This window comes from Rissa tridactyla, chromosome 1 (genome assembly GCF_028500815.1).
Source record: "Rissa tridactyla isolate bRisTri1 chromosome 1, bRisTri1.patW.cur.20221130, whole genome shotgun sequence".
Taxonomy (NCBI): Eukaryota; Metazoa; Chordata; class Aves; order Charadriiformes; family Laridae; genus Rissa; species Rissa tridactyla.
In genome coordinates this window covers 211,245,717-211,317,805 of record NC_071466.1, presented here as the reverse complement: position 1 = coordinate 211,317,805, position 72,089 = coordinate 211,245,717, and positions in this window count along the sequence as shown.

Below are 72,089 nucleotides of genomic sequence, written 5' to 3'. Positions count from 1 at the left end.
GTTGCTGGCTCTGAGCACGCCACAAACACATTTAAAGACGAGAGCCCTGCCCACCAAAGCAGCAAGCACAAGAGTGGCATCACTTCAGATGTACAGCAGTTGCTTTTTTTCTTTATTTCCCCCATTGTTTTTTCAATTCATTTATAAGGCATCCACAGCCTTGGGGAACTAGGAACAATCACACCAAGAACAATACAGACATATTTCAATACTTTTCACCCGTTCCTCACTGACACTTACTTGCTCATTCCCCAAAATATTCTTCCACTTTCTTCTGGCTTTCTACATAAGGTATGGAATATAGTCATGTTGCGCTAGGTATTAATTAATCTCTCATAATCAGCTGTCCGTGGGACCATGCTATTACCATGGTTTCTTTTGCACTACAGTCAAGCCAGAGAATCCCTATGCCTTGTGCCTGAGGATTAATACCAAACCATGGCTGGCTTCCCTATGGAATTACCTCCTGTATTTGCGTTAATACCAGCGGAGGTCTTCCCGAGCAGCACTACCACTGCGCACACCAGCAATCGCAGCTAATTTGTACATATGCTTCCATTGGACAGCCGCCATGCAATTAAGAGGACACCCTCAAGGCATTAACATTTCTCGTCTCGCAGTAAAGAGCAGTGGGAGAAGGCAGCAGAAGTTTATAGGGTGTTATCCAAGGGAGTGTGTTATTTCTATGAATCTGCGAGGACGATTCAGAGCTGGGCAGGGAGCCAACACAAAGAGGTTTCTGAGGCCACAGTGGAAATCTCTTAAGTCCCTGTTTGCTGGAAGAAGGAGATGAGGCAGCATGGGGTGATGAAGCTGGAAGAAGAAGATGAGGCAGCATGAGGCAGACGGTGATGGACTGGAAAACCGGAAAACTATTTCCCTACTGGCCTGTTCCCTCTGGGACCTGGACACCAGGGCTTTACTTACACTTTTCAGGGTGTTTGTAACGCCTAGGCCCAGCAAAAGGCTCATCAGCTAGATCCCTGTGAAGCCCTGACCACAGAAAAGGTATCAAGGTTACTCCTCCTGGGGAGGAACTGAGACACTTAACAGCAAAGACTCTGATGTGCTTCATGCCCTCTGTACCAAACCAAAGGACATGCAAGCTCCAAAGGACAAGGGCCAAGACCTCACCAGGCTAGGTCTTTCCCACCAGAGAACTGCTGGGGTGCAGGAAGCCTGTGGGTGAATTTTCTCGGGCAATCGCAGACCCCCTGGCCCTGGGGATTCCACACCTGAGTGCTCTGGGATGCTGCTGATGTCGACTGGGAGAAAGTCTGAGGCTAACATGTTTTGACCAAGACATCTTGAAAGTAAGCAATCTGGAAAAGCTTTGACAGGAAAATTTTAAGCCAAATTTCCACCCTGTGTGGCTTTTGGAGGCTCAGTGAAACCCATTACTCTCTGGCAGAAGGATCTTGGCATCATGGTCCATCCCAAGCTGTGTCCAGACGGTCCATCTCTAAGACCACCTGGGAATGATAAAAGTCTTTGCCTTTCCAGGTCTGGCATCAGCAGGACTGTGTCTATCCTCTTTATCAACATATTATAGGGAGGAAAGCATTTGATCCTAATCCCTTCTCCCTGTCTCACTCCTACATTTAAAAAACAACAAAACATATGGAATAAATTCATTCAAAATACTGCACCTTCAGCTGCACTGATTTTGAGAGAGTAACACTCACCTCCACCCTCAGTACATTTGTCCCAGGTGCTAAAATGATGTATACTGAGGCTTCAGTTTTGCTGGCTAATTTAGGAGTGTTGTCACCATCATAAAAGGAAGAAAATCGATTCAAATCAAAAGCCCACAAACAAACTATGACCTTATTCAAATCAGAAAAAAAACCAATCGCAACCTCTGACAGCCCTGGTGGGATGTCAGAGAAGCCGAGAAGCCACGCAAGATGCACAGTATTGATTACTGTGTAATAATGATTTCCCTTCAGCCCACAGACCCCACCATATGCTTCATTCTGCATTCCAGAGCACGTCTCTGAGCATCGCTGGGGCTGGGAAGTAACACACACCAGACATCACTGGGGGTTGCAGGTTAAGTACTGCACTTAGGTTTTACGGAGCAGAAGAGTAGATAAATTCTGTCAAATGAATGTAAATGCTCAGCATTAATTTTTGCTTCTGGGAGTGTTTAACCATTTCCTTAGCTGTTTTGGAAATATTTCTAGGATTTCTCTTTTTCACCAATCACCATGAATCTCTTCTTGGTTCTGAGTTTCAGTTGGGTTTGATTTTACTTTTGTTTTGTTGATACCAATGCAAACATTCCTTATTCTTTGCTAAAAATTTCCACGGCTTTTCCACAGAGGCATTATCTCTGGTAAGAATTTACCAGTTAATCCCTAGAAGTGAAAGTTTTAAAGAATTCCTAGTTTTTGGTCCTTATTCTGCACTGGCTGGGGCATCACATAGACAAAGGCGTGGCCATGTTCCTGACGGAATATGAACCGGCACAGTTCCTGCAAGGATACGGGTAGAACACGAGTTTGCATTGCTGAGTCTCTGCCCCGCATTTCATTCCCGTTGGGTCTGGTCTTTTCTCCACTGACGCTAATTCTTTTGCAACATATGTAATAGGCAGCGTAGCTTTATTTCAGCTCCCTGTTTGTACTGTGGGTTATATCTCCTGGTAAAGATTAATGGCTAAAGATGATTTAATCGTGTAGACACTTTTCACAGGAAAAAAAAAAAAGAAAAAGCAAAAAACAAAGGAAGAAAAAAAGAAAAAAACCCACCCTTTCTCTTTTTATGTCCAGATTGAAAAATGTTATCTTTTTTCTTATTATTTTTTCTTTTGTATTTGTTGTTTTCCAGCTTTTGATGGCCTCCCAAACAGCTTTACCATCTTTCTGTGCATCTGTGATGTTCCCATATTAAAGTGACTCATTCTCACAAATAAGCCTGGGACCCAGCTGCACGTACAAGAAACTACAGTTTCTCCTTCCTGAGTTTCAGGAGTTTTGCCAGCAGAGACTCTGACCTTACGCGATGTTATCTCAGTCACTTGCTTCTTCTGCCGCCTTTCCCTTCCCTTTTGCTGTATCCAGGAGAAATGCCGGCTCACTTGGTGAAAGAGGTTTGTGATGTCTGTGGGAGAGGTTTGAAGCATTTGGTTGATGTTTCCCCTTGCACTGGCTGAAGCACCAGAACACTGTTATCGCCCATTTAAAAAGATCTTCCAAAAAACCTCAAACCTAGACATATGTGACAGAACTGTGGTCTAAGCAGAAAAAATGTATTTAGAACCTGAAAAGAGCTGGTTGGAGGCTAAAGAAATAAAAAAAAAAGGGGGGGGAGGGTTCTTAATGTTTTCTTCTTAATCTATCTGAAAATCTACCTTACAAATAATACTGTGTTTGCTAATTAGAAAATCTACACTCAACAAGAATGCAAATACCATCAGCAAATCTGCAGGAGTGATTTAAAATAGGGTAACTACCGGCATATGCAGACACATATTTCTAAAAATGAGTTGCACCACACTCTAAAAGTCACACCCATTTTATAGAGCTTTCTTTACTACCCTATCAAATGAGGGCAAACAACCCGGTGCAGCTTTTCATGTGGAATATGCAAAGACATTTATTCCAAGGAAAAATGGCATACAGAAGGATGCAAGTGGAAGGACACGAATTCACTCCCCACCCTCAGCATATGGTTTTGCCACAGTGCTGTATTTTTATTTATGCTTTCAAAAGCTGCCTGGCCTTTTCATGTAGTCAGTTCAGCTCTGCTCACATCTACTCCCACGAGTATCTGTTTTGTCAATCTGGGTTACTTGGAAAAGGTGCGAGGAGGAAAGATTAACTGCAGTCAATTTATCTTGAACTCTTAGAGGGAATTAATTAACACGAGGTTACGTAAAAAATAGCCATACGATGATAGTCATATGCACGTTGGTATTACCCACGTGGAAACTGCGTTGGGTGAACGTCAGAGTGAAAAGTTAGAAAATGCCAGGCGTAAGTGGATGTTTTATGGTGCAATTTTTAATTGCATGATCATATGTGCTCCCTTCACCCTAACCTCTGCCCCCATGATTTCCTTCTTCCGTGTGTAGGGTGGAGTTGTCTCAGGGATGAATCAGTGAAGGCTTCTGCTTTCTAAAGGTCTCTTTGGCATTTGTGGCAGGCGGAAGGTGCACGGGGAAGGAGGCTGAGGAGCACTGCCGAAGATGAAATAGTCTTTGGGTGAAGACAGTTGGTGATGGGTGATTCATATATCCCAAACTTTTACTAATGATCCCTGACATCTAAGCTTTATTTTTGGGTTTGTGAGTGACACCCCTGGGACATGACTTGGAGAAAGCCTGGGCTCTGCCAGAGGCAAATGGCGAGGGGCACAATGAACACAGAAAGAGCTGTATAATGTTAAGGACACAGAAAAGTCAGAAATGGCCCAAAACTGGAGGAGACCTTTAACAATTCCTTCGTGGCTCAGTTCTGCATCAATTAAATGGAGATAAACCCAGAGTCTGATTACAGGTTTTGATGAGCTTTGATACTGTCGCAATTAGTACTACAGAAAAAAAAAACACATGAGAAAATGAATAATTCTGTTTTCAGGGCAGTATCCAGTAAATAAGACCTAGGGTTATTCACTGAGAAATAAGGAGAATACAAAATAAGAAATAGCTGCTCATTATCTGACTATTGTCCATCTTATCCACAAGATGACAAGAAACATGTGAAAAAACAGTGTGGGACTGCATAATTAGATGGGACAGAGCTGCAGGGATGTTCTTCGCTCCGGTGTTTCCCAGATTTGCATCTCGATGGTGTTCCCTCTTTACAAAGCAGCTTTTTGCCACCTGCATCCAGTAGGACACAGGGTCTGGGCAGAAGGAGGTTTCCACGCCACGGTCAGAAGTCCTCTGCCACCTCCTTGCCCCTTCATCCCTCACTCATCCTCTCTGGATCTCATCTTTTTAGTCCTGGTTGCCATTTATCAAACTCCTTACTCTAGTCCTAACCCTCTATCCGCATCTTCTCCTGCCTCCTAGACTGTTTATTCCAGCTTGTGGATGCCACACAGTTTTTCTGCCCCAGATGTTGGGAGCCACTGGTCTAATAGAGACAGGGACAGATCCTGGCTTAAAGCTCAGATGAACTGTCTTCAGCCTGGATGTTTCTCAGGCATCCCCTACCCCGATCCCACCGGTACCCGTCCGTGTGCTACCCAACTACCAGTGAGGGTGTGAGGATGAACACTGAGACGCTGCGGCCATGGGGAGGTATCTGATGTTATGAAGACCCGTTTAATCTCTCATCTCACCTGATCTCTCCCTAAAGACCACATTACGTTAGGGGAGGGGTTGTGCCAGCCGTAACGAGGCTGAATATTGCCTTATTTTTACCATATATTTCTTGGGCCTGATCATGGAATATTTACTGAAAAGATTAGTCCTGTAAGTAATTAGTCTTGCTGGAAAAGAGTTTCAGTGGCACCAGATAATACTCTAATTCCCTCTATCCAAAATAATTTAATCTCTTCTAAATGAAATCCATTTTTCTAAAGAAAAACGACTTCCACGGTATTATTCCAAACCTGGCCGTGGAGAGATCCAGCTTTAGATGAAGCAGTAATGATTTCACCTAACTTTGTCTTTCAGCTCCTAAGCTACTAGAATTAATTGAGCGTGTAATTAAGGAAGAGTTTTCTTACCAATATGATCATGCCTATAATTAAAATCTCACACAGATGTGTATGTGGAAGAATAGGGCAGGGCAGAGCAGGGAAGAGACCAAAGTGTCTGACAGGTTTACATCAAAGGACCTGAGCTCCTGAAGCTCTAAGCCAGAGGGAGGGGAGGAAGGGAAGACGGGACCGGCTGATAACTGACTTGATATATTGTTTTTGACCTCCTGTCTTCAAAGCCCTGAGTGGTTTAAGTGCTGTCTACCCAGGAGATTGCTTCTACCTTTAATGTTACTTCAGCAGAGTCAAGCTTTGCGAGCGTTTGTGCTACCAAGCCCCGGATGAGCAGAGGAGCGATGGTATCTGCAGGTTTTCGGGGAGACTGGAATGGGTTTGGCTGCTGCTTTGGGCTGTGCCTCACCAGCGCTGTGGCCCAGGTGACATGCCACGAGAGCCACCGCTTTCCTATGGGTTCTGTTCCATAAGACACCCGTGAACAAGATTTTGTAAAAGGAGGAGTGGTGCATTTTTATTACTGTTTTTAAACTGCATTTACTATTAAATCGGTCTTTAATAGCAGTGCTCAGCCGGTGATACGTGACCTGAGTCAACGGCTCTGCCTGGGGACAGCTGGGCTTTGGGGAGGTTTTGCTGTTCTGAACGTGGGGAGAGGCTGGGTGCTGGCAGGCTGAAGCGCACCACCTCCGCAAAAGCTGAGCTCCTGCACAAAAGGGATGAGGACTTTCCCTAAAAAAAACCAAATGGGGACCTGGAGCTTGAAAAGAAGAAGGGATTGACTCCCTTGTCTGGTCTGCCATGTGTTGTGATACCCTGTGACTGTGTTAGGGAGGGGGAAAACACCCTTCCTTATAGTATAACCAAGCTAAGGTTATAGGCACCAAGGAAAAACGCAGGTGGAGATGGGCGTTGCATGAAAGAAGGCACCTCGAGCAGGAAAACTGCCCTCTCATTTCTTTGATACCTGCTGCGCTCAGGGAAACAGGACTTTGTATGTTTGTTGTACATTGTTATGTGTTTATAAATTACACCAAAATACACCTGTATCTGTCCTCAGGTCTCCTCTGAACTGGAACAACCTGCAGGGCCTGGGATTTTTGTCTTGCTGGTCGAATCCCAAACGGGGTCAGACTTTTGGTCCCGTAGATTTGGTGGGGTTTATATTGCAGTGCAGATAGAAGAGGAATGCAGGGAAAGTTAAAGTACATTAGGTGTGCATTCTCGGGAAGAAAGCCCGCATGCCAAGCTGTACGCATATTTTAACGTTCATCTAAAACCAGTAAAAAATTATAAGGAATAGCTGATCACTACTGAAGTGTGTGCTAAGGTGCTTAGAGCTATGCTGGTATGCACGGGTCGTGGATCAGATGTTTTGTACGTGAAATAGGAATTGTGCAAGTGCTTTACTGCATTCCATATAGTCCCAAACACTAAATGCGCACAGTCCCTGACAATAGCTGCCTTCAGAATGACCTAATATATCAGACAGCCGTGCAGGAGAGCTTTTTTTTTTCTCCATAGATAACTACTTTGCTGGCATTTTGGAAGAACCATCATTTTTGTTTCATAATCATTCTCGCAACTTTCCAATTTTTTCAGCTTTCCCATTTTTACAGCAGTTAAGACTTTATGAGCTTCCCCAGTGGATACAACCTGTGACTCACAGCTAACAGCGGGCGGCTCTGTCTGAGTTCTGCTTTTGAAAAGGATGGCCAATTGCCTCGCCAACAGCTGCCCATTAAGGAAACTGCTTAATGAAATGACTAGGAAGATGGGTGCACTTATTAAAAAAACCCTGAAGCCTGTAACCCACACACTGAGCTAGTGAGCTTTATGCTCTTAATGGTGTCATTGTCGCTTTTCTTTGATTCCTTCAATCCATGCCTTGTCCTATTGCATTTTAAAGCTTATTATTATTAATACTAATTATTATTGTGTTATTATTGCTATTGTTGCTATTATTAATTATCAATTTGGTATTATCATGGTCTTTATGTAGCCCCCCAGTGCCTGTGCTATTCTGTCATGTCCCATGGGAGCCAAGAGAAGGTCCTTGGGCACTTCCAGGCAACCTCAGCTGCAGGAAGGTTTTGGGAACCTGAGATGTTCCTGGACACCTCTGCTACAGCCTGGGATTTGCACAGGCTGAGCAAGACATGGAGAATTGAGGTCAGGGTGCATGCTGGCCTGAGCTGGGACATGGTTGGACTTGATGATCTTAAAGGTCTTTTCCAACCAAAACTACTCTATGATTCTATGGTGTCTGGACAGTGGAAGGTGAGTGGGGCACTTTGGAGCAGTTCCTATTTCCATCCCCTGAAAGGACCTAGTGGCATTTGATACACAATAAGAGAGCTTTGGTCATCAAGGCATGCTGTGATCATTCCAGGCTCCAAAATGCAAGTCTATTTGCATCTATGATCTCCCAGCGATGTGGTTTCTGATGCTCAGTTGGTGATGGCAGAGAGTGGACCCCAACCAGGTGACCATGCTGTCTGTGAAAGGCAAAGCAAACCTCACACTGTGGTCATCTTGGTCCACCTCAAGGGCTGTTTGATGGTCATCAGAGAAGAGCTCAACAAGAGCTGAACCAGCTCAACCTGGTGTGTACCCAAAGGTGCCCCATGCTAGGATGGTGTAGCCTCAACTCAGTTGTGCCACTGAAGGTGCTGAGAAAGGACAACATCAGCTGGCCATTGAATCACAGGTGAGATATCAGAGTCTGCACTGCAATCCTCCCTCCTTATAAAACAGAGGCAATATGTCACCATTTCCTCCAAAGCCTTCAATAGGGAGCGTCTGGGGACAAGAATTGTTCTTCTCATCATATGTTTGGCCAGCACTAAGCATATCATAGAATCATAGAATCATTTAGGTTGGAAAAGACCCTTGGGATCATCGAGTCCAACCATCATCTCCACTCTACAAAGTTCTCCCTTACACCGTATCCCTTAATACCACATCTAAACGAGTCTTAAACACATCCAGGGATGGTGACTCCACCACCTCCCTGGGCAGCCTATTCCAGTGTCTGACCACTCTTTCTGTGTATGAGTCCCTGTGCTGGACTTTGACCTCCTAGTGCTGCTGCAATGCAATTCTCATTGACGGCGCAGTGTCCGGCTCCTACCCAGGATACCCAAGGATGATTTTGCCCTGCATGGTAAATAACCCTCCCCTGCTGTGACTGTGTGCGAGGGCAGGGTCCAGTCAGGCATGGTGTCTCACTGCACTGATACAAAGCACAGCCGGGGAGGAAAAATAACCTTTCCGTTTTATGTTCAGTGATATATTGTTTTTAAATCTGGATGGGTTTAGGAAATGTTACAGAAGAACAGAAAGGGCTCTGCTTTTCCAGAGGCATAATGTTATGGTAGAGTTATTCTGAAGCCAAACTCTGCTCTGAGTTATGTCCCTACAACCTCTCTCCCAGGTATTTATAAAATTATGAATAACAGGAGCAGGCACCGGACTTCCTTATTTCTTGAATTGCCGTTCTCTTTAGCCATCTATAAGCTCAGAGAATTATGTATGGCCTCATTAACCTTTGAGTCAAACTGCTAACAATTAAGGGAGGGAAGGGGGTACCCCCTAAGCTGCTCGGCAGACTGTGTGAGCCCCCTGTGGAAGGGCTGCTGAGGAGGCACCAGTGCTTCCCAGTCCACCCTGCGGATTTCATGTGGCCGTGTCAGCTCGTGGATGATTGCCCAGGAACCTAAAACGTTTGGGTGCTCACTGTGCATGTGAAGGTACTCCAGGCAGGATGTCTGAATCTCCCAAATGGCTTTGGAAATCCCAGTCTCTGAGCATCATTAGCACCTGGATGTTTCTGTCTTCATGGGATATTCAAAATGGTAGTTAAATATGCAGTGAGATCAAAACAGGGATCTGAGACTCCAGAGTAGGAATGTGCGTGCTTCTGGGGAGACGGGTGCCCCCTTTTTTCCATTTGGTCTTTTTCCAGTGTTAAAAACACCAAGGATGGTTTCATGACATGTGCAAAGGACTCACTGTGCACCTTGGCTTGTTCAGGAGTGCCGTCAGGTGATTTTAAGATGCATAGCTCTCTATTCAGTGCAGGACGTGAACTTTAACTTGCACAGGACAGCTTGTGAGCTCAGAGTTAAGAACCTGCTCAGATGCTTTGCTGGATGCAGCCTCATACTATAATAAAAAAACCTGCTTATATAAACCTCTTTTCAGTTACCATCCAAGGGGGTTAAAGACTACAGCAAGCCGATCCGTAGGTGTAACTCAGACTCCAGACTTCCCTTCCTCTGGAGCAATTTTCCCTTCCAATTTCCTCTGTCAATCTCAAAGGCCAGTCATCGCAGCCCTCTGCTGTTTAAGACTCGCAGGGGATGTGGAGCCTCCCAAAGTTTCTCTGCTTCGAGCCTCTGTGAACTTCTCTAAATTTGGCACAAAGGACAACTTAACCATTCTTTTTGAGAGATCTAGCGGTCAAAAAGTAAATTGCTTTGGAAGTAGAGCCAACAGGGTTTAACGAGTAAACAGTAACACCACGGGAGTTTGCTAATCCCCAAAATCTATAATAAACAGATAAAGTTAATAAGATTCAATAAGAGAGAACAGCCCCATTAACGTTTTAAGAGCACTATCTAAACATTACACACATTATTTACTGAGTTCCCTAGCTGAATTCTCTGTACACAGGAACACTCAAAATTCATTATCATTGGACGCAAAGCTTAGTAAATTCAACGGTAATTAATCTCCATTTACCCTCCGCGTGTGTGTCTGAACAGACGCAAAGTTCATTGAAAAAGTTCTTTCAGCCGGTTGGAAAGAAAAGCAGCGCTTTGATAAACAAAAAAGCGCCAAACACAGGCTTCCCAAAGGAAAATAGAGCAGCTAGCCAGTTCTGCGTGGTTCAAGCCAGGTGCTCATTGCAAATTCAGTAGCATGCACTGGCAAGCGTCAACGGCAGAGAAACTGAAATTACTGAAATTCTTATGCCAGTGTAATTTGCTGAAGGCGATGCACTGAGGGTTAAGGCAAATTGTGCATGTGTTGAGGATTATAAACCAAATTAAAATGGAGGCTAACAAAAGGCGTGCAATATTTATGCATTTGTTCATTCTTTTCACTCCCTGGTACTCAATCAACTTCACAGTCTCTTAAGGTGGCATGGGGACATTGCTATTGTGTACATTCGTTGGCTCTTAAAAAAGGGCCTTAGACATACTAGGCTACAGAATTCAGCTGATTCTGGTAATATTTATCAGTATCATAATTAAACCACCAAATATTTACATCCCTCTATTACTTCTAGTCATGTGAAATTTAACCATCGACACCAAAAATGCAGTAAGTATTCTGTTCACTGCATTCCACTTATGCTTCAATTTTGATATACTGGCCCATTTTACCACACATTCCTCCTCTTTCCCTTAAATTCCTACATTTGTGCATCCTGGTTATGTAAAAGTAGAAACGTATTAATCACCCATGGCTTACTGCAGTGGAGTCCAATACATGGTGTAAGGCACTTAACGTTTGATATCCAATTTACCTCAACAAATATTTTAAAGAGTTTCTAAGTTACTAGGCACCCCAGCCTATGATCACCCAGCACGGCCCAGCAACCAAATGGGTTATTGCTTTGTGGAAAGGGAAATAAGTCACCTCTGAAATACACTCCTGGCTGTGTATTCCCAGCCCTCTGCTGGCAAGCCCTGCTGTGAAGGAGGATGGAGAGGTGAAGACATGTGCCCATGGCTCTGCCCTGAACGCTCTGCCAAGGGTCTCAGCTCCAGCCCTCCTGCACCGTGAACGGGACTTCTGAAGTCAAGAAGTGGCCACCTGTCCCTCTGCCAGCTCTGCTGTGGGGTGGGAACCTCCACGAGCAAAAGAGACCAAAGAGCTGACGGCAATCGTATTTTGGTCACCACCACGAGATTTTCCCAAGCCCACCTGCAGGGTTTGGACCTCATTTTAATTACAGAGACCTTTGCTTGTTTGGCTAGGAGAGGCAGATGCACGTTGTCCTCAGCCCTCGGTGACACCCTGCGAGAGGTGCCCACAAGAGTCAGCCCTTACTCCTACCTACCCGTGGAAACAAAGCAAACCGGGTGGGTTTTTTTAATTTTCTGTCTAGATTTGAGCAGATTGAATGTAGCTGCCTGGGACACTAAAGCTAAAACTGAGCCTTTATTTGCATTTTGCTGTAACATGGAGATATTTTCAGGCAGGTCAAAGTCTCAGAGCTCACAGACGCTTCAGGCAGCGCCGCTGGAGATGCCCAGGAGCCCACCATCCTTCATGTCACTGTACACACCAAAGGACAAAAAAACTTCCAACTAGCCTCCAACAGTTGCAGCCTAAGTGTAAAACAAGTGACAACAGATGGGATCAGACAGACGGGGAGCAGAGGGGAAAAAACGAGGCACTATTAGGGAGTGTGACAGGCACGGGTCTCAGCACAATGGCAGCCTGGCTGTTGTCAAGTTTTTTTTTTTTGTAGACATCACATATTAAGATTGTATTTGGAGAGTTATAGAATTTACACTCGATTTTCTGGCAAGTGAACAGGGAGCCACTGCCAGCTACGCGGCATCTTGGAAATGAGATTATTTTTCAAATCTATTCAAGTGATCTTCTTCTTGTTATTTCACTGAAAAGTGAAGATGTAAGGGGCAAATCCTGATCTTTGCTGTACAGAGTCTGTTTGAATATCACCATCAGCTGCCATGGAGCTACTCCAGATTAACAGCAACGTAACACCAACGTCAGGATCTGGATCTTCAAGAGAATCGCGTCAGTTTTGCATCATTGCAATCGGTGTTTTAAAATCACGTGGCTTTGGATTGAGAAGCTTTTCCCATATACAAAGGAGACCAGAATTTGTCCCTTTCTCTGATATTAGCGCAGATTGTGATCCAAAGGATCATATCTGTATTCCCAAGCAGATTCTTCTATAGGATCAATAAATAACCTGATAGTGGTAATTGAGATTACACTTTATGAATGGCGTTATTAGGATTTATGTTCCAGACACAGCTAGGAAGCAAGCCAGATGAACAGACATAATACCCAGTCCCGGTCCACTTCCCTTACTCTGTCATTTTTCCAGCTGCACGCATGCTGCAGGTGCCGATAGTACACACGCCTGGCCGTAATCCATGCGTTAACCTGATAGCGCACCAATTCTGGGAGAGACTGCCTCCAGCAATCGTTTCAAGCCTGGTTAAAGGAGCAGAATGGAAACATCAACTAAAACGTTGAAACTTATGTTTTCTAATACTGGAAACGAGATCTGTTGGGCAGGGGTTTTTTTTGTTTTCTATTCTCTGATTATTTTTTTTTTAAAAAAGTAGCACTGAGAAATGCCTTACAAAGACTATCACCAACGTATGTATTCCTCAGTAATGAGAGGTATGAATGGCTGGGTCTATAATCCCTTATAAATCTTTCATTCTGTAAACTGCCCGTTAGCATTATTCTTGGTAATGGAGAGCTATATGAAGTTGGTAGGTCCTTTTTTTAATCCGCAACTTACTGGGCAAGACAAAAAAGAACTGAATTAAAGTGGAAAAAAATTACTTCCCTGGAGAATTGCAGTACAGCCACTTGCTGGCAAATTGTTATTATTAAAATCACTTTTCTAGCTTTTAATATTGAAAATACTTTCAATCATTGAAGAGCCTTTAATTTAAGATAGTAGATGCAGGGATGTAATCGAGGAGACCAGACTAGCTGAACTGCCTCAGCACAGGGGCTGGACCAGATGATTTCTCAGAATTTTTTCTAGTCTGGCATATATATGAAACAACTCTGGTCTGACTACACCTTCAAAACTGCTTGCATTTAAGACATATGAAGATGCCCTGTTGCTAGCAAGAATCGTCATTAAATTCCAGTTCTCCCAGTCCTGAGATACAATACAACGGGGCTGGGTTGCATTTGGTGATGAACCGAAATTGGAAAGATTTACTCAAGGCAGTTACCACATGGGATGGAGGCAGCGCTTAAATAAAATACAACCACGGCTCAGTCTATCCCCCAGAACCGTGCAGAAATAGTAGCACAGAAGGAGATTTTACAAACTACACCGTCATTGTATTTGGCTCTGGCTTTTCCCCGCTGGGATTCAAGTTTCTTTAATAATAAGGATTAATGGCAAACCTTTAAAGAGAGTTGGGAGCGTGAGAAGGCAGCAGACAAGTGCAGCAATTCCCTCGGTCTGCACGCTCACTTTCTCTTTTACAGCTTTCTGGTCTGGGTCCACACCAAGGGGTCTCCCACCCTGGCAGTGCACAAAACCGCCCTCTTTGCTCGTCCGTGCATCCCTTGCTGCTGAAAATACCGTCCTGGAGTAGCCCACTGGCACCATCCATCCCTCCCCGCGCCACAGGTACGCATTCCCCGAGTGGCTCCCGGGGGAGCACGCACAGACACACAGACACAATGAGAGCCTCCGACTGGAAATTCAAACAAAAATATGGCTGTCTATTCCAAAAGGCAAACTCATTTACAAAGGTCATCTCTGTCGAGGAAGAGTGATGGGTTACTCCCCTCTTGGAAGCAACTGCTCTCGCTCCTTCACCGAGTTACATGCATGAGCGTAGTTTTGAAAAAGAAGAAAGAAAAAAAAAAAGAGAGAGAAAAGAAAAGAGACAAAAGCTCGGCAAGCTCCCTATTCACAAAGCTATCCCCGCACCTCCCCTTCCCCTCCTCGGGTAAAAGCAGCTTCAAAAGACATTAACATCTTCCCCTACCTTCGTTCTCATCGGAGACAGAAGCCCTTCCATTTTGGTCCAATCCTCATGCCAATCCTCGTCCCCCAACTTAGTCTCTCATGCCTGTCTCAAGCATCCCACACGAACAAGAGCATGTCAGGGACCGCCAGCGACACCCTCACGGCAGCTCGTCCAGCCGCCAACCTGCCGACGCGCAATCCTCAGTCGCGTGGAGCACCGTTCCTGGAGAGACCTTCCTCCCTCTCTCCCTCCTCTCTCTCTCTCTCTCCCTCTCTGCATAATCTGCCTGCAGCTATGTTTGTAACATCGCGGCTGACAAACGATCCCTGCCTTACGTAATGCATTCAAGCACAGGACAAGAGATCCCAGCCCAGCCGCGGGGACCCGGTCGGCGGCGGCGGTGGGAAGGTGTGGGACTTTGCCCTGCCTATTGTGCCACTTGGTTTAATCTGGTATCGTCCCCGCGCAAGGCTGGAGCTTGTCAGCTCCCTGTGCTGGCTAGGAAAGCACTGGGAAAACTTCGTCGCCGCGGAAAGACCTCAGATTCCCTGAGATAGACTTAAAGTGGTGTGATCCTCATCCCAAGCTTCAGCCCGAGCGGTTTTCCCCGCTTCGGAAACGCCGACAGTTGGAGCATTTTCTGCTGGGCACGTTTGCTGTGTGAGTGACCAAACCCACGCTGAAAGGGAGTTCCTGTCAGTTGTCAGACGGGAATAGAAAGAAAGAAAGGAAAGGAAGGAAGGAAGGAAGGAAGGAAGGAAGGAAGGAAGGAAGGAAGGAAGGAAGGAAGGAAGGAAGGAAGGAAGGGAGGGAGGGAGGGAGGGAGGGAGGGAGAGAGAGAGAAAGAAAGAAAGAAAGAAAGAAAGAAAGAAAGAAAAAGAAAGAAAGAAAGAAAGAAAGAAAGAAAGAAAGAAAGAAAGAAAGAAAGAAAGAAAGAAAGAAAGAAAGAAAGAAAGAAAGAAAGAAAGAAGGAAAGAAGGAAAGAAAGAAAGAAGGAAAGAAAGAAAGAAGGAAAGAAAGAAGGAAAGAAAGAAGGAAAGAAAGAAAGAAAGCAAGCGAAACAAAAGGAATATAGTCCTGCAAAGTTGGTCAGCAAAAGATACTCGCTGAATGCATTTCCATTAACATTTTAATTCAGATCAGAGCATGCCTTTGTGGAAAATTCCCTAATTGTCCCTGTTTCCCGCATCTTGGCTTCCTTCAGGGAGTGATGTTGGGACTGAATCTCCTTTGGAGAAAAACCTGACTGGAAAATGGCCTTCAGACCTGTAAACACAACAGTGTTCGGTCCATAGGGACAGACCAGTCCAAAGTAAAACCACTCTGAAATGCCGTCAAATGAGCATCAGCTGCCCATCTCTGCTCCAAAGGTTGGGTCCCCGGGGACCACCCCACTTCCTAATACAGACACAAACAAGGCTCCCCGTCCCCAACCCAGGGGATAACCTTCTACATACCAGTACCCAATTGCTGTCTGAAAATGAAATTAAAAACCGTGTTACACCACTAGAACCTGATTTTCAGTGTTAAAAAAAATCACTGTCAGGCTGGTTGGAGCTGGAAATTTCTAATGCCCTTGAACATCAGTTCTTCTTTGAGGCCCCAAAGCTACATGCTCAGGGAGAGTCACCGTCTGACCAAGACACTGAGCTGGGATTTGGCAGATCCTGTTAAACTCCTGATAATGTCACACGTTCCCTGGATGACCATGGGATGTCACCTCATTTAGCTTTTGCCATCTAAAACTGCCTCTGGTCCAAGCCAGCTGCCAAAGCTCCTGCGAGGCCAATGAGAGAGACTCCTTCCCAAAGTGATTCCCCTGAAATGTCCAAAGGCAAGGAGAATCCTGTCCTCCGGTCCTCTGTGGCTTCTCACCCCTCCATAAACTTCTCCTCTTGCCATGGTTTCATGCGTTGTCTGCTCGGGGCAGGGACCATCTCTGCCCACATCCATCCTTCATCCTCAGCACAGGGTCCTGGGGGTTACACCACCATGGAGAGGCTGCAAGGGAATATGCTTATGGTAGTGTAGGAGGATACAGGGTGCAAAGCCTGGGATGAACCCAGAGATAGATGTGTCCCCTGTCCTGGCAAGCCCCAGCAGAAGTGCACCCAGGCAGTGACAGAGGAGGGTGTTCGACCCCACACATCCCTTTTCCTCTCTATCTCTCCCTTCCGATCCTTTCGACTATGTAGATCTTGCAGTTTTAGGGCATTTTTCTTGTTATTCTTCGTGGGGTAAAAAAGTGAGAGGAGGTACCCCCTACAGTGATTAATATTAATTTCAAAGATAATTAACTGTTCTCAGCTAAACTCAGCTCCTTATTAAATGTGAACAAATCTGATCATATCATATTGAAGGCAGAGATAAGTTTTCTGGAGCCAAAGAGACATTGTACAATGCTGGCAGGCTCATCTATTTCTTCCTGGATGTATATAAATACATTTTGCTATTGGTATTTACAAGACTTTAACAAGTGGCTGGATAAATGGTAGCAGGTATTCCAGGCTCCTGTAAAACACAGCAACTGTCATTTTTCTGCTGTACAACGTCATGTCAGACTCTGACGTGAGGTTTACAAGTCTGCACATCTGTGAAACATCCTCTCCTCCAAATCATCGGGGGAATTGGGCCCTCCCAAAAGCCAAGAGGAACCTAAAGAGAGAGGAGTGTTTGGTAATTTTGGAGATCTCAGGCCACGTGGTCAAACTTTAATGCAATATGGTAATGTGGATAGTGCACCCATGGTAGCATACAAACGCCCAGTTCTCTTTTAAAGCTTGGTTCTACTTTGAACTAGGCTAAACCGCAGTGCCTCATGAGGTTTCCTGTGTTATCTCTGTTTACGAGAAAAAAAAAAAAAAGTTAGTTTTCCTAAAGGCCAAAAGAGTAATTCAGTCTGGGACCAGAAAAGCAAGCCGGGTCCTTTCTGGTTCAGCAGCACTCAAAGCCTCTCTGATCTGAACGGATTGGGGAATTGCGCTGATACTGCATGAGTCAGAGCAGAGCCCAGCTCAGCAGGACGAGCAGGAATGGGGGAAAGGACGGTGCTGGTGGCTGCCAGCCATCAGCTAGCCCGCCAGCCACAGGCTGCGACCCCCAGCTGCATCCCAGAGGATGCTCTGGGTCCCCGGGTGAGATATGAGCCCCGCAAGGAGTTACTGTGAGCCACAGCTGAAGTGGTGTGTGACAGCGAGGTCTGTCCACATCCACCTTCACCAGTGGGACCAGGAAACCCAACTGGTCTTGCCTGGGCAAATTTCAGCATGGGTCCCCCTGGAAAGTGTTCGGACTGGCAATTTCCAGCAAATGTAAGGGGATTGTGCATCACATTTCATCCTCCTCTCAATCTCCAGGCACCAGGTAGGACTTGAGCTCTTCTATTATCTGGGCAGACACTCTGCTTTAGCTTATGCAGCCACCAACCTGTCCTTCGGGTGCTACAGGAGCAGGACCACCACCCTCTGCATGCATCCAGCCTGTTTGTAAACCCCCTTCACATCCAGAGCAATAAATTTACAACTGTGGAAGCCAAGAAGTTTATCCTGACTTTAAAATTAAAGTTTTAGCTGCTGTAGCCAGGAGAGGTTCCGTGATAGTGTGTGCCATGGTCTGACACTTCGTTCCTCCCCTGGGCTGTGACTCATGGCAATGCTCAAATTACCACAGACTTGTTCGACAGCCTCCGCTCCCGCGATTTTCAGATCAAAGGCACAACATAGGCAAAAGGAGCATGTGAACACTTGCTTTCTCATCCTCTTTCTGGGGAGGGGAGCAGCGTTTGACTCACAGCCTGGTCAGCTACACCCAGCGTATCTCAGGTTCTCCATCTGCAGAAGAGGGGACCAACTTGTCTGGTTCACACAGATGTTGCAGAGGTTCATCCTGTCCTGGATTCAACCCACCTCATCCTAGCAGTGTTTAAGCTGGAAATATAATTACTCCTGGCTCCTTAACAAATCATGGGAGCGAGACAGATACCTTGAAACCCCCTTATATTGTCATAGTCTAAATGTCTGCTGGAATCTAGGCAGCAGACCAAGGTAGATGTCTACCTGGAGCCAGGTAGATCCTACCTGGATTCAGCCTTGGAGCTGAATATCTTTCTAGGCTCTGCTGACTGCATTGACAGGCCTCCATGGACCAGAATGAGAGCGATCTGCTGACATTTCGCGAAGTAGACGTAAATAACTGAATTTAGGTGTCTGACTCTCAAGCTGAATCTTGCCCCAGGTACCCAGTAGTGGGGAAAATGGCCCCAAAAAGCCTTAAATTCACTATTAGGCTATTGGCTGAGGGTTCTAGGAACAGCCAAACTCTATGATTGAACCATCAGCTTTCCTTTTGTCCACCCTTTGTGGGTGCGTCCAAGCCTGGATAAACCTTCTGTAAATTGAAACACTTCCTAACCTTCGGGGCGGGGATCCCAACACAGACCCCAGTGGCACTGCCTGCACCAGCCCCGAAAAGCAGAGGGGGTTTGGATATGGACCCAGTCTCTATCTCTGTCTGATGCAAAGAGCTGCCGTCACCTCCTGCCTGCCACCCCCCAGACCTGCCGGTGGCCAGGACAATAGACACTGCCACAGCCCAGACGTGTCTTGCGCGCACGCCGCTGGCCAACCTCGCAACTGGTCACTTCATCCGGCGAACAAAAGGTAGCATCACAGCGTTGCCATGGTGACATCCCACCATCCAAACGGCTATGGCATCATATAAGGGAGGGGGAAACATCCCAGTCACATACTGGCGCTGCGCTGAAACGTATCTTATATTTAGAACAGGAGGCGCGGGGAATACTAATGAATATTTAACACTTGGAGCGCCTTCCCTGATCGCTTTTTTTATTTTTGTTGCATATTTTCCATAAGCGCAACATTTGCCTCCAAATGGTATGAATATTATTGCTCGTGTGCTTCTCTCGTCACTGCTTTTGCAGATTTCCCCTGCTTTTTGTTTCTCTTCTGTGAATAAAAGTCGAAAACACCACACAGCCCTCTCAAAAGTAGCACTTGCAAATCAGGACCGGTGCCTGCAGCAGGTCGGCGGTTTGGGGAGGGAACTGGGGTGTTTGCATGATCCAGTTTCCCAGTCTGGCTCTGCTGTGTTTAGACTGTGACTTTCACTATAAGTCTACTACTAGATAACAAAGGCAAACTGTTCGGGGGTTACCTAAAAATGGGTGAGATTTGCTTATGTCCTACAAGAACCAGCCCCTTTTAGTTTTGTTTTTGTTTTTTTTTTTGTCTTTTTGTTTGGTTTGTTGGTTCGTTGGGTTTTTTATAAATTAAAAATAGTCACTTTCAGCAATTAATTCTCTGTTTTGTGGAAAAAAAATATCTAGCTTTATTGCATTCACCCAGGAAAAACAATGTCCCATAATTCCTTTCTTCTACTGTCTTTTTTCCCTGAAGGGTGAATGGTGAAAAAAAGTTGCCAAACCACCCGGAATCCTAAATTCTGAATATTTTTTCAGTGCTTTTTTAGATGATACACTTTAAAAAAAGGGCAAAGGTGCTGGGCACGGCGGTGAGTCCTACCTGCCCCTGCCAGGGCTGTGCAGGCAGATTGAGCACCTACTGGAGATGAGCGAGCTGATTTTTTTGGGCATGGCAAGGGGAAGCGAGACCCACGCTGGCTGGGGTGACATGGGACAGAGGTGCCCACCCATCTGGGTGCAGCCCGGGGACTCCTGTCTCCAAGAAGTGCCGGGAGGACATGGCACAACACAGCTTGCAGGTTGTGCTGATGGCTGGGAGCATCCTCTCTGGGATGGCACCACCTCTTCCGTCTCCTTTTCAGCTATAGATTATATTATAAACAGGGTTAAAAAGCATGATTATTTCAAATCTCGTTCTGAAGTCATCCCCTGGCATATGTAAAGCTTTGTTCTCAGAAAGGCCAGATTCTCAGCAACGATTTTTAGAGTGAAATGTGCTCTTTTTACTGGCCAGTGGCAAGGCATTGGGGTCTATTTTGAGCCTTGCAGTGCTGCAAAAGCTGCCAGGTTCCTGAAAGCTTATCTATGTGCTTCCTGCTTGGTACCGCTCCAAGGCACCAAGGATACAGGCGCAATTCAGCTGGCAGCTTTGTCGGTGATGCAAGGGGAGGAACTGTGCCTTACTGGGTGTGCTGCTTTGGCACCGCTGAGAAACTGGAGCTGTGTTTATTTGTTGCCAGTTATAGGGTGTATTTTCCAAACCGAGAACGGAGGTTTTTCCTCTCCGAGACTGCCAGTGCAGTCCTTTGAGATCTGCCCCGTGGCTTCAGAGGGAGAGGGACCCACCTCTGGGGAAGTAAACGAGGGGCAGACCCGTGCTCTTTGCAAGGTGTTCCACCGATGCAGCATTTGCATGAGTAAGTGTTGTCAAAATCATTTGCCAACTTACCCTTACATGGCACCAGTTCTAGTGAGGGCTGGGAACGCCAATTACTTTTCTGGAGTTCATCTTTAAGGCTCTAATGACCTGCTTTCTCCAGAACAGTTATGCTTTTTCCACGAAAGCAAAGCAATGTTAAAGCCTCAAGGTAATAATAAGATTGATTTAGCTGCCTTCCAGATTTGGAAAGCAGACATAAAAAAGTCATATTTGAAGATCGTAGATCTCTGTACAAGGCTGAGAGAGAGACTGACTTACAGCAAAGCCAGTTTAGCATCCTACCCTGCTTAGCACGGCCACCAGGGTCTGCCCATCCTCCTCCAACAGCTGGAAAGCATTTATCCCTACGACACATCAATGATCTCAACCATTATTATCATGATTCTTGTTAAGTCAATGTGGTAGTTTTGGAAGGAAATATGCCTCTCAAGCACATGAATAGACCACGCCTGCAGAAACGGGAACTGCCGTGTTTGAAGAAGAGGTCATCTTCTTCAGAAGCTGCAAGGTGCCCAGGACCAAGCTCTGGCTTGGTGACCTGGGCGAAGCTCTGACGAACTTGTTTCTCTTCACCTCCATCCCAGCTCAGCAGGAGGATCTATAAATGCTTTGAGGATCTAGACATGAAAAGTGGGAGATGTAGAGATGAGGCTACAGACTCAAAATAATAACTGCTACCCAGAGTCTCTGCCCCAGCAGAGAGCATGGTCTCTGGCTGTCCTGGCTCCCAGCGGGTGCAACCACAAGGCTGAGCACCGTGCTTAGTCTTCTCACAAAGCGTGTGCTGGAAAAATGATGGGGCTTCCTTCCCTAAACAGAAACTGGAGATGTATTTTACTTTTGCCGCGAGGTGTATTTGCTGTTCTGGATGTTAACAGTCAAAACACATACAAAGCCTTTTACTAGAGCATTAGGTCTATGTATGCATTTTCAACAGTCAGATAGATGATTTATTCATCCACTTCAGTAACCATTCAAACGGGGCACGATGTTCACTATAGTGTAGAAAGCAACAAACACTGAATGTATTTGGTTTGCAAGAACAAATCAACAGAACAGGATAACAGAAGCTGTTTTTCCAAACTAAAGGACTCCGCTGCCATTCCTGCTAATATCTCTGTCAAATTAAACACTCCTTCCCAAAGCTACAACTCCACTAAAGCACAGCTATTATGCTCTCGGTTAGAAACCTGATTATAGCTACTTCATGTCTGTGAAAACACAACCTCTGATGCAAGGTGACTCCCAAATACTCTGCAAATGCTCATAAACAGATTTGGTGCTCTATAGACACGTCTCTGTGTGCATTGGGAGAGGAGACCCAGCTTTCGCAGGGCAGACAAGGCATTAAGTGAGAAATAGTCATTTCTCTGAAGTGTAATGTCATTACAACTGTGCAAATCCTGGACTGTGGTCATTTTGGCCTGGGGAAGAGGAAAATGAATAGAAGTGCTTAGGATAAAGCAGAAACAGAAGACAGGGGCGGGGGGAAGAAAGGGGTTAACAAAGTACAAAAAGAGTAATAATAATCTGGGGTTGCCCAAAAGCAGTCCGGTAAAATACTATGTCATTCTAGATTCTTTAATCTTCTTTAAAGGTTGGGTTAGCTTTGAAGCAAATCAGAACCCCAAATGAAAAGAGCAACCAGAGACCATCTCTTCTCCAGAACCTCCGTGCAGTTTTCGCCCCTCTGAAGGTGCGGGCTGGGGGACAAGTTTTCAGCTGCCCAGCTCTCAGATGATACATCTGCATGAAAAAAACCCTGTAGGCAGGAGGATCACCCGAATGACAGAGTCCGAGGTAGATCCTGCACGGCCCTTATTTGATGGAGGCAGGCTGCCTTGCAGGACATGATCAGAAATCTGAAAACAGGACCCAGGAAAACCAGTGATACTTTTCTTTCCCCATGATGATCCTACGTTTTTTTCATTTTACTTATTTTTTTATCTTGGTTTGTTCAATTCCTAATAAATCCCACCCAACCCCTATGCCCATGAACTGTTGGTAAACTCAGAGTCATCACTGTCTCTGTCAGGTTTACCTTCTGGCATAGGTGACAGACACCCCTCCTCTTACAGCTCAATTGGGGCCCTCGTCACCCCCCAAATAAAATCTGTCTTTGGCTGATGCCAGTAGTGTGCTGCTGTAATGGATATTTCTAGCTGCACACGTGTGCCTGTTTCAGCAGCTGCCTGTGAGCCCCTCTTCAGGTTACTGTGCTCCATGAGCTTCAGGCCTCCCTGGGGATGCCCTTTGGCTGACCAGCTATCAGTTACTACATCTCCCAGCTGTGATGGTTTCTGAGCAAGGTTTCATTGGCATTGGAAAGACAACAGGGCTAAAGAGACTCAGAAGTCAGGGATCACTTTTTCCTTTGCCGAACATCTACTTTTCTGAGCCGGTTCAGCTCATTTAAACTCTTGGTCCTCTCAAACCCTTTCGCCCCCCTAGGTTCAGCTCTTGGAGGCAGGGGCTCTGAGCATCTGCAGAGGTGCCAGCACCTGGCAGGTACTCCTCTCACTGCACGAGCCACAGTCCTACAGATATTCTTCTAAGAATATTTCCAATCTTAAGTCTCCCTGCTGCCTCATTTCTCCATCTTTACTGGGCTAATGGGACATTTATCCATCTCCCAGAATGTCAATAAAGATGTAAAATAATGATGCCGGCACAGCATCTCCAGCAAGGCACAAGAGAGTTTCTACATATAATGAATACATATCATCAGCCTGTTTTCAGCCTAAGCAGCAATCCCCACTTACATCAAAGCCTCATCTGAATTAATATTTGATGCTGGAATTCATGGCACTATTAGACGCTGTTAAGATTCAGGGACCCCAATCTTTCTTCAGCTGGAAACAACAACAAAACTCACTGAGCCTGGTCAATCTTCAGAGGTGGGATCCGTTTCAGCTAACTTCAAATGTCTACGGTGTGGCTGGCTCCAGCCTAGCTGGTTCATTATCATTTCTTTATAGTAAGTGGAGTGAACTGGCACTTCCAAGGCTCAATTCCCTTGACCTCTGCTAGGATAAGCTCATGTGTGTCCTCGCTGTGGAACAGAAATATGCTTTTTGTGTTACCCATGCCACAGTCCTGGCAGAAGTAAGGATGAAAACATCTCATTAAGGTTTCTGCTCATTATCCTAACATGGTGATTGTCCGACTGAGTTATCTTGCATGCAATAAGAAGGGCAGTCACCATGTTGATGGAGCTGAAGTTTTAAAAATGGTAGATGATATACAATATGGGGCAAAATCTAAAAATTGTGGTTTAAGGACATGGGATCAAATGTACCAGTTGCCTGAAACCTGCCTGTTGTGCATGACACTTTCAAAGGTGATGGACAGCTGTTCAATAAGTTTATCAGCTAATTCACTTTACACTAGAGTCTCAGCATCACCTGGATGTAATGACTGCTGGAAACCAATTTTTTCTAGGTGTTTCCTCACTCACTTTTTACCTGCTACTACATTTGCGAGGTCATTGCCATTTCTTAATTATTCTTCCCTCTTTACCTTACTTTGCTTATTAAACACAATTTAAAAGGCAACATCGTTCTACAAACACACAAATGAAAGTCCAGGGAAGGATTCAATTTAGTCAAAGAAAGAAATCTGTTGGATGGGGAATTGCCTCCTATTGATTTGAAAGAGCCTGATGTTTGTCTTCTACCAGCTCTTACAGGAGTTACACAGACGTAACCCAAGGTATGTGTTATGTGTCTCCCTCTAACTCATAGCAGGTAAAAGTCTCCCACAGCTTCCAGGGGGATGAAGTTCAGCCTTGTGACTGAAGGACTGAGATTTGATCACCCCAAAGAGCTGAAGCCAGGACTGTTACAAACATTGATCTTCAAAGCATCAGCGGGATCAATACAGTCGGTGCCGTGGTGTAGGTATTGACGTGGGGGTGACTGAAAATAAAAGCCAATTGCGTGATGACGGCTATGGTGTTTCTCCACGAGCACTGGCCTGACTTGTGCCTCAGGGCTCACGTGTGGGACGAGAGCAGCTCCACGCTTTGTGCCCTGGCCAGGATCAGCAAATTTTTGCTGAACATATCAGACAACGCTGCAGTCCACTGGGTATAGCATGTGATTGCACTTACCCATGTGGAGCAAGATTTCCCGCACAAGGAGAGGGAGCTCACCTTGTGGGTGTGGAGCAGGGACCCAGGTCTACCCTGTCCCCTGCCTTGTAATCCCTTGAGGGTTTAGGGCAAGTTGCGTCGCAAACCCCTACGCACTCGGTTTTATCACTCTGAAAGTGGAGATAATCTATACCTCAGAGGAACATTGCATGGATAAGTCAATTAACCATGAAATCACAGATGGAGGGTGCAAAAGAAATGCAAAGGATTAGTTCTGCAGAGCAACCCCACCAGGCACAAGTACATTTTTAGATCCTTTCTTTTTTTTTTTTTGCCCCTGACTAAATCACTGGCAAGCTGCTCCTTATAGTCCTGCTTAACCTGTTAACAGGGCATCCGTACCAATACCAGCTACATCGATAGCTGACTATGGAAAGGTGTGAGCGAAACCACCTGGGCTCAGCACCCTTACCTGGGCAGCCCAGCCTGTCCTGCCACCAGGTCACCAGTGGGCTGTGGAACCCACCGTTCTGCTGCCTTTGCCTGGCAAATGCTGCATCTCCAAGAGAACAGCAACCTCTCTTTGTCTGCGTCACAGACGTGGACCTAAAACAGTCAGAAAGCCATATCAGGATGCAGAAAACTCACTGCTGGTTTACAAAGGTGGGATGAGCTGAAGGGGACCCCACATTTTGGACTTTGTGTGAGTCCCTAGATCTGTTGGGGCCCCAGGATAAGATCAAGTATGGGCAGGATCTTGCTAAGAAGATAGATGCTGCTCTTGGGTTAAGTCACCTGAGTAGGTAAATTATAGTAAATATTGTCAGCAATAAGTTCTTAATGGTATGAAATAGCAATAGCAACGTGTCAGACTTCAGGAGAAGCTTCTCAACCTCTTAAACACTTCTTGCCTGTAATCACCAAAAGCATTTTCTTCAGATGTTTGCTGACTCCGTTCTCTTTCAAGTGGCAGTGGTCTCCATCAAGGCCAGCACTGATACTGCAGCATTGTCTCCCGCCTGGTGCTGTGCCATTGCTGTTACTAAGCACCACTTTTAAGTTTATCTACCTTTGGAGAGCCAGAACATGGGGTATGTTCCAGCCTGGCTTCCCCTTGCCTACGATGAAGCTCTCTACTTCTTCCCTTGGAACTGCTCTTCTGCCAGCCACCCTCCTTTGAAGCAACCTTGCTGGTGTGTTCCTCAGTGGGTCTCCAGGACAGTGCTGTGGCTGGGCTCAGAGACATCCCCTCGAGGATATCTACCATGGCATTCACCCTCATCTTCAGGGTGTGTTTGCCTGCCAGAGCAGATCACTGATGAATTGCTAGTTTCTCCTCGAGGTGCCTTTTATTCTTGCAGGGCCTCACATAGGCAATCTGGAAATCTATTAAAGGATTTTTTGATTATTATTATTTTAATGCAGTTTAAGAACACCTTTAACATCTGGAATTTTGAAAAAAAACACTCTACAGACTATATAGATTTACTCTAAATCCGTGTCCCATGGATAATTAAGTGATCCTCATTTTAAAAGATCACTTAGAAACATCATTGGATTTATTACACACTAGTGATAACCACCTGGGAGGTAAAATTATCTCACCCATGCAAAACTCATCCTGTAGCACGGCAGCCTGTAAGCACTAGTGTCAGACAAGCCGACTATGGTTTTGTGTGATGATTTATCTAGCAGTAGTAAGCGAAGGGCCTCCCGTCCTTCCACAGCCTCCCCAAACCCAAATCCATTCCCCAGTTCCCAGAGCTGGTGTGCTGATTTATCTGGGAGATATTGGATTAGAAAAACAATCTCAGTTAAAAGAAAAAACATGCAAGGGAAAAAAATGAATGTGAATAAATGAGGTTTATATTATCTGCCCTGTGAAGAGCAGTAAGTTACAGCAGAAGGAGCAAACAGCCATGAGGAGGGGAAGGCTTTCATCTGCTGCTAGAGGAAGTCTAATACAGGACTCCTGTGTCTGATTGAAGTGTTGTCATTTTTCAGATCATTGGTGAGAAGTAGCTTACTGTATATTGTTGTTTGGTTGGTTGTTAAAAAAATCATTTTTTCTTATATAGGCAAAGTCCTTAGGCACACTTGCACTAGCAAAATAATGCTCTTGCTGGTAATCTTGTTAGAAAACTTCAGTAAACTACATCAGACAAAGGACTCTTTTGCCCTGGGCTGCCCAACCCAGGAGGGTTGGGCTGTAGATCAAACCTTTACCAATAAGCCTTTAATAATGCAGAATAGGCCATTGTGCAGATCAGCCGCTTTCCCAAGTTTCACATAGAAAAGAAAAATGTTTTACAGTTCTTATTGCAGCCTCAGGTATCTAAAATTTCAGTATTACTACATCTTCTGAAATACAGGGGTCAAATACTCAGTTGGTTAGATATTGAAACAGTCCACAGTGATTCTGCACTCAGTGCATATCTCACAAACATGATTGCAATAGGAAAATAGGAAAATACTCCAAAATGAACAGTCTGCAGGCTGGTTTCATACCTACTTGCCTGTTTTAGTTTGTTAATAACATTTCCAGCTGATATGAATAGGCCCCCCTTATCCAAATGACATTAGCTTAGACCCGATGATGACATTTCCAGAGCAAACGCACATTCCTTCTGCATAAATATCCTGATTTCATTGTCAAAACCATTTTGTTACAAAGTCGGGAGAGCGACTGTGGTACAGAGACCATCCTCTTGTTTCCCTGATGGAGAGATGCTAGGTTTATCGGAGCTCTCTCTGGGATCTGCTGAGTTTAGAGCAGTGGCCGAGGGCTTTCTGACCCCCAGGTTAACACTCCTATAGGAGGGCTGGCTGAGCCGGACGTGGGATGACTTCTCACTCGCCCTGGTTTAAGTGCAGCCTGTTAACTTAAACCACGGCCAACACTGCAGCCCAGGCATCTCTGCAAAAGGGAACTTGTTTTGCATGCTGTAACTACTGGTAGGAAATGCAAACGTGGGTACCTTTGCGAATCTAATCCTCCCTCCTGAACATATGGCTTCCTGCTTCTTTGCTCTCTTCCCCAGGGCTGCAAGCAGAAAAAATGTCTGGACCAAGGCTGTGTAGGGCCACCACTTTACCGTATCTCCTGAGTTAGCACGCTTGGCCCTCTCTGCACAAAAAGACGGTCGGTCCTGCCTTCACAGGGGCCAGGTTGTGAAACTCCTCCTTGCACTGCAAGAGATCAAACCCGAGCAGAAATGACAATACCCCGAGTGCTGAAAGCAGCCGGAGAAATCTGTGTCTCCCATTGCAGATGCTCAGCCTCCAGGAGAGCTGTGAGGCTGACACTCGTTTTCAGGCATTTCCAGCTTGGTTTTCGAAGCAGTTGCTTGTACCGTTGAGCGCTCTGCTTAGGTTCGGAGCAGAGTCTTCCACTGAAGCATCCCATCCTCCCAGGCAGTTTTGCTCCCCCTTTCTCTCCTGTTGGTGCTTCAGTCATGCCAATAGGTGGTCTCTAAAATTGTGGCCCTCTTACGTAAGGGGAAGGTTTCTTTACCCAAAAACAGCTTCTCAGGGTAAGAAAAAAAGTGGATAATAACAGTCTAGTCTCTCAAAAGACTTTTACCAGAAACCAAATGATCAGATACATACATTAATCCTAATTGTGTGTCACCATCACTTGAAAAGCACCTATAACCCAACTCTGCGTATTTCAGCTCTTTTCTTTTCCCTTGTCTCCTGAGGATAAATAAGATTTGGCTGCAATTATGTATTAGAGAAAACTGAAAAAAACCCACCCCATCTTTCTAAGGAAATACATGATTATTGTGTGATCATGGCAGGACTTTTATTATTTAAAAGCAACATCTTTCTGCCTATATTTTTTTGACAATCACATTTTTAAAAACCAAATTAAAACCTGCATATTTTTCTGCATACGGGTATTGTTGAAACTGTCACACCTAATAAGGGCACGAAAAGAAAGATGAAAGCACCGTGCTCATTTCTGAGCAGCTGGGAACGGCACTGAGAAAAGCACAGCAATTGAGATTAAGAGAGAGCCTTCACAGCGCAAGATAACCCAGCTGCTTGGAAAATCAAATCTATTGAACATACAGATTTCATGCAACAAAACAATGCCTTGCTGATAATGGAAAATAACAATGCTCACGCAGAATTGTATAGTCTTCGATTCAATTTGGAGATAAATGGGCAGTCCTATATTTTTCCTCTTTAGAAAAAGTCAGAGTTAGCTTTCTAATTGTGACTATTCATTGCCTCTTTTTGTCAACTCTGAAAGATCAGCTCAAAGATTTTCATCTGACAATAACATACCCCACCATTCACTGGAAAGGGCACTAGTGTGGGGAGTTAGGATGTGCAGGTTCCCTTCCAGGGTCTCACGCTGGCTTTAGGTACCTCCTCCAGCTTTCCTTCTCCTCTGTCTTCCTATGCTAGAGAGACGTCAACGCCTTTGTAAAATGTTTTGACATCTCTAGAAGAAAAGTGCGATATCACTACCCCATCATTTCTGTACTCCTAGCTAATGCATGCTAAGAAGTCAGGAATAATAGGACTACAGCTACAAAGCTGATCAGAAAATGTTTTTCCCTCTGATGTAAGCTGTGTACATCATAAAATGCCACAATTTTCTCGTGAAAACACTGTTTGGGCCCAAATGTTTTAGCTTTTTCAGAAAACTGGGTGTTTTCTCATGGGAAGTGATACTTGTTCATGATCTTTAAATCTTTAGTTGAAATCTACTTTTCCATTGAAAAATGAGTTTATGTGATCATTTTTTGATCAGATTTTGATCAGCAAGCTGCTCTATTGGGATTATAAATTTTCATTACCATCCAAATATAACGCTTTACCCACAGTGAATTTTTGGTCCAGGTATAACGTGTAGATCTTTCCCACCCATTCTCCATTCTCTTTTTTGCACTGTGGAAACTAGGAACACAAAAGCACTTTTCCAACACCAAGACACAATCTTCCTTCCCAGACTCAAGAAATGCTTCAAACCCTGGACAGGGATTTATAAAACCCACTTTTTTCTTTACTTCAAGACATCCTATAGTCAGTAACCTTCTAATAACCTATGACTGTGTATGATATTAATTGAAAAAAGTAATACTTCTGGAGTTTTAGTCGGATGTCAAAGAAATATAATAGTCTTAATTCCTCTAAATGAAGTCTTTTATTTATGCATGAAAAGATGGCTAAAATGTTCTGTCTGGTAGACTTTTATTTGGTGTTTGGCATTGTAATAACTAACTAGCCATTCCTGCTCTGCTTTTTTGTCATGGCCATTTTTTTAATCAATGACACAATCCTTTACCTTTCACTAAATGCCTCTGGTTTCCTCAACAGCCTTTGTAAGAAACTTTGTCAAAGGCTTTGCAAAGTCCAAGGAAAACATTGTTGACCACTTTCCCTTCAACCCATTATTTTGTTGGTGCTGAAAGAGTTCAGACAGGTTGGGGGAAGGATGTTGTATTCCCCAGAATAGGCTGTTTAAGTTACAAGTAGAGTACCACAGTCAGAGTTACTCCCTGCTCCTGCTTAGACCAGCAATAATATATATTACAACTTGTAGCCTTGAAATTACCCTCTTGGGATGAATTCCTAGCACCATGAGTCCTTTCTTGAGAGGATATAATTAACAATGTTTTGATTCTCCCTCCCGTCTTCCTGGCAAATCTGGACTCGGGCCTTTACATCTTTGCTTTGGTATCCTCCAGCCCTTGTGAAAACGATGTGAGTTTTGGCCTTAATAACAAGCCATGTAAAATCTACATAATTGACCCCTTTTCTGAAAATATTTCAAAGCTTTCTCTTTAATCTTTGAATATGCATGTGCAGAAAGAATGCCCTCATTTCAGCAGACCCCTGTTGCATACAGCAGCCTCCTTGCTGCCATACAGAAAGAACAACTAAGGAGTTGTAAGAAATAGGGGGTTTTTCCTCCCAGTTGCCCTACTTTTCCTTTCTGTGTGATTTTATGCAAAGGAGCTCAATCTCTTTATTTCTGTGCAAGGCATCCGCGGCGTTACTGCACATACTGTAATCCACTTATCTATGGGATATCGAGGTGACTGGGTCCCATGTTGAGATCCAAGGACCACTGGTGATCTCTGGGGCTTGGTTGAGTGGTCCAAAGTTATTTTACAGTACCACCCAGGACAGAAACATTTCTATGGCTGTCTGTCAGGACATAGAGGTACCCCAAGCAAGTGTCAGAGATGAGATCTAGATCCTTGACCCAAAGATCTGGAAGCTGCTCATCAAGAAATGGGAAGTGTTAAGGCACTTCTGCCTTTGTTCAAGGCATAAGCTGTCAACGTGACCATTTTCCATCATTTGTGTATCATTTGACTAGTTTCTGTGCTACGCGGTCAGGTTCAGGGCTATTCTCTTATGACTTGTAAGCGCAATTCAAAGTCCACTGAGTCCATAGCTCCTCTCCATTGACCCCTAAGGGACCTCAGAGCAGTGCTGGTATGAACCTGAAACAGTGGGGGAGAAGGTGTTTGGGTTTTTTTTGTTGTTTTTTTTTTTTGTTTGTTTTTGTCTTTTTTATTACTTGTGAACATTACTGACCTCAATGTGAGCTTCTTTGATGAAACCAAAGGCAGAGTTACACCTGTGGGTAAGATCTTTCTCGTCTCTATGTGTTAGCCAAATTTTCCCTGCTCTGGTTCTTGGGTGGGTTGCTGAGAACTGCCTAATCACAGGTGGCAGGTTTACTCCCATGTTTTATGCCAATTAATATTATTTAAAGAGATCTACAAACATTGCCTCCATGTCCCTTTTCCAGGAATGGTGTCACCAGGGGAGTCTTGTGCAACTGATTGTGGAAACTGATGGTATGTGCCTCTGTGAATAAAAGAGAGAAGATTGCTGCATTGTAAATGGGAGGGAGTGGGTCTGCTGTAGACATTTTGGGAGAGGGCATCCAGGCTCAATAGGATGCTGGAAACAGACTTTGCTTTCATATGTGTGACTGAAACCTGCCTTACCCAGTTCCAGAAAGGGACTTCCAGTTCTCCATCCTTTGGAGCCAGTCAGTCCTTCCACTTGTTAAGACACAGCTTCTCCAAGTCAATATCACTCACGTGTTTATTCAAAATCAATAGTGCTTATTACAGCTTCTGCAATTGTGTCTCACTATCGCTGTCACCTAGTTAGCTCACAACCTTCCTGGCAGACTCCCAGCTTACTGTGAAGTGTTGGAGTTGCAAGATTGAGAAAAAGAGATCATAAAGTCAGACAGAAATAGAGACCTGCTGACGGGGGATGTGACATAAGACAGGTTGACAAGAATTCCCTCGTCTGCTTCTTATTCCTTCCTCTCAGACACATATGACCAGATGAGAGACAGTCATAATCTTTCAAATCTCTGCGTTACTCTCAGTTTCTGCTTTCCGCCCTGAAAAACAGAAGCGATAGCTCATACCTAGTTCAGGGGTCATGGCAAGGATCAGCCAGTGCTCAGGAAAAAGCACCATCTAAACCGTGCATAATACTTTTATACCTTGATGATGCCCTGGCTGAAGCAGATGGCAAGCTCCCATTGACTTTAATGAGGCCATAAAAAGCCCGTTGTCTGCGTGCAATATGTAACAGCTCCTCTTGCAGCCCACACGCCGTGAGTGCCGCTTTCTCTTTTGTTGTCTCCACGGACTGAGCAAGCCTCCACCGACCCCCTGTGGAAACCCAGCCTCCTCCGTATGAAGCTGGAGAAGAGCCGAGGTAAATTCACAGCAACAGCAGGGTCTGTGCTGGCACCTCTGCTATCCCCTCTGCTCCTAGCCAGCCCCAGAAAGGACAGGCACTCAAGTGCCACAACTTGGAGATGACACAAACATTGAGGAGAAACAACACCAGGGCCAACCGTGAGGGACTACGGGAGGACCTTGGGGCACTGAATTATGTAGCATTAAAATGGCAGATGAAATTCAGTGTCGATTAATGCAAAGAGAGACGTGGGGGGAAAAACAAACCTACCTACGCGTACATAGTGATGTTTTTAAAGTGCTGATATCAGTCATGAAAGAGATGCTGGAGACACTGTGGATAGTTTTCTGAAAACACTGGCTCAAACGGAGTGGTGATGAGAAAGGCAAAGTGAAATCTAAGGGAAAGGGTTGAGAATAAAATGCAGACTTCATTATACCACTGCAGAAATCTCTGTGCACCCGTATTTTGAAGATTCTGTGTTGTTCTGATGACTTTGTCTTGAAAAACCAGGGAAGAGAAGGAGAGGCGAGAGGCAGAGATGATCAAAGGTGTAGAATGGCTTTCAAAAAACAGAAGAAACTGAACAGAGAACTTTTTGGGCTTGGAAAAGTGATAAGAGGAGCTAAAGATAAAGGCCTGCAAAATCAAAAATAGTGCAGCAAAGAGGAATAGAAAAATAGTACTGGTTTGTTTCTTATAATATAGGAAATATTAGGCATGCAGCGACATCATCAAGCATTAGTTTAAAATGAACCTAAGAGAGCACTTTTCATACAGTTCGTCATTAAAATGAAATTTATTGTCAAAAGATACTCTAGAGGCCAAGGTGTAAGTGGTTCAAAAGGAAATAGATAATTTTAGAGTGGTTAAGTCCTTTCATGGCTGTTAAACACAAGGGTCCAGCTGCAACTTTTAGTTTAGGAATAAAATTTATTCATTGCTGGGAAGCAGCATGATATATATCATTATTCCTCTCTGTAAGCACCCGTCCAAGGCCACTGTACGCTGGCCTTGATGGCCATTTGCCCCAGAGTTGTGGGGTGCCTTGTGCGCCTGCACCCATTACAGACCCCGTCCTGTGGAGGTAACACAACTGCAAAGCATGGTTCTGAGATGGCAAAATAAAGTCCGGCATAAAAAGCCAGCCCTTTTGTCACCAACAGAGCTGCAGTTTCCCTACACCCATGACTTGGCTCATGGGTGGCCCAAGAAATGAGTGTTTTATGAGGAAGTTTCCAGTGAAGATCTCTGCCCCTTGTGTCTGCAAAAGGCAGGAATAAATACATACATTCATAACCTTTCAGACTCTGATCCTCATTTTTCCATTGATTACCTTAAAAAACAGGGGCTATTTATACACATTACGGTCTATAACTGTCAACCTTGTGACAAATCACCCACCCGGTGCCTTGTCAATGAAGTGGAAAATAGTGGCCATATAAACAGATCAAATGAAGTGGAAGTTAGACGGTACAATGGTGTTAGACCATGGCCTTTGATCTTTAAAGGCCGGAGGTCAAACCTGCCTGTGCCGAGGAGTAAAAACGACTTGGGGAGTTCACCCAGATATGTAGGGAGCTATGAACCGGCATCTCTTCTTGGGAGAGGTGCAGAGTTTGTAGAGGTAAAGCTGAAGTTTTGCACCGGGATTGGAGGAGCTCTAGTTAGAGAGGAGTAACTCCGGTGGTGTGACTTGATTAGGAAGAAGGTCAGTACTATTTAGAAAGTTGAATATCTGGGAGAAGTCCTATAGGACTCATAAGAGACTTGGGGGGAAAAGATGCTCCTGTGTGTGGCATGTTTCAGTCGGGGGACAGTGGGGAGCAGCACCCAGAACTGCAACCAGGAGAGCCTCTTTTGCTGTTGGTTTTGTAGCAGTTTGGTTTTACACAGCTACTGTGGTGCATTGGACAACGAGCACTCTCAGGCTAAGTCACCTAGCGACTACTTCACCTGTGTTTTTCTATATAATGAAATACCCTTGATTACCTGGGGAGAAATAGGTCATTTTCAGACTAACAAAAGAAGCGGCTTTCCTGTCCCACCCAGGGGACCATCCCTTTTATTTATTTTTATTGACCCACTCTGCTTTTCCCATTTGATTTACAATTTGACAATTACCACTAACTGCACCTTTAACTGCCTTCAACACATGAAAGCTAAATACTGGGACAAGAAATACATTAAAAGCCATTGCAATTTTTAACCCTGGCAAGCTTTTTTTTCCTATTTTTTTCTGCAAACCTACCAGCCCACAAACATAACATTTTTACCTACTTCTTGCATTTGATAAAAATGTCTTTACGTGTAAGTTGTGCAGAGAGGGGAGAAGCAGGGCGGGCAGCACAGCCTTCTTCCACTCCTGCTGCTGCCTGCGTGGACGGCAGCGCTGCCGTTGCTACCCTTCGGACAGCACTGAGATTTGGTTGTATTCTGCACTGGATGAAGCATCAGGGGTGCAAAAGGCCTCCACGTTCCTTGATTTTGAACCCCTCAAGAGAGCTCAGAAAACCCTTTCACTCTGCCAGAGCGGCCAAAGAAAAAGAAATGTCATTTTTTTGGATTCCAGCCCTCTGAGGGGGGTAAAGCACTTGTCCTTCTGCTTGACAGCAGCCCACCTGTTCTGCTACATGCAATGAATAATCAGCTCCATGCAACGTGCACTCACTGGCTGGGGTTAATTCTCTCACAGTCACGTGTGCTTCGACTCAGCAGTCGGGTACGGCTGCCGCCTCACCTGGGTTGTCATCACCGCTTGTCAGGTAGGAAGTTCACGGCCTCTCGTGACGGCCCAGGGGCTCCCAGCAAACTGTTTTTTCCAGTGATGGTGAAGTTGATCCGCAGTGCTAACACAGAGCGGCGTTAAGCCATCTGGCTCCACAGATGCAGTGGGGCAGAAAGGACCCCCTCAGAGCACCAAGGGATCTTGCAGTTTATCTGTGGGAGGGACCTGCCTTTCTCGTGGGACCCTGACTGACCTCCCAGAACCGCATCCCTACGACCCACCACCACCAGCAGTGGGAAGAGCTGCTCCCCTCCCTCTCCCCCTACGCAGAGCAGGACAAAGCAATGTCACAAATCACAGCTCTTGGCAGAAATTCCAATACAGCAGGGCAAAGGGGCAGGTCCCCAAACTTTCTCTTCCCTTTACTCCATCCAAAAAAAGGGACAGTCATCATTTAGCTCTGAAAAAAAACTAATACACTCTGGAAGGACTTCAGGCATCCAAGGCAGAGCTTTCCCAAGTCCAGCCTGAACGTACAAGTTAGCCTTAGTCCGAGTAAAAACAGTTATTAAGGGAAGAATTTCTCTCATCTAAACTCAGACATGTCAAAATCAGATGCCTAATTTTAAGTTAGTCACCCCACACTATTCTTCCTTCTAGACACAGGTGTCCAGAGGCCACTCATCTGATTTTAGATGCCAATTTTAGGATGAGGTGAACCACCTGTTGGAGGCACCTACTATTTCTCATCGACTATAAGGATACAGCAGGGCAAATAGCACAGAATTAGATGTCTAATTTTCAGATGTCCCAAACTAGGTCAGAAAAATCACCTCCTGCCCTTATGGGCAGGGCTGAACTGCTTGGGCCAACGCTCAAGGGACTCAAGCACAACCGAAGTGCGTGGTGGCAACCGACGGCTGGATGAAGGGAAGGACAAGAGTGTCCTGTGCCCTGACTGAGATGAAGGGGAGACAAACCTGAATGACCTCTGGTGATGCATCCAGACTATACAATCAAATGTATTATATACGACATATAATCAAATGGGGTGCACTAGTTTGGAGATCTGTCCAATGAATGCCATCTCGAGATGATAGAGCACAGAGAGTGGATAAAGAAGCAGAAGAGAAGCCACTAGCGATAACCTAAATACAGGGTTGTGATCTCTGTTTTCTTTTCACCTGTTCTTAGCGGCCTTGCATCTGTGTTGCCTAGTTTGGGTTGTAAATAAATAGTTTTATCTATTTGCAGCTTAACAAATAGTGCGTTAAAAGGCATTTTAGCGAAAATGGGTAAACACAAAGGATTTCATTATGTTGGGGGAGCACAATGGTATTCTGGATCTGGATTAAGACACGACCAGCCTTCACTTTAGTATATTGCAGTTTATATATATTTTAACCTCATGTCCAGCACCTTGGTGACTAGCAGGGGCAGGTGTAGGACAAGTAGTGTCTTCCAGTGAACACTGCCAGCCTGGAAAGCTCTCCAGCATGTGAGAAAAGAGAAGGAAACCAGCCTTAACATCCACTGTCTACTGCCACAGCCGTGGAGCAAGTGGCTGTATCAAGAGCCAAAGAAAACCGGGGCTCACGGGACTACATTCATCTGCTCTTTCCCAATCAATTGCTTCAGTGAGATTATTGCAAACATGATGGATCGGATCACTTAATCCAGTTAGATGGCAGCTCAAGTGGATGGGTAGATAAGGGGAGCTGGGAGTCTGATGGCCTCTGCTGACCCGGAGCAGCAGCCGGTCAAGGTGGCAGCTTTTAATGCTGATCTTGACCTGCTTCTTGGGATTGGTCTTGCTGACGAAATACATGCAAGTGACGCAAGAGATGTGGAATTTCAGGCAAAGTATTTGCCATTGGAAGGCCAGAGGATGGAAAATGCAATAGTAGCTACTTCTTCCTTACCTTGTGCTCCTTTAGGAACAAATAAAATGTTTCTCATTCACAAAACCAACAAAAAGAAAGAAAGATGAGGCTTGACAACCCCTTTCGCTAACTCTGTGCAAGGCAGAGGACAGTGATTTGAATTCAGGGCAAATTGATATGTAAGGGTGGCAATGGTAATTGCACGACTGGATTTTGGAGGGTAAAGCAGCACAGCTGAGCTACGCTTAATGAGGGTGCTCTGACACCACTAGATCGGCACAGCAGCCAGTCCCTCCTGAGCAAAATGCAGTCGTTCCTGCCTTGTGCTATTTGGTATTAATCAGCACAGTGCCTTAATTAAAATTTAACACCTGAATTAGAAAGATCTTGATCATTAATGACTGCATGCAATGCCGCACTCAGCGTGAACCATCAGATAAGCATTTTAATTTTGTATATGCAAATCCTGCATCTGGAAAAGGCAGCGTTTGGGTTGTTTTTTCTTTAAAAAAAAATTGAAATAATTGCACTCCTTACCCTTGGTAACACAAACAAAAAGTGTGCTACATTTTATCCCCCTTTCTAAGAAAAAATAAAAGAGATACTCACCCAAGCACGATTGTGTTAATATAATATATGCGGTTCATTATGGTCTGATCAATGATTAGATGTGACGTTCGACTCTGCCCTCTTACAAAGTTTTATTAGATGGGAAAATCAGTGCCTAGGCTGGCAAACAGGGGAGGGTTGAGATCTAGCGCCCTGTATCTTTATACTGAGTAAGCGGACATCAAAGGACTTCTCAAGTAGGCTGTGGGTGAGGATTTTGTTTTGGGAGGGAGAGAACAAATCTTCCTTCAAAAGCCAAAAAAAATGTGGGAAAAGAATATGCATTTCGCTGACACCAAGTATTTTACTGCCGCAGTCAGAAAACACAACCGGAGCCAAAAAAAAGAAGAAATTGCAGAAATGAATAGCAGAAGTCCTTTCTCATCAAATAATCATCACATACATGTAAATATACAAATACATATTCAAATATATTTAGCTTACAGATGTTTTCAAAACTTTTAAAATAAATGACGGGTTTTTATAGTCTGGCAAAGCCCAGTATTTTGAGGTAATTAAGCCTGATGGCTTTCAGAGCAGCCTGTTAATAGGTTTTTGGTGTTTATCAGGGGTCATTTAACATTCACAGTGTACAAAACGTTCCCGCAAATCATCAAGTCACTTTTCATGAACAAGCCTGCTTAAATAGATGACTTGATGGGTCTGCACTGGACCTCTCCATGGCTCACGATGCCTGATACCAACTGCTCTATTTACCCTGCAGTTTCCACCCTGAGCATGGGCACAGCACCTCATTACAGCTGCCTCGAGCTCTTTGCCCTTAAAGCTGCCCACGTGGGGATTTTTCATCTTTGAGGTCTTCAAAACTTGCTCAAGGCTGTTGTCTCACCTCCTTACAGCAGGGTCCGTGACTGAGGTGTCCTTGGGTAATATGGGAAAAAAACCCTCAGAGTCACTTGCAATGGCATGAAACAAAACCTGGGATCTTTCTATGGACCTCTCGCTGTAAGGTTGGCCTCCAAGTCAGCCCTAAGGAGCAATGCCACCCATTCAGGGTCTGAAGGAGGAGTCAGCAACCCATTGGGTCCTAAATGACCTTTAAAGGTTCCTTCCAACCCAACACATTCCATGATTCTATGAACACATTCTATGATCTAAGGTCCGTGGACCTCAGAGGCCATCCTCGGAAGACTTGCAAGAGCAAGATGTTGACCACTGGTGGAGCGGAAGCTGCTCTGAACATGAGGGGTTGCAAAATGTCCTGGTCTTCAGGGTGGTGAGGGGCAGAGCTGTGCTCGGACCCAGGGGATGACATGCTGAGAAGGAGCTGCACTTTGTGGCTTCTCAAGAGCCGTCTTTCCCAAGAGCAGCCAGCCTGGAGGAAAGAGGAAGCAGCTGTTTTGTGCAATTATTTCTTCACAATGTATGTATTGTAGGAGAGGGCGCGAAGGCGTGCGTTTCCATGAAGAACCTCTCTTGTGAATAGGAAATCAGCAGTAATTAAATAATTCCAGACTGTTTCTTGACGGGGGGGGGAAGCCAAATCACACAATGACAGAAATATGAGCGCAACAATTTGCTTCCTTTCCCACAACCTCTGCTTTTCTCTAATGATCTGGCAATGCTGGCTGCAAAGTCATGTATGATCTTCAGTGTTCTTTGTCTGAAAATCACACAAAATTCTGGCTGTTTTCTGAAATCAACTCTCGTCTTAAGTACCTTAATTTACCAGCTCTGCTCTGCTCTATAGTTTGATTGCGCTTGTCAAGTGGAGAGCAAAAGTATCAGAGGAACACTAGAAAAAAACATAGATAATGCTCAACTCTAAAGGAGGGCGGTAGTGAGTAGGAGATACAGAAGAACGAGACTAAACTAAAATCATTTCCTACTGTTTGAGAACTGTCAGCTTCCATCATTGTACTGCAAATCTTACAGCATGTCTTTTTTTTTTTTTTTTTCTGAAATCCCCAAAGAATACAAGGCTCGCTTTTATAGACATAAATCTCTCGTTGTTGCAAGGAAGACAATGAAAATAACTGCACAGATCTGAAGCCCAAACAAATAGAAGGCAGCAAACAAACAGATCTAACCCTCTCCAAACTTATTTCCTCCCCACTATCCTCTTCCCTCAGGATTCATACATGGAGTTTGGCAGCTTGAAATACGTGAGAGCAAAATTAGAACGGTAGCTTGGAACTCTGTGGAAAGATGAGATTTATGGCAGATTAAACTTTTTGAGCATTTTTGCATATACATTTAAGAAAGTTTGAGAATGTTTATTTAGTTTGGTTAGAATGCCAAAGTCTGAAAGCCAAACCAACTGATGAAAGATATGCAGCTTTAAAGTATGCAAACCCAAGACCAAGGAAACGTAATCATGTTTTATTTAAAAACACACACATACTTGCTCTCTGGTGAATAATACAAGCTGAGTGCAAATCGCTAACTCTCGCTACAACAAAGACTGAACTCGTGGACTTGGTGACGCAGTTGCCGATCCCTCATTCTCATAGAAGACCATCTGCTCTTGCATCTCAGCTCAAATGCTTGCAGACATGTTTTTAGCATTTTTTAACGTGTACATCTCCTGGTACTTCCCTTGCACACCACTCAGAAACCCACAGTCCCAGAATGGCTGTATTTCTGTCTCTTAAAGGACAGGTAGCAATTAAAGTGTCATTAAGCTTCAGAGTTGAAATCCCCTTGAGTTAAAGGGGTCAGACTGCCTCTTCCATGATTCTGCTTCTCTCCAGATGCAGGAACACGCAAGATCAAATCTCACCCGGAAGGTTTTCTTCATAAGGAGGCAGACATGACATCTTTTAAAGAAAAATAATTCTGAGAGGACTGATGAGGTCACTAAAGAAATACTGACACAGCGCATTAGCAAGGGCCAGCCTGATCTGACCTCTGCCTGTACCATTGAATATTGTGGGATTGCTTTTAATATCGACTGTTCTTTGGGGAGCAGGAGGTCACGAGCTACATTTTTCATACGGTGTGTGAGTGGTTTGCGGATGACTGATGCCTGCTGATCTTTGGGGCTGCATGGATCACTGGCAGTGAGAGGCACCACGTGTGATTAAAAATAACTCTTGGCTAACTCAGGATTGCTATGGGGCAAAAGGTTATTAAACCTGACCGAGTTCATACTGAGATGGTGTAGGGGCATTCACATGTTCTGTTAAGGCAACTGATGTTGCCAGGTAGGGTCCAACAATGGCAGGAGCATCTTAAAATTGCTCAAATTACATCTCTGAGAGTGCATCTACCTTCAAATTAGCAAAGCATCCATGCAGTAATCAGCTTTCTCCTTTTCTTCTGAAAATGACTGAATAACTCTGATCTGGAAAATTACTGCCAAACTCTGAACATCCGTTTCATATCACTATTAGCTTGTCCCAGTGCTGCATCTTGTAGGGTTTACCTTGCAAATCCTATGTCTTTAAAAATCTTTAATGTTCGTAGCTTTAAGATCCGTACTCCTATAAAACGCTGGCAAAAGTCCATTCATGTTTACAGTATGATCAGCAGAGGCAACATATTTGCAAACTACGTTACAACAAACTTATTTCCTGCAGCCAGTAAATATGGCTCAGGAAAGCAAAAAGCCTGAGAAATCTCTCAAAGTCATACCTCTCGAAGGATCATAATGGCTACTGAAATTTGTAGGTCTTAGCACCACCTATATCAACATTTGGAGTGCTTGTAGAAAGGATACTCCTCCATGCCGAGGTCAGCACAGCAGCCTGAAGGTGTTGCCAACAAGTTAGGTCATCCTGGGTGACCTTGGTCTTTATAGTCCAGATGAACTTTGTCCTATTTTATGCCGCTTGTCTGACTACCTGGCCAATATCACAGACAGAGCAGAGGATGGAGCTCATGACCAATTAAGACAACCAACCAAGGTGGTTTCTCCTACCTTTAGTTTCACTCTCTTCCCTTTTCTAGCCCATTCTGGGCTGTTTCTAAATACCTGAGCAGCTTCATTCTCAGTGAGATTTGTGGGACAATCCCTGTTGATTAGTGATGCCTTGCTCTAGCAACTCTCACCTGTGAAGCCATGAACCACCCAACTCATGACAGATCCTGAGGAGGAAACAGCAGCCTCTCTAACCAGCCAGAGGACCAGCAACACAGGTGTTGCCAAATGAGAGAAGCACAACCCTTGCAGCTCTGCCACAAATCGCAAGCGTGGAATCAGCCCTCTCTGTCCAGACCAAGCATTGCACCTTGCCAACAAGGAGTGTGTGTGAAGTCATGTTTTATTTTACATGAGGAATTCTCTTTTGTAGTGAATCTTCTGGTTGTCTCCACTTACTGTTGTGTGGTTCACCTCACAGAGTGGTCTTGGAGCACATGACCTGGATTCCTTCCAGGTGAACCTCAACTGAGAGATGCTGCAGAAGCATTTCAGGAACACAGATAATGTGCTCCAAACATTGATGGACCAGATGGTTCATGGCACGTGGCTGGAATAAGTCTGGAGTAAATGCCTTGAAATGACTCTAGTATATAGGAGGGCTCCTCAGCACCAACCGTTTCACTTTACAGACCTACTGCTGTGGGGTCACACTACTTGCTAAGGAAATGTGGCCAAAGTCTTCAAACACTGTGACTCTACCATAAAACTCTTTATTTGTGTGATAGGGTGATGGTCTGATTACAAGACAATTTTCCCCTTGTACGGAGAAGAGGATCTGAGCTTTTCCAAGTCGAAACACAGATGCAATAATATAAGATAACACATCTGTACAAGTTCATCCTAAGTGGCACACGAGAGATTCTCATGAGCTTAGCATGGCAAGGACCCCTGCTTCATATGCTGGCAAATACTAAACCACTTGTTACTGTGCCTTCCCTGCTCTTTTTTACCCCATTTATCACATAAGTGGTGCCTTTTTTTTCCCTTTATACAACATTTGAAGTTGTCAAGGATTTTCCAAAGGTTTCAGAGGTCACATTAGACAATCAGGTCTGGATGTCAACAGATTGAAGTGCTCTTGAGTGATGAACATGATAGAAAATGCTGGTTTCAGTAACTGAAGAACTAGGGGAAGGCTGGACTGCTGAATAAGGGCTTGGTCTAAAATGTGTGGTAGATGAAAATTCATTACTTAGCTGAGATCCCTCCTGTCCCCCACACAGCTGTGATAGCTGTTATGGAACAGAGTAGCATAAGCAGAGTGTGGACTACATGCAGCATACATCAGCAGTATGAATTTGCCTGTATTTTCAACACATTATCTGGGGACTTCAGCTTTCTGCCTCATCTTATTTTAAAACCTGAGCTCTGGGAGACATGGGATTAAAGTTCCCAACATTTGTTCTTGAGGAATAAGCCTTCAAATGTGAAGTTCCAAAAAGCAGACGAAAAAGATAAAATGAAAAAAACAAACACAACAAAACACAACCTTTTAGCTAATATAATTTTTAAGCTGATACCATTAGGGAAGGAAAATGACTCATGATTTTGAGTTATGGATCTGTCACTCCATTATAACATAGAATTTAAATCCTCCCTTTCTCATATGATGGTTCATCTGTCTGTGAATAGAAGCACAGTTAACGTACATACAGTGTTAGAGTCTGTATGACACCTGGTAGAAACATGATGTGAATGCAATGAAGACTTGCAGAAAAATAAGAAAGGGGAAGTTCAGGTGGAAAAATTCAATTTCACTCTGTCCGTGGTTCAGACCTGACCTGAGGTGTCAAACAGGCTACATAACAAAACCCACAACAATTCAACAGACCCTCTATATCCAGAAGGGGCTCGCAGTGGAGAGAGATTGAAAAATTAATTCCATCCACCTCTAAGAAAGAGGCAAATGTCACTGAGTCAGGAATAACAGAGAAAGGGTCATTACTGGGGTCTCTCTGTACGCAGTCTAACCAGTGCATATTAGCAGGAGAATCACAGATAGAGATGCATCAAGACCTTTCTTCTTCTCTGAGTAAGAATATATTTTACAAACAAATGCAGAGCTCCTTGCATATGTTGTCTAATTTAGATCCAGTGTGTTTTCTTATCACAAATCCCTGCTTTCTTGTGGCTTTTAATGATGCCGTATGTAAACTGCTTGGACGCCCTCTCCCAGGCTGAGCGGCCGCAGCAGGTTGGTTGGCTCCCTGCACCCAAGAACTGGGAAACGGGAGCTGTGTTTGCTTGGGAAGAGCATAACCCACGTGGGATTCAGACTGCCCTCGAGCAGAGCATCGTTGGCAGCCTCAGCCCAGCTCTGGATATCTGCATCTCCAGGAACGTTGTACCCACGTCCAAAGCAGAGCCCCAGCCAGGGACCCCAAAGAGCAAACCACCCGGAGGAAAACCAAACATTAAATGCAGGGAAAGGAGGCTGGGCTGGCTCCGTTGCCAGCCCACAACAGGCACCCGATTGCAGCAGCCTGTATCTCCCTCTGGAGACATCCAAAGGCACCCACCTCTCTCTGCTGATCATCATGGGATTTTCAGCCCTCCCTCCCAGGGCTGGGTTTCTAGGCTCTTAAATTATAGATACAAATTGGGAGCTTAAATTAGGCAGGCTCAATCCCACACCTGGTACTTATATATTATGAAACAGCCTTTCATTACACGATCACCTCTTTTCTTTTTTTTTTTTTTTTTTTTTCCCTCGGAGGACTTTTGCTTTATTTAGGATGCAGGAGGATGAATTGTGGCTGAGTAACTTAGGAGGGTGATGCTCGTAGACCTGCTGAGTCTGGGAAGTGTGCAAAGAGCGTGGCAGAGAGGTATGGGAAGAAAAAAAGTGGTTTAGTCTTAACACAAGTGCAGGCAGTTATATAGAGAGCTGAACAAGAGATCCTGTCTTACACGAGTACAAAATTTGGACTTTTTTTCCCATCCCGTGCCAGGGTGGTGAGACGAGTTCCTGAAAAGTGCTGCTGTCTGGTAATTCAAACGCTCCTTCCTTCCCCTGCATGCAGCAATCACTATTTCAGTATAAGCTTGGATTTTAACTTCACTAGTAATGAAGAAAAACTTCCAAGCAAAAAAATCAGTTTACAATGGGAAAGAAACTGTTCATCTGAAAATTTCACAAATAGCTATTTATATCATTTATGTCTTTTTTTTTTTTCCCCAAATGTGGAAATCCATTAACATCATCCTTCTCCTGCAAAAAAATTGGTTTTAGCTAAGCATCGTTTTCCTGTCCATGACACGCATCCTCACGGCTGTTAAGTGTTCCCGATTAAGTCTCATTGAACACCCTGGGGTAGACCTGGACTCTGCCTCTTCCTCTGCCCCTGGCTTCCCGCATGGCACCGGGCATGTCCCTTAATCTGCAGCTCCCACACAGCCTGTGCTTTCCTCCTTTTCCATGCTGAAATCAAGAGGAAATCCTAGGATTTGATCCAGCACAATACTAAATACTGAAGTCCATCTTAGTAGTGCTTCAGGTATATATTGCATTGTGTAACGCTTTGAAAAATCAAGTTATAGGTCTTTCCAATAATGTAGCTAAATTGAGTGGACATTTTTGACCTTAAACTCTATTGTACTGCAGCTCCTCGTCTGTAAAATGGTGGTTATAGCATCTTCCCTTCTCACAGAGGTGTTTATAAAACTAGCATTTGTGAAGGTCTCTGAAAACATATAGTAGGGAGTACATTAAAAGCACCCATGGGGCAATTTATAATTCTGCCTTCAAAGCAGCATTTCAATAGTACTCAGTAATAGCATGCAGCACTTTATACACGGGTTTTTTTGGTTGCAGTTCATACTTGATTTTTCAGTGTCAGTCAAACAACAAAGTATAAAAGTTTTTCTAAGTGACATTTTTCTATATTCAAATAAGAACCAAACTAGCAAGGAAATTACATGATCCTAATTATGCTTTGTGCATACAAATCAGCTGTGAAATAATTTGAAACTCTTGTGTGTTTGCCGTCTTTATCAATGAGGCAGAATAATTATCAACAAACCTCCATTAAGCCTCACTTTAAAAAGAACTTGATATTAAATATGAACACAATTCTGCACTTCAAAGTCAAAATGACTCCCCAGCGGACTGGGCAGATATCAAGGCTTGTATACATCAATGTGCATATCTAAAAAAAAATAAAATAAAAATTAAATTATAATCATTTTGTGTTTAAAATAGGAATTCCCCCCTTCACCTTTTATCAGGGCAAGAGATTGCTGTGACCTAAAACCAAAGTTAAACGTGGTCAAACGCAACACAGCAATCAAATAGCCAGTCTAAATGTAATGTCAATAAGCATAAAACAAGCATTGATACAATTCTCAATAATGCAGATTCTCAATAAACATGGAATATTTTATCTTCCCAAGTAGCAAACCGTGTATAGATCAAGCGATAGAAGACATCAATTTCTCTCTTCGATCTGCTCCAGTGAACACCAATAATAGATCTTGCAAGACAGGCTGAAAAAAGTCTATTACTGAACATCAGCAATGAAATGTTAAATTAAAAGTTCCCATAAACAGATCCAGAAGATAAATAACGACCTCTTGCACAGCTCTTTTCAACAGACAACATCACCACACTTTTCAAAGAAGGAAAATAACCTCCTGATTTTACGCATGATGAAAAAAGAGTTTGGGGGTGAAGCCACCTGCCCCAGCTTGGTCAGAGAGCTCCCTCGCTGCCAGACATCCCCATTCTCATCTGGTGGCCATGGCCCACCTTCTGGGATGACCAACAGTGCTCCCCACATTTACCCTCTGTGCTACAAGTGCCCATCAGCACTGGGAGGCACTGCAAGAGATGCTCCCACAGACTATCTGTGGACCATCTGGGTGTCCCACCCGAGTCCCTCTGTCCCCCCCAGGCAGGCTGTCCCCACGCCTGCGCTGCCCATGATCACAGCCGTTGCAGCAGCACGGCCGGGCTCTGCAGAGAACTTTGCAAACTGGAGCTTTTCTGCCCTAGGAAGGTAACGCTGCAGGTGCAGGACACACATCACTTCTGCAGGAACAGTAATGGGAGGACCTGGGTGTGCTCCTGGCTCTGGGAAAGTGTGTGCCCAGCTCCCTCCGTGGCCCCTTCCTCCGATGGTTAAAAGCATCCTGCCTTCACACCCTCCACCATCCAAAGCAGAGGCTGAGCCCGTGAGGGGTGTGGGGGTTCACAGGCAGACATGTGCCTGCAGACCCCTATGATGTCCCTGGGATAACAAGCAAAGTTGTAGGACGATATCATTTGCTCCTTTGAGGTTTTAGGATTTATCTCGTGGTGAGGAGGAGGCAGCCCCCTTTCAGGATGGAGCCCACATTTATAGGGAGCAGAGAAAGATGACTTGGAAAAATGTTTAACTCTTCCACTGGACTTATCCCCCAAATCAGTGTGGCCTTTCTCTACGCTGGAGCAGCTCCATCCCTCCTGATCAGCCAGGGGAGAGAGTGGCCACATCCCAAGGAAGACTTGGGATGAATTTGGCATGCTTTCCAAACACGCTGTACACGTAGGTATCAGCACTGCACAGCACACCTGCGGGCTCCCCAGCAAACCCAAGTAAACGTATTATTTTACTACACCCTTCTCTGTGCCTCAGCCATCTCCTGCTCTCACTTGCTGAGGTGAGTTTGAGCTAAGCCCCTGGTCTGCAGAGGATGGATGTCTGCTCCAGCTCCCAGCTGGGCAGAGTCTCCCCAAACACACCTTGGGGTGTTTTCAGAGGCCGAGCAGCGCGGATGGCTGCAAACGGAGTTTCTCACCAGAACTGGCTGAATGTTAGAAGGAAGATTATGGCACCTGATCTCTTTTTCTGTGAGATTATTGCTTGGCTCTGACAATAAAAACGCTTCTGATTGCCCACAGTGGAGTTGTTCTTACACAAAACATCACTCTCACGCTTCCTTCTATAGAAAAGAACATGAATAACTATTATAAAGGTGGAAAATGGAAAGGGTTATAAATGGGTATTTGAAATCAAATACAGGTGCACGTTAACTTTTCCTTCTAGACAAACTCCACACGTATTCCCCTGCATCCCTTTGTGTCCACTTGAAGGGATGGGAGAAAGACAGGACACATTGCCAAGCTAACGCCACCAGGGTGAGGATGTCACCTCTCTTCTGCAACAGCTACAGCTTCTTTATTCAAGCAGTATTTTGTGTGCATCAGAGGAATCCAGGCTGGTCCCATTCTCCTCTTTAGATCCCACTGTCATCCACCAGTGTGGAGAGAAACTTGCTGTGTAGACACGCTCCACAGCCTCGCACAGCACTGACAGCTCTGCTGCTGCCTGTAGTCCCACTCCGGCGGCACTTGAAGGCTCCCCAGCCAACTCAGCAGGCAAAAGGGACTCAGCCTTCCCCTAAACCAGCCCCTTGCCCCAGGCACCCTCACCCAGCACAAGGATGCTGGGTCTCCCGAGGACACGGATGCTGGCTCAGCCTCTCCCGGCTGCCGTGTCCTGCTGTGACACGCGCTGACCCGACAAAGGGCTTCCCTCAAAGCTTAGTCCACATCTGATCGTGAAAACCCTGCACGGTTAAGCTTTGAAGACTTGGAGGCATCTTAACACTCCTATTGCAAAGGTCTCACCGCTTTGGCAGTCGCAGCACTTACATTTTAAACACTCAATTTCATTATCGTACCTAGCCCAAGGGTCTTCTCTTCCGTGTTCTCTGCCTTGCAAGAATTGATCTGAGATCTACCTTTCTATCTTCGAGTAAATGTAATTGAGATTTGAAACAACCGGGCTTAACCTATTTAGAAGCATTAATGTTCTGTGAGGATGGAAGCTCCATTACTTTAACATCGCACAGCTGAAATTCCCTTGTAGCTGTTTATTGACCTATAAAGATGTGACATAAATGCATCCTTGACATGAAGAAAATGGTGAGGCAGGTATGACATTTCTCCCCGAGGCAGCTACCACAGCTTCAATTATCTTATCTGCAGGAAAAGTGGCTACAGAAACCTAATCACTGCTTAATTTACTTATAGCCGGCCAAAACCAGACCACTCGGCAACTGCACTTGGCACTCTGTCCCTGAACACCCCCCACCGAGGGCTGGAAGTGATTATCAGGTGTGCTAACAACCATTGCACAACTAAGAAGGGAATAATTGGGTTGCACGGTTGTTTTGGACAAGTTGGCATAATTTTCTAACCAAGAAAATCTGCTACAAACCAGAACATTTTTGGGGAAAAAAAACTCACCTCACCACCACCAAAAAACCCACTGTGCCTAAAAGGTCAATAGTGTTTCTTTTGGTCCTGAATGAACCTACAATTTAATATACCACATGAGCCCTGACATGAGTGCAGAGATTATATTGATTATCCAAATTGGAAAGGGTAATAGGAAGAGGGGAATTAACATTCAGGCAGTAGTTAAAGCAAAGAGCTGCAGGAGAAAGTAAAGACATAGAGACACACTCCCTCCCCCTTACATATCCCTTTTCTAATTACATTTAGCTAATCCGTTCAATTAACATTGATGAATTTTATGATGAAAAGCATAATGAATCCATTAAACACAAAACAAGTATTGGCATAAACCCTTTTCACCCCAGGAAGTGAATTATATCAGAAGAGCTGCAGTAATTTACTAATAAAGTGATCTAATGATGAAAAGGAGCCATTCATTTTGTGGCCAGTTAAGATTCCGACTGGCGGAGGCTGGATCCTCCGGATCAGATGCTGATGCTGAGGGACTCGCTCCTCTCCCGGGCTGCAGCAATTGGCAGCAGAATTGGGCCGACGCGATACGTCACTCGCTGCTACCTAATAATAATGTTACACCGACACTGTCAGTATTTTTCATCCCCCTGCTCCTGCTAGACTCTTCTATAAAAAGCCAATTTGTTAAGCAGTTAGTCACTGCTTTATAATTCATAGACTCTTCCGAAAGTTTTAATGAGAAACCGCGAAAGCAGTAAGAGGGAAGTACGGGCTGAGACGACTATTTATAAGCCAGCAAATACCCTGCTATAACCGTCTCCTCTCGCGACGTTTGCGTTACATTTCTATCATGTGCACGCTAAATTTATGTGTCATGCATTCCCTTAACAAGGCTATTCATACAACTATGATAAATAGGGCCATAATCTGCAGCGATTTCAATCCTTCCTTATGCCAGTAGAAGTCTCTTAGCAACGGTTGTTAGGGGCAACACCAGCATCCAGCATCTTTCTTCGAATTCAGCAGCAACCGAGCTTCCACTGGCTTACGATGGAGGCTCCAGCTATACCTCAGAGAAAACGGAGCCTCCCTTCCCCCTTCTGCAAATCCACACTACTGAGAGAGACTCACTGCACAGTGCGTAAGGCTCAGCAATTATTAAAAATTAGCAATTTAGCACGATCCAAGCAGCCATTCTGGACGTGATGTGTATTCCGTCTCCTATCGCACTAGAGGGCTATTAGCTTGTTTTGCAAGATCACAACAGCCTTGTCCTCTCCCCAGCCTGCTTAAAATTCACATCATTGTCTTTAAACTGGGCTAGGGAACCTCTGTAATGTGGTACAAAGAAATCCCTTTACTAGTCCCCTGTCGAGATGTGTCACCGATGCGCTTCCAGAGCCCTCGTGCAATGTGCATGCCCATAAAAGTACAGCCATGATCTTAATGCTCCTTTAATTTTTTATTCTGACTGTAGCCTAATGCCATCTCCTAATTGCTGAGCATCCCCCACAAGAGGAGTTGCTACAGTTCATCTGTTTTTACAGGATGCCATTTTTTTTTTCCAGTGGGAACACAGTCAGTCCTTCCGAACCAGGAATATCCAGATCATGCCACAATACTGAAGGGTCTTCTGGATTAAAGAAGAAGAAAAAAATAATCTGGCAAAATCCAACCAAAAGCCAATCAAACCAAAGTGTGTATTGAGCAACGCCAGCTTTAACGGTGACATCTGTGACATGGGCTGAGAAGGGTATTGGGCTACCTATTCCCTGTGGAATATATGAATATTTCATCTCAAATCAATTACTGAGTTGTTATTCCCACTGCTGTCCTTAAGGCTGTCAGCCAGCTCCCTCTAAAACCCCTGTTCTGAGGCAGTTGACATCTCAGCCTTTAAAAATAACCCCAAAACCAAACACACAAAACCTCTCTGGTCTGAAATCTGGCATCAAAAGGGCTTACCCTGAAATCACATCACAATGTTTTGATGAGCAGCAAACTTTTTGTCTTTAAAAGAAATCCCTGAAGTTTTCACATACCTTTTTCCTCATTTGCATTTAAATTACTTCATTAGGTGGCGTGCCATTTTCCTTGTGTTGTATTTGTCTTCTAGGAACAATTTCTTCCCTCTCTCTCTTTTGAACTTGCAAATTTTGCAAATTTAACCCAAGCCCCACGTTGGAGCAATATTGAGATTCAAACCAAAAAGAGCAAGACTTGTCAAAGTTGTGGGTGACACTCTCTTCATTGTAAGCAGCTGCACAGCTGTCAGATCAGTACAGGAGATGAAATATTATTTGCCATAATACTTTGGCATTGCCAGTTGATTTATGGATCTTATGTCAGACCTAGATTTGAATTTCCTTGTTTATCCTGGAGTTGAATCATGATTGTCTTGTTGCTCCCTCCCACGAGAACTAGTCAGGTATTTCAAGTTTATATTTGCCTGCCAAGGAATTATTCTGATCTGCTTGGAATTAGCATCAGTTCCTCAACCTTAGTTGATTAAATGTCCTTCTGTATGTCCCAGCCTTCAATCCTGATCAGACCTTCAGGATACTGCAATGAGCCTAAAATCCCCTCTTCACAGCTTTCGGAGACTTTTAGGCAAGGAATTCTCTCAACTGATTTTGGAGACCTTTAACGTAGATGTTATAACCTGCCTCTGAGCCAGCCACTCGACCCCTTCTCAGAGTCGATGGAAGGAATGAGACCCAGCAACTCATCCTCAGGATGAGTTGGATATAAAGGGAGATGATGGAGCTTTCGACATTCAGGTGTCAAAATTTAGACAAAACTCTCCACCTTTACCGCTGAGAGGAAAAGCAGAAGATAAAAAATTAAATCTCAGCTGTGTTGTGACCTTATACCAGAAATTTAGAGTTAGTCACAGCCCTTCCTATTTGGACAATGAGAAAGTCCTTCTTTTGTCCTGGTGTTTTCCTTGCCCTTACGAATCCCAGCTCTTTTGGGATGGGACTGTGTGTCCTTGTATAGCCCCCAGCCCTGTACAGACTTTCCCTGGAAAGGATTTGCACATGATGCTCCGACAGACCCTCGGGCTGAGCTCAGCCCCTCACAGTAACATAGACCCTTCTGCAAAGGAGGGTGAGGAATTATCCAAGAAAAAAACAGCATCTTGCTTCATCAGGATACTAAAAAACATCAAAGTGGGGAGGTGATAGGAACAACAGAAGCAACGTATTAATCCCTTTTCCCCTGAACATCATGAGCAACTGAAGGGAGCAGGGAAAGGCAGCGTCTTCACTTCTGAGAGATCAGAGTTGCCTGGTTGTTTGTAGGGCGATCACAGATTTGTTCAGCCTTAATTGCAAAGTAATTCAAGTCCTGGGGAAAGAATGGAATGTAAAGAAGGGGGGAAAAAAATCAAAAAGGGAGAGAGGAGGGAAAAAAGAAAAATAAAAAAAATGGGAGGAAGAAAGACTATAGGTCAAGAAGAAATATCTCTTATCAACACAATGACATGATGGAAGCCAGATATAATAACGGCAAAGGAGCCCAGAGCTGAAACCCTGCTTTGCAAAGAGGTGCCCTGTCTCAGCTGGATGAGGCTGCTTCACCCAGCGTACCAGTCGCAGAGCCTTGTCTCTAGATGCCAACAGGATCCCCAAGGGTTTATTTGTGACTTTATTTATTTTTTAATTGCCTTTGGAAATTCAACATACCTACAGATTGAATTAGACATTAAGGATGCTTTTTCTGAAGTTTCTAGATACGAATAAGTTTGAGAAGACAATAATTAATACAGTACACCTTAGACTTTTTAGTACTCTCAGTGCTAACTGGTACAACCTCTTGGGTATTTTTAGTGTGGAAGTTCTTTGTATAAGGTCATGCGTGCTTCCAGATATATTTGACTCCTTGCATTTGACATGATAAAGCAGCCTCCAGGAAAACACAAGCTGTAGGTTTGCATTAGCTGTAGAACAGATACAATTTCTTTTGTGACTGGAACTAATGCAATCTGCAAGAAAATCAATGCAGGTTCACAGGGAAATAACCAGACAGTTCGGAGAGTGCGCTGCAGTCCGAGGGAGACATGGTCTGCTAACACTGAAAAATGCTCAGCAGCCACGCTTTTGATCTTGCTTCCTTCGTATTACAGCCAAGCCTTCCAGACTATCGGGAGTGCATCACACAGCTTCCAAACATATCAATCTTGCACTCATTTTTACTGTCTGCTCTGGTGTTCGCATTATGAAGACTGATCTGCTTATTCAGCGCTGGATCCAGAACTGAGTATTCTCCATGTTCACTTGGATTACCAATGTGGAAAATGTACTGGCAGTACTAGAGACTAATTATTTTACGCTGGGTTTTTTTTCTCTCTTACAAAGGTGCTGGCTCTAATTACTCCACACCGCTGTTCAAAGACTCATTAAAGCATCTCTTCTTATCTGCAAATCAGAACTTCTTTCAGGCATGGTATTTGTGTGTGAGTCCTAGAGCTTCTTTTTATGCCACCCAAATGCAATATTGGGTTGGGGTTTTTTTAGTTTAAAAAGGCTGTAAAGCAATCGCCTTTTATGATGCCAAATCTGTATGGAAGGAGGAAAAAGTCACTGCTCCTACATCATCAGGGCAATGCTGGAAGAAATGCATGTCCCAAAAGAGGGTAAAAAGAACATGAAAACAAATGGTATAATTCATGCAGAGCTAAACATAGTGTTGGAAAGAGGAAAAAAATGGTGCAATGCACAGAGAGCAAGCCGGATTGTATTCAGGAGAAGAGAGTACAGCTGACACAAACAGATTCCCTTTGCATATGGGGCCGCATGACTGCTGGTGTGAAAAGCCCAGAAGTAGAAAATAAAACATTGCTCTTTTGAAATGCTTATATCTCTGCTAATCTGTAAAACACAATATGTAAAAGTCTGCTGCTGTATTTGGTGAATGAAGAAGCAATGGCAAACATTTGGTATAAATGGACACTTGCAGGTCAAGAATAATTTTTGCCTTGGACCATGATGAAGATATACATTATTAAGGGTGTGTGACCCTCCTGAGCTGGAGAACCCTTGCCAGCTTGGTAATGATTTTCTCAGGTTTAATAATTCAGGCTGAAATTTCTGTTCTGGATGATTATTCTCTCCTCCCCCCAAATTCAAGCAAAAGTTAGAGTTGCTTGTGAGTGAGATGGGAGGGCAGTGAGGGAAGTGTAGTGAAGGTATTTTTCAATATTCCCAGTAATCTGCAAAAATGTACAAACCTCGGGCCATGCTGCTCCTTTCTCCTCAGGAGGAGGACTCCTCACACTCTTCCCCCGCTCCAGCCTGGGTCCCTTCGACAGGGTGCAGTCCTTCATAAGCAAACTGCTCCAGCGTGGGTCCCCCATGGGACCACAGGTCCCGCCAGGAGCCTGCTCCAACACAGGATCTTCACGGTGTCACAGCCTCCTTCAGGCACCCACCTGCTCTGGCATGGGATCCTCCGTGGGCTGAAGGTGAATATCTACACCACCGTGGACCTCCATGGGCTGCAGGTGGACAGCATGCTTCACCATGGTCTTCACCACAGTCTGCAGGGGAATCTCTCCTCCGGCACCTGGAGCACCTTCTCCTCTCCTTCTTCACTGACTTGGTGTCTGCAGAGTCGTTCCTTTCACATATTCTCACTCCTCTCTCTAGCTACAATTGCAGCAGTTGCAGAGTCCAACACCCCCCTTCTTAAATATGTTATCCAAGAGGTGCTACCATGAGAGGTGTTGCTGATGGGCTCAGCTTTGGCCAGCAGCAGATCTGTCTTGGAACCGGCTGGCATGACTCCATTGGACATAGGGGAACCTTCTAGCAACTTCCCACAGAAGCCACCCCTGTACTCCTTCTGTTACCAAAACCTTGCCATGCAAACCAGGAGCATACCTTGGCAGGGCAGGGTGACAGCAGGACACAACTGTGTAGGTTAGTTGCTGCAGTTGCCCAAGGAAGCTTGAAGCATTTCCTAACTTTCAAGTGCATGACCGCGCTGCTTAATATAACTCATTCCATTTTTATCTAATTACTGTATTAAAAGCCAAAGAAGAAGAGAGTTTCTTGAGGCAAGAGCAAAATCTCTCACAGAAATCTCCCAGGCTTTGTTGCAGGAAGCTGTATTTAATACTGTGATTACTGATGTGCGACGATGAGTCAACAGCAGGGCAAGAATCAGCTCACGCAGGGTATGGCGCGGAGGGTTTGCTACCATATGCCAGTGCAGCATGTTTGCTATCGAGGTCAGCTAATTACAGCAGACTCATGAGCAGACTTTTGGAGATCATAGAATCATAGTGTTGGAAGGGACCTCTGGAGATCATCTAGCCCAACCCCCTGCCAGAGCAGGGTCACCCAGAGCAGGTTGCACAGGAACGCGTCCAGGCGGGGTTTGAATGTCTCCAGAGAAGGAGACTCCACCACCTCTCTGGGCAGCCTGTGCCAGGGCTCTGCCACCCTCAAAGTAAAGAAGTTCCTCCTCATGTTTAGGTGGAACTTCCTATGCTCACGTTTGTGCCCATTACCTCTTGTCCTGTCCCTGGGCACCACTGTAAAGCGCCTGGCCCCATCCTCCTGACACCCATCCTTTCAGTATTTATAAGTGTTGATAAGGTCCCCCCTCAGCCATCTTTTTTCCAGACTGAAGAGACCCAAATCCCTCAGCCTTTCTTCATAAGAGAGGTGTTCGAGTCCCCTAATCATCTTGGTAGCTCTCTGCTGCACCCTCTCCAGCAGTTCCCTGTCCCTCTTGAACCGGGGAGCCCAGAACTGGACACAGCACTCCAGGTGCGGCCTCACCAAGGCAGAGTAGAGGGGGAGGATGACCTCCCTCGACCTGCTGGCCACACTCTTCTTGATGCACCCCAGGATGCCATTGGCCTTTTTGGCCACAAGGGCACATTGCTGGCTCATGGTCATCCTGTTGTCTACCAGGACTCCCAGGTCTCTTTCCACCAAGCTGCTCTCCAGTAGGTCAGCCCCCAACCTGTCCTGGTGCACGGGGTTATTCCTCCCCAGGTGCAGCGCCCTACACTTGCCCTTATTGAATTTCATAAGGTTCTTCTCCACCCAAGTCTCCAACCTGTCCAGGTCTCTCTGTATGGCGGCACAGCTTTCTGGTGTGTCAGCCACCCTCCCCAGCTTTGTGTCATCAGCAAACCTGCTGAGGGTGCACTCTATCCCCTCATCCAGGTCATTGATGAATATATTGAAGAGGACTGGACCCAGTACTGACCCCTGGGGAACACCACTCGTCACTGACCTCCAACTAGACTCTGTGCCCCTAATCACTACCCTCTGAGCTCTGTCTTTCAACCAGTTATCTATCCACCTTATTGTCCATTCATCAAGCCCACTCTTCCTAAGCGTCCCTATGAGGATGCTGTGGGAGACCATGTCCAATGCCTTGCTTAAGTCAAGGTAGACCACATCTACCACCCTCCCCTCATCTATCCATCCAGTCATGCCATCATAGAAGGCTATCAGATTAGTCAGACATGATTTCCCCTTGGTGAATCCATGTTGACTACTTCTGATAGATTTCTTTTCCTCCACATGCCTTGAGATGATGCCCAGAACGAGCTGTTCCATCATCTTGCCAGGGATGGAGGTGAGGCTGACCGGCCTGTAGTTCCCTGGCTCCTCCTTCTTGCCTTTTTTGAAGACTGGAGTGACATTGGCTTTCCTCCAGTCCTCAGGCACCTCGCCTGTTCTCCAGGACCTTTCAAAGATGATGGAGGGCGGCCCAACAATGACTTCCACTAGCTCCCTCAACACTCTCGGGTGCATCCCATCAGGGCCCATGGACTTGTGAATATCTAATTGATCTAATTGATCCCTCACTCGATCCTCCTCAACCCAAGGGAAGTCTTCTTCTTTCCCCAATAATTCCCCCAATGCCTGGGACTCCTGAGGGCTGGGCCGAGCAGTAAAGACCGAAGCAAAGAAGGCATTCAGTACCTCCGCCTTCTCTGCATCCTCCGTCACCATGGCTCCTGTCTCATTCAACAGTGGGCCCACAACTTCTCTCGTCTTCCTTTTAGTTCCAATATACTTGTAGAAGCCCTTCCTGTTGAGCCTGACATCCCTAGCCAGGTTTAATTCCAAGGGGGCCTTGGCTTTCCTTGTTTCATCCCTGCATGTTCTGGCAGCATTCTTGTAATCCTCCCAAGGGGTCAGTCCCTTCTTCCACTTACTGTAAACTTCCTTCTTCCACTTGAGCTTTTTCGGAAGCTCCCTGCTCAACCATGCAGGTCTCCTGCATCCCTTGGCCGATTTCTTTCTCTTAGGGATGCACGGATCCTGAGCTTGGATGTGGATGTGGAGATGTGGATGTATCACAGTATCCACTAAACCCAAAGCCTGGTGAGACAAAGCTACAATAATATGGGCTGTTCAAGAGGGATCCCATGTTAGGTCCTCAACAGGCAAGTCCCTATAGCACAGACTGACGTGTCTGGTGGGATTTCTTGGAAACACAAGGCATGGGAAGTCTCTTCAACAGTGCGAGTGGAGAAATGATTGCTAAGATTTGTACAAAACACAAGAGGGGGCTAACCCAGAAATCCAGCTCCCGTTATCCCCTGTGGTGGTCACCACCGAGGTGCTGAGTGGAGGAGTCCTTATCCCATAAGAGCAGAATGTGACAGGCTGCTTGATTCCTTGCAGCAGTTACAAGAGCTACAGTGAAGATGAAGCTGACACTGAACACATTATTTATAGAAAAAGGTAATTTTTTCTCAAGTTGGAACGGCAGTTGAATATGCAGTTTGCAAGGTAAAATAAGACAAGAAGGTCCACCAGACCTCACCAGGGCGGTCTGCTCCAGGGTATATGGTTTATAGATACTATATAGCAGGTCCCCTATCAGCTCAGCATCCTCTCAGGCTTGATACGGGTACGAGCAAGTGGTCTGCCTGCAGATACTTTCTGGCATGTTTCTGGTTCTGGGCACCAAGCGTGATCAATAGTGATGTACTGAGGGCATGCTAGCACCCCAAAAAGGATTTAAAAACTCAGCAAAGATTATGAATTGCTGAATATGGATTCTGAGAGCATCAACTAAGCCGTATAGGTTTTCCTGGGAGTGCTGAAGTGCCAGAGGCTGATTTGAATCCCAAACAGGATAAATTTACTCTCACAGAATTATCTGAGAAAACTTTAAACTAGGTACAGATGACAAATGATATCAGCATGCCCGGTTGCATAAACATCTACCAGGTCCCTCCTGGGAGAGATTTATGGCTCCCATGAGATCTCACAATTTCATTACTATCAGTACAAAACCAGTTAGCATCAAGGCAGTCAAGCTTTGAACTTGATCTATAGTTACACCTTTTACAGCAGAGTGGACAAAACCTCCAACCCGCGACACTTGGTTTTATAGGAAATGAAAAAAGGACTGATTTTCATTCTTACTTGTGGAGAAGACAAGCAGGTACACTAAAGCAGGTCAAAAACTCAAGCTCAATAAGCAAACAGATACGGGAGCAAGCAGATATAGATGTCCTTTAGTGGCCAATATTTCAAGTAAATTCATTTGCAAAGCCTAAAACTGCAGACTGAAGATGGTGGCAGCTACTGATTTGGGTTCCAGTCACCAAACTGGAAGTCTTCATACCCAAGGAAAGAAACAAAAGCTTTTCTCTGACACATAGAGACATAGCCTCCATGCCAACAGCACAGGCTGGTCACCGAGGTTTTGCTCCGGACAAGAGGTAACGGGCACAAACTTGAGCATAGGAAGTTCCACCTAAACATGAGGAGGAACTTCTTTACTTTGAGGGTGGCAGAGCACTGGCACAGGCTGCCCAGAGAGGTGGTGGAGTCTCTGTCTCTGGAGACATTCAAACCCCGCCTGGACACGTTCCTGTGCAACCTGCTCTGGGTGACCCTGCTCTGGCAGGGAGTTGGACGAGATGATCTCCAGAGGTCCCTTCCAAGACCTGTCATTGTGTGATTCTGTGAAGCATTTCGTGCTGTCAGTCGCTGCAGAGGGTTGCCTTGTTGCTTGGTGAGAGCCTGGATGGGGATGCAGGCAGCTTCTGCCATCAGAGGAGCCCCCACCCCACAGCCACATCTGGCTCTTTGGCTTAGGTTGTAAATTCTGTCATGAAATACAGCTGACCTTCAATGAACATGTCTTCTCCATGTACATAGCGTCAGTCACAGCAAAACCGTGTTGGGTTGTGGGGTCATGTTGGTCTCCGGCTATTACAGTAATAAATGTGATTAACTGCAGCTATAAAAAGCAATTTCATTCTGACTGTTAACCTCACAAAAGAAAAAAAATATTAAATAAACCAAAGAATGGGCTGCAATATGACATTTTTACATGCACATTGGTTTATCTTCTACCTTTGGGTTGTAAAGCCGATGGCTCGTGATGGGAACAACGGTTGTTTTTGCATGGTCAGTGTTTGCCATCACTGCTCTGTGGGATGGAGGTGCCACAGGTAATTTCCATTCCCAGGAGGAGGGAACTGCAGCATCTCTCCAAGGCTGTTGTAAACCATTGGCAAATATTGTTGACTTTATAATTTTGTTTTGTAGCAAAGCAGCTGGGGTTCTTTGCCAAAACAACTAAAAGCCAGTCTTGCAACCCCGGGTGACAAGTAACCTCTCCTGAATGAACAGAGTTGCAAAGGGCAGGACTGAAATTAATCCTGTATTTACTTAATCTAAAACACAGCCTCTTTAGGGGACTCTGTTGCTGAGGCTCAGAGTATATGATGCCATGAACACACATCCGATAGGAACTGCGTGGAGAATACAGCCCTGTGTAAAGTAGTTCAGTTTTCAGAAAACTTCGACCAAACTGAACTTCAAGCGTGTTACTTGGTATTTTCTTTTCTTTGTAGACTTTTAACCATCAACAGAACATGATTTATCTCTTTGATCATCTTGAAGAATTCACTTAACAGAAATCATTTTATTCAAGAGCTTTTTTGATTTAGCAGAAAATGCTGTAACAATATCCAGTGGCTGAAAGCTGAGGCTTGCGATGTAAACTGAGGTGCCTATTTTTAACAAGAATAAAAAATTATTGGAACAATTTACCCAAGGATGCAGTGGCTTCTCCATCAGTTATGGCCTTTAAATAGTATTATATTTTTTCTGCAGGATTGGACAGTTAAAAGTCCAATGTTTAGAGGGAAGAGAGGAACTAAGAACTAATGTGTGTGGGTTATGCTGGAGTCATTTCCTATGACCAAGGAGTGTTTTCGCTGGAGACAGGATTTTCCCCATGCTTTTTGTAGGTTTTATAGCCCCATTTACCAAACTCTGCATGCCATTGTCTTCTTTGCAAACAAAGCTGCATTTATCACGTCTTAAATTAAAGGGAAAATTGAAAAGACACTTCATACAAAATATTCACAGCTACATAAATCAACTCAAAGAGAAGATTAGGTGTTTATTAGCAGGAAAACATAAGCCGTAGGAGCATGTTTTGTACCTTCGTTTCTTTGTGCTTCTCTTGTAAAACATTAAGGATGTCCTAAGATACGAGGTAATTAGGCAGATAGTGTATTACAGGCAAATAAATGCCACATAGTGCCTCCTCTCTGGACAGCTTGTAACTCTCTGTTTATTTCTTCACTATGCTATAGGTTTTTCTGCAAAGGCTGCAGTGCCCTGATATGGAAGTCGTTAAAAATATTTAAATATCAGAGTTTATTCTGTGAAGACCCTTGAAATGCAAGTGAAGGGATGTAATCAGTTTAAGGTGCACGGGAAAAAAGCAAAATCTGAGATGGGAGCCAGAGCCAGACAAATGTGCCTGTACTTGGCATGCCTTTGTACTGCCAGCTTAAAAGCAGTAGAAAATAGCCGCACACGGCTGCACGAGGTTCACCGTCTGCACCATGTTGATAGCGGGGGAACATGAGGTTGCACCCTTGGGATTTTAGAGTCAGCATTGTGAAACCAGCATTGTGCATCCCCAGCCTGGAGCTGTGGTCTGTAACCGGTCCTGCATGTAACATCCATCTCCTGGGAAAGGGATCCCCGTGTCTTATTCCCTCCCACTCCCATCCCTTTTCTCCCTCATCCTTCTCCTGAAGGGTTTTACAGGGGCATTTGCTGCAGCTGATGTCGCCGTAAAACATTTCACTCCGGTACATCCTGATCGGCCTCCATTAAAAGACAGCAGACCCCTGTCCAGTGGATTATGTTGTCAAGGCAACATTTTCCCTGAAAAACTGGACAACAGGAGAGATCTTATCATATAGGGAGATTATGTTTTCTTAAGTGATCCTCTGTCATCACTTCTGCACTTAAGAAATTGAGTGCCAAACATCTGCAGATGAACTTCAATGGCTCGCCAGGGCTCCTTCCCATGGTTTCCACTCATTTAGCCAGGACAGCTTCCCATGGTGGGCATTTACTCCTCGGCAGCAGCTTCACCTTTCCTTGCTTCTCCCATCCAACCAAACTGGCTTCAGAGACCACAGCTGCTTGGACAGGAGCAGGGATGGAAACTGGGTCAGTGACCACTCTGGACATCCCAGCAAAAGCACTTTCAGATAGATTACAGGGCTGTTAGACCAACATGAAGGCAAAAAGACCTCTGAGGGGTCAACAGTTACACAGATAGATTAGAACTGGCAGCTTTGTAGAAAAACCTACAGATAGACCTGACTTCACAGGTAAGCCTGAGTTTATCTATTTATGCACTCAGATTTTGAAGACAATTCCAACTAATTGACGTATCAGTGTTGGTTCATTGGTTAAAAAGGAGTCATATCTAAAAACATTCCCTTTTATTTTCCTCAGGTTATATCGGGACCATCTGGGTTCCAAGTCTGGCTGTGGCGGAGAATTTCAATGAACACTTTTAAATTAATTGCATGCTCTTCTCACGAGAAATGGCTTAACAATGCAAACAAGAGGCTGCACCCAGAGCCTCCTCGCATCTGTGGAAGAATGGAGAAATATCTGTCCCATCGCAGGCCCATGCATGTTTGAGGATTTTAAGACTGGAAAGGAGTGAGCTTGATCATCCAGCCAGATCTCATGACAGAAAGGAGAGAAGGCGTCATCCTTTCTTGATCGAGAGCTTCTCAGGAAAAATTACCAAACCATTCTTCTAAGTGCTGAAAGTACACGAGTACCTCAACCATACTTCCAGGCAAGGCGCTCTGGTTTTAGTCCATGGCACCCATCACCCCACTGTTATGTTCTGTGTGATTGGAGCAGTCTCTGCAGTCCAGCAGTGGCTGCTGGAAAACCAGAAACAACATCATGTTTGTAAGACTACTGTGTTTCCTTCTTGGGTGGACCTTGGGCCCCTTCTTTCAACTGACAGAATTAATAATTTGCATTATTAGCCTCTACTATTAGACCCTCCTGATGTCATGGGGCTCCAGGCAAAAATCCCAGGCTCTCACCCCAAAGCCTTCAAGACTGTCACCTCTCTTCAGCCAAAGAGCTCAAAGTCTCTTGGAACAATTCGTTGTCCCTGTGGAATTTTTTTTTGAGCAACGATTTGGCCTCACAGAAAAGGCCCTTCAAAAATAATAAAAAAGGAAAACAAAGGGCTATTTCAAGGGATCTTTCAAAGCACTGTAGTCCATGATGTCTTTTTTATGCATACTTTCCTATTTCGTACCCCTTAGTACTTTGAAATTCAAAACCAATGTGGTAAGGGCTTTTTGATGCTTTCTCACATCCCCCAAAAGGAGCCTTTTTCCAGGCTATGCCGCCATGTGACCTTCTTCAGCATTTACCTATGCTTGTCAGCTTGTGAGCATTAAAAATTCAACTCTAAACACAGAATGACCTCTTCTTCCCTGTCTATGACAACTAATGCATTATGTCCTCACAGTAAAACAGCTTTATTCTAACAGCTGTATTGTGGTTTTGTCTTTTTCTCTCAGTCTCCTCAGGGTAATCGAGACGTGAAGCCAGTTAAGACACAGGGCTAGGATAGATGCTGATTTTGGCCCAGAGTGACCCCACACTTCAATTATTTCCCTGTGTTATCGCAGTATTGAGGAGCAGCTGGCATGGAGCAGCTGACATGCCACTACGACACTAGAAAGATTATTTGTTTTCTTAAGTGTTTCCTCACTTAAAGGATTTAGAGCCTGAGACACTAGGAGGGCAGACAGACAGACAGACAGGATGGAGGAACCCGGAGACAATTAGAAAAGCCATTTTCCAGCGGTGAGCTGCCAAAATTGCCAGCTGTCCCTTGTCAGCCCACAGAACAAGTCCCACTTCACCCAGCGCCTCCTGGCCAGACCCACAGGTACGCCGTGTCCCTGCATCACATCTCCATCAGGCGCAGCCACTTCTTCCAAACAAGTCTGATGAACTGCTATGATTTTTGCCAGTGAAATCAGCCCCGTAGCGTGTTGTTTCTGATTAGGAAAAGTAGGGTTGTCACTTCCTGAGTGCCGTGCCTCCAGTGTGACTGCGGGCCTGAGGAGGTCCTCCTGCGGCCAGGTGATGCGAGGGATGCTCTTCACCTCCTCCCTGCTGTCAGGAGCAAGAGCTATGGAGCAACCGTCTCAACATCAGAGACCCCCAACGGTGCTGGAAGGGGCATCTGGGACAAAGCGGTGGCTCCTGCGATCCCCCTTGCTCTCCAGGCAGCAGGGAGGATGAGATCTGGATCATCCTTAACCTCAAGGTTAAGCTGGAAGGGACAGCCAAGATGTGGGCCTTCCAAACCCTTCTTTCAGGCATTAACACATCTCCAGAAGGAAGTGCATGTGGTCATGATCTTGTTGCATGGGTGATAGTAAGCCTGAAGCAAGCATGTCCAGTATTATATATACGAATATTTCTCCCCCATTCTCCAGGCAGCTGAAGTGAAACCCACAAAGAATTCCTGTCCTAAGGTCTCTGTGTCAGTCACCACTTGCAAAAGATCACCATCACTGAAGCCGTTGGTTGGATCCCCTGTGTGTTTTGTGCTGTTTGTTCTGCATGGAGAGAAGGAATTTCACTTTCCAAGGCCTTGCTGATGCAGAATTGCCCATTGTTGTCCTCATCGATATCTGCCTTGGCAATTTGCTGCACACAGGATCACCGCCAGCATCATTTTCTTCGCTTTTACATCCATGCGACTGGGAAAACAACTTCAGTACAAAAGGTAACTGTGTAAAGACAGAACAGAAAGGCCACTAAAGGCAAGAGCAGGCTTTGAATAGGCTCCAACTGGGAAACCTTTTCAGCTGTATCCCAGGCTGACCCAGCATTTGTATTTCCAAAGATTTCTTTTTCCATCCAGTCAATTTATTCTGAACAGGTTGTGCTTGCCCTTATGCAAACTAATAAGGAAGATTTCAGTCTCTGTAGCAGAACAATTTGGCAGCAGGGGACAGGCCAGGTTTCTCTGACAGATGCAAATATTTACACCCGATAGCAAACATGTCACTGGGTCGAGCAACGGAGCAGCTTCAATACCAGCGTAAAGCCGCATAATGTTCTCCTTGGCTCCAGGTTCACATAATTGATTGAATCAGCAGATAATCAGTTACACTAAACACCCACTAAATCTTCTGTGTGTCAGCAAAGATGCAGCTTCTTATAGAGAGAGACGTTAAAAGGATGAGAGAAAGCTATTTCCCAGAGTCATGTGTAAATATAAACGTCATTATTTAAAGTAGTCATTGCACACACTCAAACCAGCTACTAGGGCCTACAGCACAAGCCAGGAGACTCATAACCTGATTTTCTCCTCAAATTTCATTGACTAAAAGAAAGAAAACTTTGTACCACAAGTCTGGAAAGGGATGTTCCCAGCTGAGGCACCTGATCCAAGCCGGCTGCCCAGGCTCCCTGTTCTCTTAATGGAAACAGGCGTGTTTAGGTCATGAACCATCTCGTCCTATTTTAGCTAAATTGGAGTGAGATGAGTCAGGTCCTCGAAACATCTGTTTCTCTCCTCTGATAATACAAGGCGTTGAGACAAATAGCACACATGTAAGGATATATATATACCAGAGACTACATAGGGTCAGATGATTTCCCTGCTCAGCATCCCAATGAGCCTTGCTAAGCAGTGGTAATAATAACCTAACAGACAAGTTACTAAGCTTGCAGATTTTGTCAAAATACTGAACTTCCATAGAAATCTGTCTTCCTACTTGACTTATTTCCCAAGTCTCATTCCACCTGGTTATCTAAGTTCTTACTCTTGTCTGTCCCACCTTTCTGCTAAAAAGCATCACCTCCGTGCTAAACCCCAGAGTGTAATTGGTAAGCCTTCATCCTGGCTTATACAACCTGAGAACTCATTCCTGCCATGCTGTCCATAGCAGCACTTGTTGATTTGTTTATAAAAAATCCTTTTTAGTCATTGCTTCTCTTTCCTGAAAGCTGCCAAGCAGCAGACAACTTGTGGTCCTCCGGTATGACATTCCTAGGGCACGCACCACCATTTAAGAGATGCCTGGAAGACTTTCAACATCCCTGCAACACACAAGTAACACATGTTAACAACCAAACTAAGGCTTACTGTAACATTGATGAATCCATGCCAGTTTATAGAAGGTAGTACAGACACCTGGCTTGCGCAGTTTTGCTCTGATATTTTTTGAGAGATGCCTCTTCAGAAGAAGGTGTTGAGTCAAATTGTACCTTTGGGGCACTCTCAGACAAAGAAAGACACTATATTTCTCATGGCTCTGGAGCATAGCTAAATGCTGGGATTTCTTTTCACCTGCTGAAATAGCTCTGCCCAAGTTGTAAAAACGGAGCACAAAAAACTGCCTCAAGATGAGCTGACTCCTGAGAGGGGAGGATTGTGAGAGGGGTTATGGTATTCTGCTTGGCTGAGATGTGCACTGAAATTGGACTTTGCATGCAGATCAAGGAGATCATGTCCATGCAGAGCTATGCACTTGTACTCAGAAGCCTTTCTCTATATTCATACATATCCCCCAATCTTCACTCCTCTTCAATATTTATTTGGCTCCTTCTCTTGAAGAGAAATATTCCTCTGTAAGCCAACATCTATATGAGCTCAGATGGGAGGAAAAGAGGATGAAAGACTCCCACTTTGCAAGTTCATAGATAACAGGAGGCCTAAAGGCTGCTTTTGAACCTGTATCTGTGTCTCCACAACCGTTTGCCTTACCTGCAAAATCCACTATAGTAAGAAAAATACACTCCAAGATCAGCTGAGAGCATTTCAGTGATGCTGGGATGAACTTGTGGTTAGAGTTTTGACGACAGCTTTGCAAGCTGCTGTTTCCCTTCAATGTATAACAGCCTCCCCACTAATGATGAAAGTTTCCTCCATGGAGAGCTAAGGAATAAAAAGAAACCCAAACTGTGCAGTCCCTTTGTTGCGCTTCAGTGGGAGAAAGGAGAGCGTCAGCTGATGCTGTCCCACAATGTTTTCCTTTTGCTGGCTAATCATTTGAGTGTTTCCAGTAGGAACAATAGTGTAAAAGGACATCACGTTTAAAAAAAAGAGAAACCCCAGAGTTTAAATGTATGGCTCAACATAAATAAGTCATGAGCAGAGGAGCTCATTTCAAATTCATAGAGAGCTAAATGAAAGGAAGACGGGAAAAAATCTGCCTTTATGCAATAAGGTTCACATCTCTCTCAGGTGTAAAACCCTGGGGACTTCAATGGAATTGCACCAGGGATGGATTTGGTCCCATATATTTGCCTTAAAGAGTTTATCTGCCCCAAAGCAATAGGCAGTCCCCGCAGAAGTGATAACAGCTCTGATGTGCATAATGGGGGAGGGTTGGGACCTTGCTGTCTGAATTAACCAAGTAACATGATGCACTAGCGGCGCGGGAGAGGACTCTGGAGCAGGCAGGTTCGTAGAGGGATGCTCCGTTTTATAGGAGCAATTTGCATTCAACAGCAGCCATAAGCTACACACGTTGCCTGTCTCACTATTCCCCCTGCACCTGGAGATGAAACGAGGACAACTAAAATTGAACAGCCTGCAAAACTGAGTTTGGGGCTCAAACGATTCCTACTTCTGCCCTAGATCTGCTCCTGGTGGGAGGGTAGGACCCCACTGGGACCATAGAGCTGGCAAGGCCACCCAGTAAGGCCAGTCTTTTTCCAGAGCAATACGACCAGTCTCTCCCATTTTCTCTCTGCTGTGTCCTGCCTTTCACATGCTCAGCTTTTTCTGCTGTTATTTCAGTTTATCAAAGCTCCCCTTGTATGTGGGATTTTTTCCCCTTTTGGGGTGTCCAAGACACAGAAGTTCAGGGCATCTTGGCCTTCAGTTTCTATCCTTCTAGTTTAACAATTTCCTGGGAGCTTTAGTTATAAGCCACCAAGGCATTTTAGGGAAAACAGTAAAGGCAAATCTGAATCTATTATGTGTATTTTGTAACATCCAGAAGCCACAGGTGAGACTTGTGTGTACAAGGTACTCACAGAGGAGTAAGCAACTGTTTCTCCAATAGTCTTACAATATAAGCAGAAAAATACTAACAATATAAGCAGAATGAATACTAACAAATGTTGAGAAAAAGGAAATAGCTGATGTAAATTTGACAAAGACCATGCAGGCATCTGGTGGCAGAAAGGGGAATTCCTGCAAGCCCCATCCCAGCGTCCTCAGCACGAGACCATCCCTTTGCCAGCAGGATCCTCAGATAAAGCAACACTGATTTTTGTAGCACGGTCCAAAACTGCAAGTCCAGTGACAAAACACTAACATGCAAACAGCTGTACAGCTGAAGGTAATCTTCTGGTGAGTCTAGGTCTCAAGTTCATCAGATGGTACCAGACAACAGAAGGAAAAAGCTGTTTCTTGCTGGAAAGAACCTGCACTTCAGGCTGAGTGCTTTGGACAAATAGAAACCTACCATATATCAGAAGGAGGATATGGGTACCGAGTTTAGTTTCTGAAGGAGTCAAATTGCCTTCCAGGAGAATCAATGCTGGGGTGTCTTTTTCCGCTCCACTTTCTAAGACTCCTCAGATTCTATTACACTCCTTGGACAGAGGGTAACTCATTACTTATGTTATATACAAAACCGCGTGTGAGAGAGGGAAAGAAGCCTACAGTTATTTCCCTACTATATTAAGGAGAGAAAGCATTTTTTAGAGTGATTCATCTCAATTGGCCTGAAAAGAGGAATCATCAACAACAAAATGAGAGGTGACGGATGCAACCCAGGCAAAATAGAAAATGGTTTGTGCAGTGATCACCTGGTGAAAACACAGCAAGTGTAATGAAATCTGTTGCTGCCCCTCTAAAGAACACCTTCGTCTCCATAAAAGCGTTGAAGTGCTTTAATAGTATTGATTTAGGTCAAAGTGTGCAAGCCCTCTAACGTGGAGACTCTTATGTTGCTAGGAAAAGGCTTTATTTCAAATGCAGGAATCTGGAAACGAGAGTAAGTAACTTTCCTGGATAGCTATATTAAGTCTGGAGATTTTCTTGGTATCAAGATGTAGGTTAAGCTTTTCTTACCTAAAAAAAAGAAGAGAGAAAGGAAAAAAAAAAGCCTGAACTGAAGTAGTTAAAGCTCTACCCAAAAAGTTAAACCACTACAGAACTAGGACTAAATACAGACTTTTTTCTGTTTCTTGAATTGTCAGTTCTTCTAGCGTTAACACAAAAGTTTTTAAGCTATGGTAGTGCAAGAGTGAATGTATCTTCTGTTTAGGTGTCCCAATGGCAGGCTCACAGCTCCCGACAAAAGGCTCTGCCTATGTAGCAGCCACAGCGACCACCCAAGTTGCATCCACTTACATATGAGAATGGGACACTTCAGTTTAGAATATTAATTTAGAAGAGACTTTAAAGATTGATTTAAAGAGGGAGGGTATACCTTGCCTTGCAGATGAACAGATTAAGCATCCCTCATTGTAACTCAATCTTTTCCTCTGGCTTTGTCTTATATCTCTCACTCACACAAGGGGGTTGTCCCATCAGCTGAAGACGACTATTTGCAGAAATGAGAGCTATCCATAAGAAAACAGCAGCTGGGCCAGGTCCCAGCACATTTACAGAAGGAGATTAGTGCTTAATGGGTAGAAGCGTATCTCTGAAACTTGGGAAAAATAGAGTAAATAATCTATCCCAGAACCAAAATTTCATTTTCAGCCCAAGAACTACTCAACTGTTTCATAAGACTCTCTAGGATTACAACAAGTATGATTCAGAATACGTCCCAGGGACTCTTCCTTGCAAATACATAAGCCAGATGAACATGCTGTGCCACACTCCAATTCATAAAGAGAACCAGAGGGCAGACTGTAAACAGAAGGAAATTGCAAGAAGGCCAATAAAATGCAATTCTGATCTCATACCATCAACTGGACTAGGCAATGGGGATAAATAAAGCCACAAACTTCTCCTATATTTATGATTCCTTATTGTTGCAGAGCCCTCCTCAGAACAAAAATCAATCTGGAAGGGAGACAGTCATGCTCCTTTTGAATGGCAATGTTTAAGAAAGGAGAACCATATGGTTTTGAGTTGGCTCGATTGTGACAGCCAGGAAACTAATCCACAGATTTATTAGAGCTGGCATAAGAAGCAGAGTGGCAATGTTCCTTTCATTTGCTGCCAAGAAACCCTCTGTGGTGCAGAGCTTTACCTTGAGCAGCAATTGCTTCCTGGGCATATGGGCCTTCTTTCTGCAAATGGGAGTGGAAGAGAGTCAATTTGCAAATCAAATCGGAATCCTCTTCCTCCTGCCGCTCCAATTTACTACGCAGACTTTATTCATAGTTGAAGGAGTTTGGATTTCTGCCTCTTTTTTCTCTAATGAACTTGTTCTCTTGATTTAGGACATCCAAATGGGAGGAATATGATGAGGAGAGAAGAAACCATTTAAATCATTGTCACTGACCAAACAAAAATTATTGCAATAAGTACTTTACCTAATAGCTTATTACGTTGTGCCCACTTGCTGGAAGACCGCTAGCTATTACCATTAGAGTTCCTGACATCCCGATTTTTCTTGAAAAGGTCATATGAAAATGGAGAATGGCAGATCAGAGTCAGTAGTCTGTCTAAGGTATATATGATCATCTGTTAGCGCAATAAAAAAAATCTCAAGTATCCTTTGGGCATATTCAAAGAAGGGTTTTCAGAGTTCCCACGGGCTTACTTGGAAAGAAGTATCAAAGGCTTGACTTCTGAAGAGAGACAAGGTGGCAGGGGGTGATTGATAGATGAACTGCCACCCCTTACAAGTGCAAATGGAGACATGATCAGGGTTTGGAATCAGCCCCGTTCACCTGCGAACACGCATCTGAGGTCTGCAGAACGGCATGGAGAATTTCAGGGGGAGACAGATGCTACAGCAACATTAAATCTATTATTTCAAAGATTTCCTATTAGCAACAGCTAGAGACAGCAAGAAATTTGGATAATTTCTCTGGGAAGCTATACCTGAAAACTACGTTGATCTGTTTTACAGTAGATACAGCACTATTTTCTTCAGCAAAAGAAGAGAATAACAAAGGAAACTGGAACCGCTTTGCTTGTTAAGACCAGTCATCGATCATACCTCAAACCTTACTGTGTTTAGTGTGCTTGGTACCAGACACATCAGAGGAAGGTAGGAATAACCGTGCATGGGCAGTTCTATAATATACCTCTGCCAAACTTATCTTCGTGCCCAATTTGCAAGGGTGTGTGTCTGGAAACATCGGGGTATCCAGTAACAGCAATAACCTATGAATATAACAGCTCCATCAGCCCCGATGCTAATCAGTAGAAGTCTGCAATGAATTAGGGGAATAAATCATTATGCTTTTAAAGGTTAACATTTGCCATCTCTCTCTGCAAGATGATTCCTCTGTGAAACTAAGCGCTGCTCTCACAAAAATATTATTGAAGAAGTTAAATTGTCTTCTGAAGACTATGTTAAATCTGAAGACGGCATTCAAATCAATAAAGCATGAGTTTAAAGCAGACAGCAAAGACAGTCCAATCTACAGGGAATCCCATAGGTCACTCAGGCCTGCTGTGACCTTATTTCAATATATCTCTTATAAAATGGATTACAACAACACTTCTCTTCAGCAAGTAACTCAGATATTCACAGTTCCCTCCTTTCATTGCTTGCTACAGGTAAAAAAACAGAAATATATGAACCAATGTGAACGCAAAGGAATGAAGAATATATCATATTGACACATCATCATATTTATATAGCATATATATCACAAATATGAAGAGATGCCTGAATCTAGAGGAATCCAGCATTCAAGCAGGTATAAAGGGGTGCTATGATTTTTGTCTGCCAAAGCTACATCATGCAACACACGTAACAATACAGAACTAATTGCAGACAAATACCCTGGTTCTCATTCTCCCCTCGTGAAGAACCAATGTTGGGTTGACACCTCAGCAGGAGTCAGTTCCCATTTGTGTGACAGGGAGTGAGAAAGAAGAGAGGGGCATTTTCATAGCTGAAAAGTCTCATTACTGTGTTGAATTGCCCATAGGTAAAACTGTGTATATTTTTTGTTCTACCTACTGAGGAGGTAATAAAGCCCATATATGCACATACAGACAATGAAAAATTAATTACATGGGAATAATTCCCTATTTTACGACCTTAACTTATTGCTTTGGTACAGTTGGCAGTAAAAATTCTTCATTTTGAAGTAAGCATCTACACATACACAAATGTATTAGTCTATATATTTGCGCCATTGAACTGAAGTGCCATAAAGGAAGATTTCCATCATCCACCTCATGAAATTAATGTTTCTTTGACCACGTAAATTATTTTATTTCAAGAGGTGGCTTTTGAAAGCAAGTATCTATAACAGTCGTAAGCCATGTATGCCTGAATGTGTCTGCAATTTCTACTATGAACATTATGAACACTGAATGATAAAAAAATCAGATAGCTGTCAAAATAACTGCTCACTGTGCAGAACAAGGGAGGCAGAAAATAACCAGTTATATCTGTACCACATCGCTGAAAAGCAGCATATGAGCTAACATCAGCCCACAGTAGCCCTAATACCGTGTCCTCATCTGAAAGATGGAGAACAAAACCAGTTTGATAAGTTCACAAGAAAGGGGCATCTATTCACCAGTGAGAGAAGATACAGATACTGCTATGTGTCCTTTGAAATTGTCTATAGGATGATGTTAACAGACAAGAAACCTTCACATTTCCAGGCATCACTTAATATGCCTTCCCTCTCTGAACTAATGAATTAAATCATTTGGAATTCAGAATGTGATTCTACCCAAAACAAGATCACCGTCTAATGAAAGGAGCAAATTGCCTTGTCCATGCACATGGTGGGAGTCTCAT